We start from the raw sequence: 72089 nt of genomic DNA on the forward strand, positions 1-72089 counted from the left end.
TAGGCATATGGCGGGAAGGTGGGCGTAGCTCAGAACCGTTCTGATTGGTTGTAGGATTAATCCCGTTCGGTAGATCATTTAGGTTTTGTCTAAACGGGAATATAATTCATGTAAATATATACATGTATTTGTATTATTATTGTGCTGTATATAAATTTGTATTAATGATTATGTTTATTGCTCTGCCCATATACGGAATGGAATGGAAACTCTATTTACGTGCCCATATCCACAGAGGTTCAGGCACGCCCACCCAGGACTTAGCCTCTGTCTTCGCCAGTGATCAATTCCGGGGCGGGAGGGGCCCATATACGGGTATTACGCAAATACATTCTTATTCTTATAGTCTAACGTTGATGTATTTGAATCAAGTATAAGCTTTCATTCGTGAGATGTAGGTGGCCCTTAAAAGGGCCTTGTGAATTGTTGATTGCTTCCTGTAGGCCTGCCTACATTCTGCAATCCTCCTCGATTATCTTACTCAACCTTTTCTTTTGTGGGAGTAGGCTCATTTCCTTCAGTGACTTCTTTGGAGTTGGGATTTTCTTCTTTTCTTCTGTTTCTTTTGGAAGCTTTCGGCTTTGCTGCTGGCTTTTGTTTTTTTCCACCTTTTCCTTTGCCTTTTCCGCCTTTACTTTTTTTGGAGCTAGCTCCTCGCTTTCGTTTCTTTGAACGAGAATTAGACTTTTTGCTTTGAGACCTCTTTCGCTTACTGCCCCTAGAACGACCTCGGCTCCTGGATCCGCCTTTTATACCACCTCTGTTACTCCGCTTGGCTTCTATCGCATTCGGAGACCTAGTTCTTGATCGAGTTCGTGATTTGGACACAGATCGAGATGGGGATCGGGAAGAAACTGATCGTGATCGCGATGATTTCATTTTGATATTTTCAGTTTCCAATAGTTAAAAAGAATGACGTAATACAATGCGTCGGGTTTTTTTTTTAATTTATAGCAGTCGTGCGGACGTAAAAGAAGGTACCGATGTGTTTGTTTACATTAATTAACGTTTTGGCGTTTTAACGTCTATTCCAAATAGTTTTGTGTCAGTTGTCAGCGTGTTTCTTTAAAATATTAAAATGACAACATCTTCTAATATATTTTTAACTAGGGTTTTTTCGCACTCAGCAAAAGAAGTACTTACATTTTTAATGTAAGTTCTTGTATTATCTTTAGCCAGATAGATACTTATTACAGTTATTGGTTAAAAACCAATAGGGCCTACTGAAAATTAGACAGCATACACATTAAGGTACATATATGAGTTGTACTCAGCAACACTAACAATAAAATGATTTAAATCTTTAACTATTACAGTATTAGAAGAAAACGTATAAAATGAATATAAAGCTAAAGTTTTGTTTTTTTTTTTTTTTTAACGACACCACTGGATTTTAAACATTTGATAACTTTGATATATAGTCTTAGGAAACTTGCTACATTGTTCCATTAGTAGCAAGGCGTCTTTTATATCCACCATCCCACAGACAGGAAAGCACATACCACAGTGTCGTTCTCTTACTAGAGCTAGAAATAGCACAATGGGCCCATCAATGGGGATCGATCCTAGACCGAAAGCACACAAGACAAGCGATATACCACAGGGCTACATCCTGCCAGAATATGAAACAGTGATCATTATAAAAAAAAATGTAAATGTCATTTGATGAGGATTAATGCGATTAGGTCTACGAAAACATCAGTGACAGGATATCAGAAGTAATTTGACACTGGGGCGGCGTAGGGGTGGATACGTGAGAGGGTGTCCCCTTTTTGCATGGGCGTACGGACTCCCATTTTATAAGGGGGAGGGGTGGGGGCTGATATTTGGCCAAACTAAACAAAAATGCACGAATCTGGATAACGACATTTATTAGTTACAGTCTCTTGTTACCATAATATAACATCATGTACAAATATGAAATACAAGCTCAAATGCACTTTTAAAAAACTTGTGTGTGTTCGCTATCAACGGAGATCGTCAAAAGTATACCTCAATTCGTCGCCTGTGCCGCCATTGCTCGGCAAAGCACAAGCGACAGCCTGTTGTCAGTTTCATTTAACACGTGCGTTTGCGGATTTGAAATTGTAGGGGTCATCTCAAAAAAATGAAATGAGAAATCATGCGCTGTACGAAGAACGTTCGGTTGAGGATGGGTACTATTCTTTCGATAAAACCGGTTTGATCTTGACAACGTATTATCGACAGTCGTACCTTCCTATTTCAGAATTAATATTTTATAAAGTGTTAGTAGAACTTTCAAAGTTTAGTTTGTATAACAAATTGAGCATGTATATTTTAAAAATAAAATATACTAAAGCAGACATTGGACGTTTTCACTTCTTAATTTTACGAGTGTTATAATCAACAAATTCAAATAAATATTCTTTCGTACGGAAAGGGTAAATTAGTTGGGGTTTTTTTGTTTTTAACGACATCAATGTTGCAGCATATTGATTTATTAATCATCGGCTATTGGATGTCAAACATTTGGTAATTTGACAAAATCTTAGAGAGGAAACGGGTATATGTGAAGGGGGAGGGTATATTGGGGGGGGGGGGGGGGGGGGGTCGAAACACTTACCTGCTCAAGCTAAAAAAAATTGAAATATATTTTCTGGGGGAGCATGACACCATATAAACTTCGCTCAAACCCGCTCATTCCCAGTCTGGAGCTCGACGCAGTAAAACGTGTTTGTTTCGCTTGTGCACACTGCACGTGCTTTCGTGGCTCGACTTCGGGAACCTTCCCTTCGTTGTTTTTGTCAGTGAAGTGAAGTTTTCTACTGGGATGTATGCGGCCATTGGAACTGATTGAACGCTGGAACGCTTCTCGTGTCGACAGTCTGCACCACCAGGTTGGATTCTTTTTTAGCGAGATTCCTTGCCTCCACGTTATTTCTCCGTCTGACTATGTTGACTTGTTTTTTTCGTGACTCGTATGACGGCCATTCTGCAGAACGCCACGGTTGTTCGCGTTTAGTCTCTACATGTACGAGCCTGTCCTAGCAGCACTGGAAGATTGACCGCCTCTCTCTAAGAAGAAATAGGAAGCGGGGTCGGTCCCTGCTACTCTTTTCTAGACTTTACTTTGTTTTATTGTGATACCATCTCGTATCCTCCGGAGTCGGGCCCGTCCGCACCACTATATCAACCCATGACGACTGGACTATACCCTAGTCTGATTCTCTCTCTCTCGTTCAGACATAAACCCGAATGTTTTCAAATTATTTTTCAAATCACTGGCATGATTTTGCAAGTAAGGTTTTGATTGGTCGAATGAAAGGTCAACTGGACATGAGCTCCAATGGGCTACTGTTAGATCCACCGATCTTATCTAATTTCTTTTTGACCACCCGATCTAATCTAGCGACCAAATTTAATGAGTAGAATTTTCTTTATTAATTATATTAATTAGAGATGCACATCAAAATTTTAAAGGCCCACTATTTAATTTTTGGATGTAAATTTCAAAAGTGTCCGCTTAGTTTTTTTTATGTCCCGGGACAACCCCTGGCTATCCAGAGACAGGCCCCGGGACGGATATGCTCGAAACTCTAGTGGTATATGAGCATGTAAAAATTATTCGCACTCGCACTCAACCCCGCCAAAATCCCTGCACACGCCCCTTGGAAACCCGCTACATTTGGGTTTTTTTTAGCAAGAGATCGTTTTTCCCACAGACATACCACATACCAGTCATGGCGCACTGGCTGGAACGAACCCGCCGATGGGGATCGATCCTAGACCGACCGCGCAATTACCCCCCCCCCCCCCCCCCCCCCCCCCCCCGCCACCTTTTTAGGTCTAAGTAATGAATAGAAATAACATATAGTCTTGATAAATGATACGTAAATCGAATACACCAACCTCTTCCTCTCCTCCTAGAGCGTTACATAATTATTGACATCCCCTTACATGTAACGCGTATGCCAACCGATGGCCACTGTTAAACTTTCAAGGGAAATCCCCCACCGATCCCTGGAAAGATGTTATACCATACCTCTATGGATATAAATATGTTTTGGAGATATAAGACGACTCCTCAATCAAGACAGGTAAATTTGTTCAAAATCACGTGAGAAGCTCAGCGCCTGTGCAAATCACGTAAAGTCCCAGTTCTGCTGGCGTCCCGCTAAATTAAGAAAAACAATGCTGGCCATTGCGTTAGTAGTTGACCTAGATAATGTAGATAAGCGAGCATTGCCAAACTATAGTGATGTGGTGGACCTTATATGTACCAAACAGAACTGGATCATCCATTCTAAATGCTTAAATAATAAAAAATATTCCAGGGACTGCAGCTTTAATAGAATGATGGGACGGACTATAGTTAATGACGTCGGATATCGAAGGTAAGAATAAAAATTTCGCGAGGCTATGCCGAGTGGAATTTCTCATTGAGCCTGAACAGGATAAAGCACATATCCAATGTCATTAACTAGTTATTATCTTTATCCTTCAGACCATAAAAAGTAATTGGAAATGCTATTATTTCTGTTATTTCAGCCACATTGAACGATGACCTAGAGGTCAAATTAGCGACTTTGTAATGTAAGCTATGCGTGTGACTTTATCCGTCCTCGTATTCTGTCAATAGAAACGGTGGTCGCATGATAGATCGATTTTAGCGTCTTAAAGATGGTCTTTGTGTCTATTTAAGCTTACTCAAGGGCGACCTTGATATATTTCCGTTTCTGTAGTTAAGAACTGACTGAAATTATTTGTTTGGTTCATGTAAGAACCGAAGACACGATGTGCACTAGGGTCTCCACGAGTACTCGGGTTCGGGCCGAGTCTAGCAAAACTCGAGTCCGTTCACAGGACTCGAGTACCCCTACAAATGACATAATTATTCAGCAGGAATACAACTTACACAATAATAATATGATCATGTGCTAGTTTCTCTTCTTAATCTGGCCGTTCGTCCGTCAATATACTGAACGTATCAACCGGTTTCTACATAACGCTACTTTACTTTATTCCTTAGTTTTATTATCATCTAGTGTAGGTGTCGGGTACTCGGGTTCGGGTCGAGTTTAACCATCGAATACTCGAGTCCAATTTTTGAACACGTGAAGGCCCTAAATTAATATGCACACTATATGACTCCACGTGGCTTAATTGTTTTCGGCTCATCGAGATATGAACGCAAAAAAAAAAAAAGGTAACCACCTCTGGACCAAACAAATTGCTGTACAGTGTATAGAAGCAAACACAATTTAATAATTAGTACCTATTTAAATATACATGTATTTTAAAGATGATAGGCCCCCTAATAGGTTAAATATGTCTACCTAAAGGGCAGGATTTTGATCAATTCAATTCAATTCAGTTTATCCATAAGCACATGAACAGTATAAATGAGTTGTACCACGTATTGTGGTCTATTAATACATGAACAAGCTAAATAATAAGACAATCATAGAAATCTAAATCTGTTAAACATAGGATTAAAATGACATTGTATAAGTCCATGAGGAATATATACATATTAAAATTAATTTTACTCAATGATAAACAGTGAAGCAAATTATATATAGAAAATATAACAGTGGCGTAGGAAGGTGCCAAAAGGGGAGGGGGGGGGGGGGGGCACATTTTTATATCTACACACATTTACACTATTATAAAGCAAATATAAAGCAAAATATCTGAAAAGTGGTGGGGCACATGACCCCCTTGCCCCCCCCCCCCCCCCCCGCGCTTCCTACACCAGTGATATAATAAAAATTCAGTGCTCCCCAAACTGTTTCAGATCAGTATATATACCATGTTAATTAGCAGGTTTATTATGATGTTAAGTAGTTTATCCCGTTCATTAAACATTTCCGTGAAAAACTAACCAACTCTATAGGAGACAGGTCAGTTCAATTGAGTGCTCGCCCGATGTGTTTGCGTCGCAGGATCGAACCACCTCTGTGAATCCTGGTCAAAGGCCGTGGTATGTGCTTTCCTGTCTATGGAAAAGTTCATATAAAACATCCCTTGCTGTCTCAGGACAAATGTAGCGGGTTTCCTCTGATGACTACGAGTCAGAATTACCAAATGTTTGACATCCAATAGCCGGTGATTAATTAATCAGTGTGCTCTAGTGATGTCGTTAAACAAAACAGATTAAGTTTCTACATATTTCACCAGACGTAAACGTTTTATTTTTAAGATATTTAAGGACATGCATATATAAAGATGGTCTACGCATCTATGTTCATTAACGTAGTAAGAATACCAAAAATATATTTAGAATTAAAATAAATTTATATTTATGTACAGGGCTCATATATTATTGTTTGTTTCCGGAATAAACAGGACAAAATATTGGAATATTTATTGCGTGATATGTAGATCTGAGTTTAAAACGTTATAACTGGCTTAAATGTGCATGCGTAATGTGCTATTACGTGAAATATATTATTAACATACTATCGTATTCTCTGGAGTTTAATTTTTATGTTATTCGTGGATTTCTGGGATAGGTTGGTAATTATGAAACAATGTTAGTTTAAATTATTGCTACAAATTATATGAATATTAAGCATGCAGTTAGGCGTACATGGCTGTTCTAAAGTGCTTTATTTAACATTTTCTGAATCGGTACTGAATTTGTTGTAAAAACAAGACAACAAACCGGAGATCAAAAGATCCCAAAACTATTTTTAAATGATTTCTAAAAGTAATATCATCTTTATAAAATTTTAATTATTATAATAGTTTACAGTGAAACACACATGAATTTTTAAAAAAAAAATGACAGTAGCAGAACGTGTGCTTTCTTTTGCGTCCGCACTGCACTGGTATAAATATGACGTCAACAATCACGTCATCCTCCAAACATAAAAATGACCGGTTCAAGACACGCTAGATATCGTTCGAGATCTAGTAGTTTATCTCAGTCGCGGTCTAGGTCCAGAAATTATATATCGATGTCCCGATCTAGGAGTAGAAGCCAATCTAGCACCGAGTCGATGGAGGATACAGTTTCTTCTCGCAAAACTCGACGACATTCTTCGTCTGTGGAACAACCAACCGCCATGGTCCTGAAAGTAGTTGAAGCCATCACGCAGGACAGGGAAATGAAGGGATCATCTCTTCAGTCCATCCGCAAACAAATTGCAGCCAATTGTAAGGCTATGCCTGTCAATCTGCTGAATGGACAAATCAAGAAGGCGATTAACATGGGACTCAGCAGAGGATTTCTAGTTCGTCCAAAAGGCTCGAAGGCCAAGGGTACCGTTGGACGCTTCCGCCTTGGGAAGATCCCTGATCTGGTGGTATCTCGTCATCCTCGACATAGCAGGTCTCGCAGCCTTAGCGGAAGTCGACGTCGGAAGACAGGTGGTGACGATGATGGCAAGAGCAAGAGCAAGGGTGGATCCCATAAGAAACGTAAACGTAGTAAGAGCAGCAAAAAAGGAAAGTCGCGAACCAAGAGCCGAGGTAACAGCATGACCCGAACAGTCAAAAAGCAAAAAACGGAAGGAAAGAAATCTAAGTCGCGCAGACGAAAGAAAGGCAAAAAGGGGAAAGGCAAAAAGTAGGCCAGCCTACAACCACAATTACAAAGGCCCTTTTAAGGGCCACCAACCCTCCCGAATGAAAGTTTTGTTCATCCAATTTTATAGCAACACACAACAACAACAATAATAATAATAATAATAATAATAATAATAATAATAATAATAATAAGTTACAGTAACAATACCAAAACAGTACCTATGAAAAACAATTGTAAACTGATAGCGAGTTGGTTCTGTATTGTGATTGGTTAATTACATTCTTTTTACTAGGATCAAATAAAAATAAGACCAGGAAAGGTAATGACGTCATAAGTTGACAATTCAAGGGTCTACATTTAAATTGTATACAGTTAGTTCCGTATAAAATCGATTCGGTTTACAATGGATATAACCATATTGACTTTTTAAATTTGCGGGTGTTTGATGCCCTAATGCATTCGGTCAAAAATGACATTTGCGGGATAAAATCGATAATAACACCCGCAAATGTAAAATCTCCATATGGTTATCTCCTAAATAAAATAACTTGCTGTGGTACAAAAAATTATCATGAAAAATACAACCATTCTCGTTCTCACGCTCTCAGGATCCCCTCCCCGGTGAGGCTAAAACAGTTCTTTTACAATCCAGCATTAGGCTATTCATTTATTGGTGTACAGGGAAAATGTAGACAAAAACTTTCATAGGATCATATTTGACCCCCCCCCCCCCACACACACACACACACCCACACCCCACCCAGGTCCAGACCACGCTAGGCCCCTGACAAACGTCAGTGACCTGCAACAAATGTGGAAAAAAGTCCAAGAATGTTGCATCGTGTAGACAGAATCGTGAACAAATGGGTGCATGTTTTGGGACAAATCTATGATACTCAAATAACAAAAATCACTTGATAAACATAGTAATTAGGCGATAAACATAGTAATTAGGCCTATGTTTAAACTTTTGTTTTGTTTAACCACTAGAGCGCATTGATTTATTAATCATCGATTATTGGATGTCAAACATTTGGTAATTTTGACATATAGTCTTAGAGGAAACCTGCAATTTTTTTCCATTGGTAGCAAGAGATCTTTTATATGCACCATCCCCTCAGGCAGGATAGCACATGCCACTGTCTTTCATATACCAGTCGTGGTGCACTGTCTCGAACGAGAAATAGCTCAATGGGCCGACCGAAAGGGATCGATGCTAGACCTTATTATGTTACCAGATTGTGTAATTTTAATATATAGTGTAAAAAATAAAGCCAAATAACCATTTTCAAAGCCAGTTTATTTTGTAACGGGTTCTATTCTATGTTAGATATTTATGTTTGCTTGACCATTGTGAAAAGTCATTTCGTACGACATTGTATATATTCAGGACTAGTACGAAATCATTATACATTAACAAAAGTGCCAGTTTACCAATGTGTAATGGCTGAACAAACATCGTGGCATACTGTCGCAACTGCCTGTCTGACTAGCAGCAATTACACACCTTGAAATACACTACCTGTCAATGTTAATATAGATGTAAGTTCAGTGAAAGCCTTACTTCAACCAATAACAAGTCGCCTTGCAAATTAAATGGCCGACAATAGCATACAGATATAAGTTGCAAATACGATTAATGATTCACTGGAACATGTACCAGTTTTTTTTCAACTTAAATAATATAATAACTTTATATTGTAACTAGGGCAGGCAAATACATGTACTGTATATATGATCTTGTGACCGTTATAACAAGTTCAACTGTCAATTTTGGAGAAAAAATAATAGTGGTCTTTGTAATATTATGCCGTTTTAGCAGGTTCAACCATTCATTTTGGCATTTTAAAAAAGTGGCTGCTGGCCGCATAGGACAGGTGGCTATTATATACAGGTAAAAAACCCAGAAAATGCATTGGGCTGGATTTATTGTGGCCGTGTTAGATACAGGTGGCCGTTAGACCAGGCTTGAGTGTGCGTGTGTGTGTGTGTGTGTGTGTGTGTGTGTGTGCGCGCGCGTGCGTGTATGCGTGTGTGTGTTACATTTTACCAACAAATTATGGGGAATTTTGATATAAAACTCAATTTATCTCAAAATAATGTTTTAAAATGTATAAAGGTTTTCGTAAAACATTTAATGACATTTGTTTTGTTAATATTGGCTATCTATGCTTATTAAAGCATATATTGGGTAAAGTTTATGGTGAGAAAAGACATTTACAAATTAAATTGTAGTATCTAATTTATTTGTATTATAAACTGTAATGAAGTGTAAAAAAAAAAAAAAAAAAAAAAAAAAAAATTGCTATTTCATAATGAGTGTTTACGTCTGACAATACTAAAGAACTTAATAATCTCACATTACTTCAATTTATTAAGTATATCTGTAGTACTATTTGTTTACATGTATATTAAACCAATAATACATATATCTATCATTATACTTGTATGTATAAAATAATATAAGTCAATAGAACCTTAATTTATTTGTTTGTATTATTATTATTATTATTATTATTATTATTATTATTATTATTTGTTACTAAATCACTCTCCATCAAAATCCTGTACATATCCTGTATATATTTATTATTTTGTTGTACATTGTATTATGCTGATAAGTTGTAAAAACTCAAAGCAATAAAGAACTTGAACTTGAACATATAGGCTGTGTCATGTCCTTGTCTTATCATCATCCTCAGGATCGTCTTCATTGTTATCATCAATTTTTGTTTTTCCTGTAAAGTCATCATCATCGTTGTTCTAGGTTTTTATTTAGTAAACTAGTCTGTAAGTGGCAGTCTTCTCTGTGGCGGTGCAAGAAGGATGGATTGTCCATTAAAGTGTGTCGTGAGTGGCTGTCTTCCTACAGACGAAGCACTGGATAGAGATCCATGATTAAGGAACCGATTCACACCGCCCGCCTGTACCGCTGTGCACCCATGACCCAAAATGTCAATGTGCAATATTACAAAATCAGAAGGGCAAAATCCAACCAAAGTGCTTACCATTGAAAAATACAAATCGTCAAAAAAAATTGGGGAAGCATACCCCCGAACCCTTTAGAAACTTTGTTTTGCACTGTCGATCTCAGTCAGCCTAATCTCCCCCCCCCCCCCCCCCCCCCCCCCCAATTGTCGACATTCTTCCGCCGTGTCTGTCATTTATAAACGCCCTATACTAGGTTTGAAATGTTTTAAAATTGAACACTGAATTTCATGGGCTGTAACAAATTTTAAACAAAATTTCTTTGACTAGCATACGACTAAATATTATAACAATATATACATTAATTTTCAAGATTTAAGGTACGTAATTCTACCCTCCCTACCCTCGGGCAGAAACCCTGTTGTGAGTATGTATGGCAAGAAATGCGGTCCAACTGAAGAGAACTATAGGTTTCGTTACCTTCGTTCTGTCTGTCCGTCCGTCTGTCGGTCGGTCTCCCAAATAGAGTTTTCCGGTAGGATATCCACGAATACTCGAGTACTCGGGCACGGGTCGAGTCTAGCAAGATTCGAGTCCTGTGAACGAACTCGAGTACCCGTACAAGGTGGAATACAATGAGCCTCTACAATACAATAGATATTGTAGGACAATAAAGTCAGCAGTAGATAATCAATGATATAAGTTACACAATAATTATTTGATCATGCGCTAGTTCCTCTTTTTAGATAGATAACTAATTTAACGTGCTCATATACCACGAGGGTTTCGAACACGCCCATCCGGAGTTCGACCTCCGATAAGATCGGTGGCCTGAACCGGGATGGGGAGGGGGAGGGTGTAGAGTTGAAAATGGGCAGAATGTTGAAAATAGCAATTAGTAAAAAATAGTTAATAGAATTTTTTTTTAAATTAAATAAAAAGTTACAAGCCAAAAATAACAAGCATTGACTGAATATTTATATAATTTGGAGCATTTTAGAAGGACAGTCGAAAAATAAATAAGAGAAAGAAGAGCGGATCGGATTATTTAATAATATTAAAAATAGAAAGTAATTTCGACATCAAATTTTGAACGAAGGTCTAAATGTTTGAAGTCCGATCTGGGTCCTGGGTATTATTTTAATGTGCTCCTATGCATGTACCGCCAAGGTTTTGAACACGCCCATCCTGGGTTTACCCTCTGACTTCGCCAGTGACTAAGTCCGGGGCAGGACGGGGGAGGGTAAGCTTAAGGTGGGCGGAAATTGGAATACAAATTTAGAGGTTTAGTCAAGGACCTAAAGCCAGACTGGAGATCTGATAACATTCTACGCATGTCTGGAACAAAAAACTTAAGTCCAAAAATAAACTTTTGAGTGCTCGGCCAGAAATGTTTAAGGTGATTTGAGCAATTTAGACGGGCTGCCAAAATAAAATGTGTCGGACTATTTATGTAAAAAAAATAAACATAAAATTTTAAACTGCGGCCAGAAGATTTAAAGTCCGACTAAGCCCTTGCTTGGAGGCAAATGATTTGCAGAAGATTGGCGTCTACGGCGAGTGGGTCTGATCCGGGAAGCTGTAGTGTGGTAGATTGTCCGTCCACAAGCTAAGGTGCTTCACCACGTAGACGTAGTCGCTGCAAAAGATGAGCTTCATTATTCTGTAAACCGTCTGATTGTCTATGGACGATAGCAGAATGGCCTGTCTGAAGATTCTCCGGCAGCGCCACGTGATGGCAACTCCAGTCTTTCCAGTATCCGCCCTGGTGAGATGTATCCCAAAGTCGCCGTTTCCGAAGCTGTGTGGTATTGGTTTGAACGCCTCTCTGTGATACCCTGCAATGAGATTGCTGGTGCTCCAAGTGTCGCCTACGAGTAGCCTGAGGTACTGGGGTCTGATCTTGTTGACCTATGGACTCCACTTCGAACCAGTATCCTATGACAGCTTGTGCCGCTTGTCTTGTTGAGCACCCACAACAGCAGGACCGCCCTGATGGGCGGGGACCGATGAGTCCGCAACAGAGTCCGGACTGATAGCGTTGTACACGCTAATAGCGTGTTCAACCCGTTCCTTCCTCGTTGCCTTCCTTGGAGATGTAGTCCTAGGTGGGGGTGGCGCGGGTGTTGGATCTTCCACTGGCAGTTCAACTGTCCGTACGGGTTCTTTCCTCGTTTAACCACCAGTTTTGGTCTCCCTTCCCCCCTGTGCCGCCCCTGGCGGTGTTGGGTCGGGCTTCCTAGGGGCTGGCATCGCAGAAGGGACCGTCGTTGGTGGTTGAGCCGCCAACATTAATCCCCCCTGTGCCGCCTGGTTCGCGTCTCCTTCTCAGTCTCTTCTTGATTATCCTAGCTGGCGGGCGTGTGTCTCCATAAAACAAGAGTCACGGTCGCCTGCCTTCCGGTGCAGTTAACCCTGTATTTGGCAAAGCTGTTAATCAACGCCCCGAGTGGTGGGGAGATTAATCTCGAGCAGTGCGAAAACGGTCTGCATCGTAGCGAGGTTGGAGTCGAATGTCTCTTTTTAAACTGGCCGTCCGTCCGTCACAACACAATCTGATTCAAATTAGCTCTACTGGTCTTATAGTAATTAATATGGAGCTAATTTTAATCAGATTGGTCAAGGGGCGGCACAGTGTAAAGAATAGTGGTACGGCTCGAGGTTTCCAGACTCCTTTCAAATTCACCTGTGAAGGACATTTTCACAGATACAACAAATATAACACATGCAAAAATTAAAAAAAGAAAGAAGCAGTACGGCCATACCGTACTTCTTTAAAAAGTGGTACGGCTATGATCGAACCGACCGTACTGTCTGCGCCGCCCCGGTAGTCACAACACTTCAAATGCAATGACATGATTTGGCATCCATGTTCAGCACTGGAATTAATACGATGCATAATGCTATTTTACTTTATTCCTTAATCTTATCATAATCTAGTGTAAGTGTCGGGTACTCGGGTCCGGGTCGAGTTTGACCTTCGAGTACTCGAGTCCAATATGTTGGACTCGTGGATGTCCTATTTTTCGGATGGTTTTTCACAATGTCTTGAGCTGAAATTTTGTGTTTAGTTTTATCATGTTCTGTAACAGATCGAGTTTGATTTTCATGGCGATTTACCCATTTTTTGACAGAGATATGACCCTTTAACTTAGGAGATACGAAAATGTGTTAGGCCCGGTAGGGGACATGTATATAATGCTTGCAATCTAATTAAAATTAGCTCCACTATTACATGTGGATCTAACACCAGCCAGTTGGAGCTCATGTCCACCAATCAAAACATTACTTGCAGAATCCTGCCAGTGATTTAAAAATAATTTGAAAACATTCCGAATTATCCTGAGGGTATGTAATATGTTTCATGTGAATTACGAATGCCTTATTTAGACCAGTAGAACTAATTTTAATCGGATTGCTAACAACACTGCGTAGTCCCCAATGTCCAGGTAACATTTCGTCTGTAAATAATAATTTAAATATTGACCAATCACACTTCGCCTTTTATAACGTTATTTGGGAGCATACAAATTCTAAAAATATCGGGCGAGTCTATTTTAGTGGCCGCAGTACAGCGAACCATACCAATACGTACGGGGTGGGTTATCAGTCTTCAATTTTACATTAAAAATTATTTATTTATTTATAAAAAAAAACCCAAACTAAATCAGTCTTCAGTTTTACATTACAAATTATTTATTTTATAAAATAAAACATGTTTTAAGGCATTCGTAATTCACACGAAACATGTCGTATACCCTCAGGATAATTCGGAATGTTTTCAAATTATTTTTAAATCACTGGCATGATTCTGCAAGTAAGATTTTGATTGGTGGACATGAGCTACAACTGGCTGCTGTTAGATCCACATGTAATAGTGGAGCTAATTTTAATTAGATTGATAATGCTTGTTGACTTTGGTGTTATACTAAACTAAGCTCTCAAAATAAATAGGCCGGGCATACTAAGGAAGAACGACACACCTGCGATTGATGTTAAAACATTGGCTATTGGTCAAAATAATATATAACGACTTTAATTATTGGATACATTTCTTATATAAGCGGAAAAACGAACCAGTGCGTTCTGTTTCTTCCGTAACGTGTTGCAGAAGAAGTAAGTGTATATATGAATAATGTGTTTATACCACTGACAAGCCGTGGCACGGACAGTAAACACACTTCATTAGTTTAGTGTTATTTCACATGATATTCAGAATACAAATAGTTATTCTAAGTTTAGTTGTTTTTAAAAAGAAATCAACACAATTTTGGCGCCACGCATCGCAGAGCCATTTAAAGTTTACAGATGTTGCAGTGAATCCGAGTGATTGATTATAATCGAAAATTGATCGACGGGTCCAACAGATGTGGCGATGCGATGATAGATTATAAAATTCAGTAATCGATTTAACGGAAGGTGTTAACTGTCTGTAATGGTTCCTACTGTTTAAGTGATGTCAGAAAGTATAAACCATGTTGAGGACAGTCGGCGTTTGTTTTCAAACTTGCGCGTGCACTCTAGGTTAATCTTGATGAACTAATGTCACAATGACATGTGAACATACGGTCCGAATCCTATGGTTGACTTGATGTGCGCCTTGCACCAGGTGGTGGTCTGATGCGCGGTCTGTTTAGTCTGGGCTTGTGGAAATTATCAACAGTATTATTATAATATACTACTCAAAAGAATTTAAGGGTCAAAAATTTATAACCAAATAAGTTTCAGAGTGTATTAGATTGATGATGTAGACTACACCAAAAATTTAATTTATTGTTCCATATTTACAAAAACCCACAAATAAACGTCACTGTATACAAGAAAGTCACATGACATGCTGTCAAAGTTGAAGGTTGTCAAACACGGATTTTACACATTAGAACATTCGTTTAATAGTGTGTGAATCCACCCCTGGCGCGAATACACTCGACACATCGTTGCCTCATGCGTTGCCTCATGCTGTTGATCGGACGTCTGAAGAACTCTTGGGGAATGGCCTGTCACTCTGCCATAAGAAGTTTACCCAGATCATGAATGTTGGCCGGAGAGGCATGGTTATTCCGAACTCTCCTGCCTAATTCGTCCCAGGCGGTCTCTATTGGGGCCAAGTCAGGCGAATATGCTGGCCAATCCATCCTGGCGATAACTTGTTGTCTGAGAAAGTCCGTTACCACCCTGGCGCGGTGGGGTCTGGCATTGTCATCCTGCAGAACTGCCCTGCCGCCAATCTGCTGAAGGCCTGGGAGAACTAACGGCCGGATAATCTCATTCAGATAGCGGATTCCATTCAGATTGCCATCCACCACATAGAGGGGGGTCCTGTGGTGGATAGAGATGCCGCCCCACACCATGACGCTGCCACCACTGAACCGGTGACGTTGTCTAACGTTAACGTCAGCAAAGCGCTCCACAGGACGTCTGTAGACACGAACCCGACCGTCGTTGAACTGGAGACTAAACCTGGACTCATCAGTGAACATCACTCGACCCCACTGAACACGTTGCCACCGCAGATGAAGCGTGCACCAAAGACGACTGGCCGTTCTGTGACGTGGTAGGAGTGGTGGTCGAACAGCCTGGCGACGGCAAGCGTAGATTATTGGCTCTCAGACGATTGCGTATGGTTTGATCAGACACTCGAGTTCCAGTCGCAGTCCGCAGATTGTCACGTAATCGGCGTGCAGTGGTTGTGCGTTGACGTAGAGCCATATTGGTGATGTAGCGGTCCTCTCTATTTGTAGTGCTTCGGGGTCTTCCCGAACATGGACGATTTCGAACAGAATTCGTTGCTTGGTACCGTTGCCACAGTCGGCCAACGACACTCTGACTGACACCAAGTCTCGGAGCAACATTTCTTTGCGTATTGCCATCCTGAAGCCAAGCAATAGCCCTTCCTCGATCTTCAATAGTCAGTTGACGTCGTACCATTGTCGAATTTGGAGTGTGCACCGTACACGAACGCAAGCTCCAATTATACGGAAATTCAGCATTGGGAACATGGAATACACATGCAAAGCGTGCAAATGAAGCGCTTTGTGAAAAAGCAAGTTATGGGCACTTAGCAGACCTTTCGCTTTCGCCCTAATTTACGTGCAAATGTAAGCATGTTTTCGCCATTAGAACTAGTCGACAGTGTCAATGACAATGGATTTTAATTCATTTATGGGTTGCTTAGACCCACTTTCGTCAAAATGGAACAATACCATGCATGACATTATGGTCTAGCTAATATAATTGACATTCAGAAAATAATGTAGAAAATATCGTCTGACCCTTAAATTCTTTTGAGTAGTATACATAGGCAGTGTTCAATTTTAAGGATTTTGGTCGCTTGCCCGGAGAGCAAGTATGGGTTCACATTGAGGTTGAGGTTGCCCTGATTTCATCCATGTTTTGAAACTAGAGTTATATTTATATTCCAATAAAACAACCAACAGGTTTGGAATTAATATGTTGTCAATGTAATATGTACTGTCCGACAATAAAATACATTACTTTTTAATAATGTTTTTAAATGTTTGTAGTTATACACATGTACACATAGGGCCTTTAGAATTGCTTACGATTTTTGTGATTTTGCGACACATCAGCTATTTTCCAATCGAATGCACTGGAACGTTTACTATTCGGAATACTTAAGCCGATTACGATTTTCCCCGATGTCTCACAGAATCAGCCGAGGAGTTCTGAGTGGCAAACAAACCCACGTGATTTCGACTGATTGACTGACGCTTTAGTTCAGATAACGACAGTTTAAAAGCGATTGTGGGCAAGGAAACTGCACATTATTATGGGACACAACTTACCTTTTGGTGTAAAAAAAAGAAGAAAAAAAGTCAGTCGTCCGACGGGTAACTAGTATCATAGAATTAAGTTGCCAGACTGAATATTAGGTCGTCACAGATGACCAGACAACCGTAAAAATTGAGCACTGCATAGGGCACTAACCAAAGCTGTGAAGGCTAGTATCTTTCGCAAACTTTTATCAAACATCAGACCACCATTAGGATGGGGTTTTTTAATTTTTTTTTATCATAACCCACTTTTATCTATTCTGGTACTGTTAGTGTTACAACCACTATAAAGTAAAGTTTGTTTTATTTAATGACACCACTAGAGCACATTGATTTTTTATTTTATCATTGGCTATTGGACGTCAAACATAATTATGGTCATTCTGATACTATTTTTAGAGGAAACCTGTCGCCACATAGGCTACTCTTTTATGACAGGCAGCAAGGGATCTTTTATTTGCGCTTCCCACAGGCAGGATAGCACAAACCATGGCCTTTGTTAAACCAGTTATGGATCACTGGTCGGTGCAAGTGGTTTACACCTACCCATTGAGCCTTGCGGAGCACTCACTCAGGGTTTGGAGTCTGTATCTGGATTAAAAATCCCATGCCTCGACTGGGATCTGAACCCCCAAAAACTCCATGCCATTGAAAAAAAACCTGAATATAAAATGTGGAGAATTAAAAACAATTGCAGGGGTTGGTGTTACACGTTGTAAGTAATGTGCATTCATTAGAAGTCGTGTGTTCATTTGGCAAATTATCCTGTGAACACAACTTGTGAACTGGGGTAGGATTTTCTGAATCGGTCTTTTCAACTTGTGAAAAAAATGGTGGATCAAATAGAATAGTTGATATTCATTTGTATTTCACTGTAAGTTTTATCCAACAGTCCATGCTATGAAAATATTCTCCAGAGTTCCTTCCCTTGAAAAAAAGGTGCTACAAAATGATGTTATATGTTTGTAAACAGAACATCAAATGCAAATAATAAATAATGCTGTACATCCTGTTTCTATACCATTTCTTCCGTATCATATGCAGCAGAATTTTATGGAATTGATCCATAATTAAGCCAGCCTGCCTAAATATCGCTCCATCATTTATATTGCTCACAAGAACGCTCTCCACTTGGTGAAGTCTTATTCACGAATTTGAACTTGTGAATTCACGAGCACCAAATGAACGCAGCATAATATGTAGTACCACCTATAGTTTAAAAGTAAAATAGCTGTAGTAACCAGACATTGTTTTTTCACTGTTAACTAAGGTCTGTTTTTTCACTGTTAACTAAGGTCTGTGACTTCAAATGAAATAACTTGTGTTAACACTACACTCATTCTCCACTAAGTGTATAGCCACCCTGATTAGAGAATTGTGAAAATTAGTAGTTTTAGATCAAGGTTATTTGGAAGTGTTTTTCAATTATCCATCTTTTACAGTGCATGTATATGAAACTAAAATGGCTTAACTTTGTTGTGTGTGATTTATAAAAGATGACATGAGATTTTGTTTGTAACCGATCTATATGTTACAATGCCACAACAGAGACAAATTAATTTAATATATTAAAGGCAAAGCAGAGTGAGGTAAAACTGCAGTAAATGTATCTACTAAATGTACATTTTTAAAGTAATATTTAACTCTGGATTACATTCCACACACTCACTTTTTTCAACATTTGTGATTATTTTTCTGAGGTGCATTATTTTCACAATCTATTGATAAATTATAACCTTCAAAATATGTTTGTATTTCGTATTATTCTTGATAAAATCGTTGAAATTATAAATGAAATGTGAAGGTATATTTAACAAATTACAAAGTCAGTGTTGAATTTTTACAAAAGGGTTTGTTATAATGTATCTGTCAAGTAATTCGGGTATTAAATTTTTTATTTTATTTTTAAATTAACAAATAATGTTTAATAACAAAAAGAAACAAATTAACTTGAAACAGGTGTGTTACATATTGGTGAAAGTATTGTCTGTTAAAACTGTTCATAATCGTTGGGTTTTTTTTTCCGTTGGTGATATAAAAAAGAACAAATGGTACGTACGTATCTGTTACAGAACATACATATTGTATATATCACTGACACAGTAACAGGCAAACTTAAAGTAAACATTCCATAAAGTTCTGTGATATTCCTTTCTAACTAATGATACAAATAACTAGCAGTATTGTATCTGTCTGCTAATACTTCAAACCAAGTTTGTTGAGAACCAACTGTAGGTAGCTATTGCTCATGTTGAATCTCTTTGAGCGACCAACAGCTAGTGGTTCTTCAAATTCCGTGATCACATCTTGGAATGACCCACATTTTGTAAGATTACTCTGGCCACTTTTGATGTGTTCATCCTTTGTTTTCGTGATTTGTCATAAAAGAAACTAAAACCTTTTGATCACTGTGGTCCACCTCAAGCACCTGGCCAATATACCAGTGGGACTCTTGCATGGCTCCAACAAATTCCCCTATGGTTGGAATGAGGTATGTTGTGTAGATCTGTATGTGAAGCTTCAGCTACAGGTTCTTCTGTCACCTGCATCTCAGCGGCATCTCAAGTCTGTCTATACCGTGCTTCACCCAGCCATCGCAGAGAGCACTACCATCCAGGCAGCTATTACAGTAATTAGCAAGATGCCTCTCAAACATCAATCTGTCCTTAACCATATGTCTGACGCCATATAGCTGTAACTAAAATGTGTTGAGTGCGTCGTTAAATAAAACATTTCTTTCTCAAACATGAATCTCTCCTGCTACCCTGGTGTACACAGTATGGACCTTCATTGTGCCCGGAATGGGGGCGGGACGTAGTCCAGTGGTTAAGCGCTCGCTTGATGCTCGGTCGATTTGGGATTGATCCCCGTCGGTGGGCCCACTGGGCTATTTCTCGTACGTAGCTCGGTGGTAAAGCGCATGCTTGATGCTCGGTTGATTTGGGATTGATCCCCGTCGGTGGGCCCACTGGGCTATTTCTCAGACGTAGCTCGGTGGTAAAGCGCATGCTTGATGCTCGGTTGATTTGGGATTGATCCCCGTCGGCGGGCCCACTGGGCTATTTCTCAGACGTAGCTCGGTGGTAAAGCGCATGCTTGATGCTCGGTTGATTTGGGATTGATCCCCGTCGGCGGGCCCACTGGGCTATTTCTCAGACGTAGCTCGGTGGTAAAGCGCATGCTTGATGCTCGGTTGATTTGGGATTGATCCCCGTCGGCGGGCCCACTGGGCTATTTCTCAGACGTAGCTCGGTGGTAAAGCGCATGCTTGATGCTCGGTTGATTTGGGATTGATCCCCGTCGGTGGGCCCACTGGGCTATTTCTCAGACGTAGCTCGGTGGTAAAGCGCATGCTTGATGCTCGGTTGATTTGGGATTGATCCCCGTCGGTGGGCCCACTGGGCTATTTCTCGTACGTAGCTCGGTGGTAAAGCGCATGCTTGATGCTCGGTTGATTTGGGATTGATCCCCGTCGGTGGGCCCACTGGGCTATTTCTCAGACGTAGCTCAGTGGTAAAGCGCATGCTTGATGCTCGGTTGATTTGGGATTGATCCCCGTCGGTGGGCCCACTGGGCTATTTCTCGTACGTAGCTCGGTGGTAAAGCGCATGCTTGATGCTCGGTTGATTTGGGATTGATCCCCGTCGGTGGGCCCACTGGGCTATTTCTCAGACGTAGCTCGGTGGTAAAGCGCATGCTTGATGCTCGGTTGATTTGGGATTGATCCCCGTCGGTGGGCCCACTGGGCTATTTCTCAGACGTAGCTCGGTGGTAAAGCGCATGCTTGATGCTCGGTTGATTTGGGATTGATCCCCGTCGGTGGGCCCACTGGGCTATTTCTCAGACGTAGCTCGGTGGTAAAGCGCATGCTTGATGCTCGGTTGATTTGGGATTGATCCCCGTCGGTGGGCCCACTGGGCTATTTCTCGTACGTAGCTCGGTGGTAAAGCGCATGCTTGATGCTCGGTTGATTTGGGATTGATCCCCGTCGGTGGGCCCACTGGGCTATTTCTCAGACGTAGCTCGGTGGTAAAGCGCATGCTTGATGCTCGGTTGATTTGGGATTGATCCCCGTCGGTGGGCCCACTGGGCTATTTCTCAGACGTAGCTCGGTGGTAAAGCGCATGCTTGATGCTCGGTTGATTTGGGATTGATCCCCGTCGGTGGGCCCACTGGGCTATTTCTCAGACGTAGCTCGGTGGTAAAGCGCATGCTTGATGCTCGGTTGATTTGGGATTGATCCCCGTCGGTGGGCCCACTGGGCTATTTCTCAGACGTAGCTCGGTGGTAAAGCGCATGCTTGATGCTCGGTTGATTTGGGATTGATCCCCGTCGGTGGGCCCACTGGGCTATTTCTCAGACGTAGCTCGGTGGTAAAGCGCATGCTTGATGCTCGGTTGATTTGGGATTGATCCCCGTCGGTGGGCCCACTGGGCTATTTCTCGTACGTAGCTCGGTGGTAAAGCGCATGCTTGATGCTCGGTTGATTTGGGATTGATCCCCGTCGGTGGGCCCACTGGGCTATTTCTCGTACGTAGCTCGGTGGTAAAGCGTATGCTTGATGCTCGGTTGATTTGGGATTGATCCCCGTCGGTGGGCCCACTGGGCTATTTCTCAGACGTAGCTCGGTGGTAAAGCGCATGCTTGATGCTCGGTTGATTTGGGATTGATCCCCGTCGGTGGGCCCACTGGGCTATTTCTCAGACGTAGCTCGGTGGTAAAGCGCATGCTTGATGCTCGGTTGATTTGGGATTGATCCCCGTCGGCGGGCCCACTGGGCTATTTCTCGTACGTAGCTCGGTGGTAAAGCGCATGCTTGATGCTCGGTTGATTTGGGATTGATCCCCGTCGGCGGGCCCACTGGGCTATTTCTCAGACGTAGCTCGGTGGTTAAGCGCTCGCTTGATGCTCGGTTGATTTGGGATTGATCCCCGTCGGTGGGCCCACTGGGCTATTTCTCGTACATAGCTCGGTGGTAAAGCGCATGCTTGATGCTCGGTTGATTTGGGATTGATCCCCGTCGGTGGGCCCATTGGGCTATTTCTCGTTCCAGCCAGTGCACCACGACTAATATATCGAAGGCCGTGGTATGTACTACTCTGTCTGTGGGATGATGGATATAAAAGATCCCTTGCTGCTAATCGGAAAGAGTAGCCCATGAAGTGGTGACGGCGGGGTTTCCTCTCTCAATATCTGTGTGGTCCTTAACCATATGTTTGACGCCATATAACTAAATAAAATGTGTTGAGTGTGTCTTTAAATAAAACATTTCTTTTTATAACAGGGCCAGGTCGCCAAATGTGACCAAAGTCCTGTTTGAGAGACGTAAATATTAAAAATTAATAGTGTTTATTTGGGTGATGTTCTTTCTATAATATATGAGCCACTATTAATAATTGTATGACATATTTATTCCACATTAAAATCTTGCTCATGGTTCGCAAAACTGAACGTATTGGTTAATCATAATTTACCAACATTTGTTTATATTCTAAACATTGATGTAATTTGTTGTAGATCGAATGCATTTAGGTGTATTTTTTACAAAACAGACATTCTGATCCACTTCATAACCATTCGGAACATCTCGGCCGAATACGCGATCAAATCTGAACATTCCTGAATGCCATCTTAGTTTTTGTCATCTGCTTCATGGTGTTCAGATTTCTGTTTTTTCAAATCTCATTTTAGTTGGGCTTTTTAATTGGCCAGTTAATTTGGTGCCTATTGAATTGGCTAATTAAATTAATTGTTACCATTTTCTGAGTAAAATCACCTCTGTCAATCCTTTGCAGGGTGGAATTTTCTTAAAGACACAGCAAGAAGCAAAGGAAAAAAAATCAAGCATGCCAAGGAAGTTTACTTTGTTTTTTGGTTCTGTCTAGTGCAAATGAACTTTATATTAAACACTGAACACATGAACAACAATTATGTAGCCAGTTAGTTGTACATTATTGTTTTTGTATTATACGTGAGCTATCCCTGGGAGGCAAGTCACGCCATGCAATTTTGCATTGATGATGTAAACAAAAAATTATTAAGTTCAGACATTTTGTATTAAATTAATTGTAAAAAATAAGTAAATTATTTACTAAAATCACGTGTTTTCTTTAATTTTTCATTTCAGTATCATGTATGTTGGTATCTTTGCTATCTAGAAGTCGTTCTTCAAATCAATATTATTTTACTGAAAGCACATTTCCTATGCTTACATAAATATTTCGCTTAAAACATAGTTTGGGCCACTGAAAATTAAATTTTAGTGGCCCAGATATTTGTTTTTAGGCCACCATATTTTTTGGCGAGTTTCGAACCCTGCTATAATATGTCAGAATTACCAAATGTTTGACATCCAATAGCCGATGATTAATAAATCAGTGTGCTTTAGTGGTGTCATTAAGCAAAGCAAATGTTTTTGTACCCGGAATAGCCTTAGGTGTGGATTTGTGCTGTTATATTGCTACCGAGAGTAGAAATGTCACGTAATAGACTTCATTCTTGTGAGGAATAGCCTTAGGTGTGGATTTGTGCTGTTATATTGCTACCGAGAGTAGAAATGTCACGTAATAGACTTCATTCTTGTAAGGGGCGGGACGTAGTCCAGTGGTACAGTGTTCGCTCGATGCGCGGTCGGTGTAGGATTGATCCCCGTCAATGGGCCCATTGGGCTATTTTTCGCTCCAGCCAGTGCACCATGACTGGTATATCAAAGGCTGTGGTATGTACTACCCTGTCTGTGGGATGGTGCATATAAAAGATCCCTTGCTACTAATTGGAAAGAGTAGCCCATGAAGTGGCGACAGCAGGTTTCCTCTCTCATTATCTGTTTGGTCCTTAACCATATGTCTAACACCTTGTAACCATAAATAAAACGTCATTCATTCTAGTGAGCCAAGACATACAGATCATAAGCATCCTGAATGGTAGCCTTTCTTTGCTTGATGGCTTCAGCAGCCATGCGTGTTGTGGTGCCACCAATGCCGTCGCGGGGACCCTTTCCATGACCACTTTTGAAGTAGTTCCATTTTGCTTCTACGTTGAACAGATCACCATGGTGTGAAATGATGATGACCATGAAATGGTTTCTATTCTACGAGGATGGTCTGTCAGTCCAGTAATGTATCATGGTCATGCCTGGGGAATATTCCTTTACAACAGGGACAAGCTTTCTCAGGATATTGTGAAAACTGCTGTATAGAATTATGATTCACATCAGAGATGAAGGCAAGATTTCTGTGTTCTAACTATCCATTGTCACTTCTTTGGTATGCAACAACAGGGTGAATGGTAGCATTCCGGGCGAGACGTAGCTCAGTGGTAAAGCACTCGCTTGACGTGCTGTCTGTTTGGGATCAATCCCAGTCAGTGAGCCCATATTAGGCTATTTCTCGCTCCAGCCAGTGCACCATGACTGGTACATCAAAGGCCGTGGTATGTGCTATCCTGTCTATGGGATGGTGCATATAAAAGATCCCTTGCTGCTAATCGAAAAGAGTAGCCCATGAAGTAGCTACAGCGGGTTTCCTCTCAATATCTGTGTGGTCCTTAACCATATGTCCGACGTCATATAACCGTAAATAAAAATGTGTTGAGTGCATTGTTAAATAAAACTTTTCCTTCCTTCCTTGTAGCATTCCAGTAAGCTGATTGGATTTCGGCCATGGTATAGACACGTAACATTTTCTGCAAAAATCCATTTGAGCTATGACTTGCCCTGGAGGAAAATTCTCTTTTAGTTAATTTTGAAAGTCATTCCTTAACTGGATTTTCTTTCAATAATCTGTTCGAAGAAATTAATTGTGGTCAGGTGAAGCAAATTGTTTAATTTTTTACAAATTGTTTTGGATAATGGTCGTCCTGTTCCGAACGCTGAATATCCGGATTAACGAACACATTTATATATGTAGAGATTTCGTTTTGTATCTTGAGTGTCCGTAAGGTGGGGTTTCCAGACTGCTGGAGTCTGGAGTATCGAGGTCTTGCTGTATATATATCAAAGGCCATGGTATGTACTATCCTGTCTTTGGGATGGTGTATATAAAAGATCCCTTGCTTCTAATGAAAAAATGTAGTAGGTTTCCTCTCTAAGACTATATGTCAAAATAAACAAATGTTTGACATCCAATAGCCGATGGTAAATAAATCAATGTGATCCAGTGGTGTCATTGAACAAAACAAACTTAACTAACTTTCAGTTCATGTAATGTATGGCCTTGACCTGAGCGTGCAGTCTAGCCACATGTTCAAGAAACGAGGAATATTTGTGTATCATCATGGAAATGAAATCAGAGCTGCGTTTGGAAACCTTCAATATTCACATAGTTTTTTTTCACTTCAACTTGAACTCTGTGCCATTCTTTATACTCAACATCTGTTTCTGGAATCTGAGATAGCTTTAAAGGGACATTCCTGAGTTTGCTGCAGTTTTTAAGATGTTATCGACTAACAGATACTTTTTAACGATTGTAATTACATATCAAATATATTTTTCTGCACAAAATATTAGTGGCTGTATATTAAATGTGTTTCTGATCGTTTGTATTTGTACTAGGTTAAATTTCATTGATTTCCTAAAACCGCCATATAACCGTAAATAAAATGTGTTGAGTGCGTCGTTAAATAAAACATTTCTTTCTTTCTTACAAATATTGAGGTGACCAGAAACACATTGAATATACAGACACTGATATTCTCAACAAGAAAATATATTTAATATTTAAGTTTAATTGTAGAAATATTTTATTAGTCGGAAACATTTTACAATGCAGCAAACTCAGGAATGTCCCTTTAATAGTTAGAGCTGTAATGGTGACACACACTTATGAATGTGATGAAATCTGCACACCTAATGATGTGAAGGACTTCAATTTCATGGCCATACTTTGATGCTTTGTGCATAAACATGTATTTCTTGATAGGAGAGATGTAACATTTATGTTACAAGGTTGCAGCTTGCAAGATGCTGAAAAGAAGGGTTTTTTTTTATATTTGGATTTTCTGTTTTTGATCACCATCAACTTTTACACAATCCTTCTTTCCTGGTATACATCTACTGATGTCATGTTGATGATAAGACATCACTGTGCTCTTGACAATAGCTTTCAGATGATCTTCTTACCAGTTTGTCAGCCTTGGACTTTGAAGATTTCAGCTGACGTTTACTCACAACAGCTTGTCTGTTAGCACATTTGTATTTCTTTAATACTTTGCCCAGGGTTAATTAGCTCTGGGTGAACAGAAAATTTCTCCAAATCATGTTTTGTGTTTAAACTTCAGTAATTAAAAAAAAAAAAAGATGATGATTATTTTCCAATAAATTAACAGTTATTAGTATATTACATTAAATTTATTCACTAAATGAAAATAAAATTTGCCAGTTGTTTTTAAAATTTGCAATTGGCGAACTTGACATGCCAGAGCTTGCCGCCAATGATAGACGTAATAAAAATATTCTGTTTTTGTTCAGGATTTTTCTCTTTTGCTTCCTTGATCTCACTAAGAAAGGCAATTGCTTACTTCCCTGATAACATATTTTGGTAGAACTCTTGGACTAACGCCGCTCAGTTGAAGCTCCATGACTGTTTTAGATTGTGGTGTATGAAGCAACCTGATCCCTTGGTATAGCATGGACATTCAGTTTACTATGAAGACGCTGATATCACTTTCGCCAACATTTTGAAGAAGATAAATGTATTTTCACTTGCCTATTTAGAGTTTCTATTCAAATCGACACGGACCCTGTTCGGAAAATGGTTCATTGTTAGTCTTGTCTATTGTACTGACCCTCTATATGTATATTATATAAATTGATATTGTACTGACCCTGTACATGCATATTATATAAACTGATATTGTACTGACCCTCTACATGCATATTATATAAACTGATATTGTACTGACCCTCTACATGCATATTATATAAACTGATATTGTACTGACCCTCTACATGCATATTATATAAACTGATATTGTACTGACCCTCTACATGCATAAATTATTGTACTGACCCTCTAACTGATATAAACTGATATTGTACTGACCCTCTACATGCATATATTATATAAACTGATATTGTACTGACCCTCTATTATATAAATTGATATGTGCATATTATATAAACTGATATTGTACTTGCATATATTATATAAACTGATATTGTACTGACCCTCTACATGCATATATATATATATTGTACTGAACTGATATTGTACTGACCCTCTATATGTACTGACCCTCTACATATATAAACTGATATTGTACTGACCCTCTACATGCATATTATATAAACTGATATTGTACTGACCCTCTACATGCATATTATAAACTAATATTGTACTGACCCTCTACATGCATATATTATATAAACTGATATTGTACTGACCCTCTACATGCATATATTATATAAACTGATATTGTACTGACCCTCTACATGCATATTATATAAACTGATATTGTACTGACCATCTACATGTATATATATAAACTGACATTGTACTGACCCTCTACATGCATATTATATACCTATATTGTACTGACCCCATGCATATTATATCTATATGTATATTATATAAATGACATTGTACTGACCCTCTGATATTGTACTGACCCTCTACATGCATATTATAAACTGATATTGTACTGACCCTCTACATGCATATTATATAAACTGATATTGTACTGATATTGTGACCCTCTACATGCATATTATATAAACTGATATTGTACTGACCCTCTACATGCATATAAACTACTGACCCTCTATGCATATATTATATAAACTGATATTGTACTGACCCTCTACATGCATATTATATAAATTGATATTGTACTGACCCTCTGATATTGTACTGACCCTCTATATGTATATTATATAAATTGATATTGTACTGACCCTCTACATGCATATAAACTGATATTGTACTGACCCTCTACATGCATATTATATAAACTGATATTGTACTGACCCTCTACATGCATATTATATAAACTGATATTGTACTGACCCTCTACATGCATATATTATATAAACTGATATTGTACTGACCATCTACATGCATATAAACTGATATTGTACTGACCCTCTACATTATATAAACTGATATTGTACTGACCCTCTACATGCATATTATATAAACTGATATTGTACTGACCCTCTACATGCATATTATATAAACTGATATTGTACTGACCATCTACATGTATATTATATAAACTGACATTGTACTGACCCTCTACATGCATATTATATACACCTATATTGTACTGACCCTCTACATGCATATTATATAAACTGACATTGTACTGACCCTCTACATGAATATTATATAAATTGACATTGTACTGACCCTCTACATGCATATTATATAAACTGACATTGTACTGACCCTCTACATGCATATTATATAAACTGATATTGTACTGACCCTCTACATGCATATTATATAAACTGATATTGTACAGACCCTCTACATGCATATATTATATAAACTGATATTGTACTGACCCTCTACATGCATATAAACTGATATTGTACTGACCCTCTACATGCATATTATATAAACTGATATTGTACTGACCCTCTACATGCATATTATATAAACTGATATTGTACTGACACTACATGCATATATTATATAAACTGACATTGTACTGACCATCTACATGTATATTATATAAACTGACATTGTACTGACCCTCTACATGCATATAAACTGATATTGTACTGACCCTCTACATGCATATTATATAAACTGATATTGTACTGACCCTCTACATGCATATTATATAAACTGATATTGTACTGACCCTCTACATGCATATTATATAAACTGACATTGTACTGACCCTCTACATGCATATATTATATAAACTGATATTGTACTGACCCTCTACATGCATATTATATAAACTGATATTGTACTGACCCTCTACATGCATATAAACTGATATTGTACTGACCCTCTACATGCATATTATATAAACTGATATTGTACTGACCCTCTACATGCATATTATATAAACTGATACTGTACTGACCCTCTACATGCATATAAACTGATATTGTACTGACCCTCTATATGCATATTATATAAACTGATATTGTACTGACCCTCTACATGCATATTATATAAACTGATATTGTACTGACCCTCTATATGTATATTATATAAATTGATATTGTACTGACCCTCTACATGCATATTATATAAACTGATATTGTACTGACCATCTACATGCATATTATATAAACTGATATTGTACTGACCCTCTACATGCATATGACATGTTTGACATCCCATATCCGATGATTAATTATAATCAGTGTGCTCCAGTGGTGTCGTTAAACAAAACAAATGTTCTGTACAATTACTACATGCTGGCTAATTTTAAAGAAACAGGGCTATCATTTTCTAGTTGCCATCTGATGCTTGTAATGGCTAACAGAAAAATGTGATAGCAATATTAATACTTTCAAATCAAACCATCATAGTTCATTCTGTGACTTGATAGTTCAAGATGAAAGTTACACGCATATACAGGTTGCACTGCAGTGGTGAAGTTGAAGCATGTTTGGTCACTAAAGAGATACAACACTTCCGCAAATTGTTAACTTTCGCTAAACCATCAGTTCTTTTTCAAATTTAAATATATTTTTTTGTTGTTGTTGCAATGATTGATGCATATATACTCTTCAAAAGAAGAAACGCAAAAACACATTGTCGTAACATTTGGAGAATTGATTTAATTATTGAATGGTGAGTCCGATAATTACCAAATGTTACAGGATTGTTCACAATTCACTCTAGTCCATTGTGAGTAAGTGATAGGACACACCACCAAGGTTAAGGTCATCTGGAGTCAATACCGGGTGTGGCCTCCGCGTGTGTTTACAACTGCCTGGCACCGCCTGCCCATTGAAGCAACCAGAGTACGGATGACGTCCCGGGGGATGGTGGCCCACTCGGCCTGCAAGGCTGCTGCCAGCTCGGGCAGGGTCTGGGGCTGTGGTTGTCGCTGTCGGAGGCGTCGGTCCAACTCGTCCCATAGATGCTCAAAAGGGTTCAAATCCGGTGATGTCGATGGCCAAGGAAGGACATTAATGTTGTTGTTCTGTAGGAAAGCCGTTGTGAGACGTGCTGTGTGAGGCCTGGCGTTGTCATGTTGGAACACTGCGTTGGCGTTGGCCATAACTGGAACGATGTGTGGCCGGAGGATCTGGTCAATGTAGCCCTGTGCATTCAGGTTGCCCTGCACGTGGACCAGGTCAGTTCTGCCAGTGTGTGAGAGGGCTGCCCACACCATGACACTACCCCCGCCGAATCTGTCCACTTCCTGCACGCAGTTTGCCGCATAACGTTCACCACGACGCCTATACACGCGACATCTTCAATCATGACGTCGGAGCAGAAATCGGGACTCGTCACTGAACCACAGCTGTCTCCATCGCAGTTGAGGCCATTGTCGATGAATCTGGCACCACTGCAGTCGGAGTCGACGGTGTTGTGGTGTTAAGATGACACCTCGAACTGGACGTCTGGCACGAATTCCTACCTCACGTAGGCGGTTCCGTATGGTCTGGTCGGATATCCTGCGCAAACCTGGTATTGCTGCGGCTGTGGAGGTGGCAGTAGTCAATCGTTCCCGAAGGTGGCGTACCCGGATGTAGCGGACCTGCCCGGGGGTAGTGACCCGTGGTCGACCGGATCTAGGGAGGTCACGTGTTGATCCATGTTGCTGGTAACGGTCCCACAGTCTGGAGATGGTGCTTGGGGACACATGGAATGCCCTGGCAACGGCCGTTCTGGATTCGCCTGCGTCTAGTCGGCCGATGGTATTGTTTCTCTGCGGTTCACTGAGACGTGGCATGTCCTGGATTGTCAACTGTCGGCCAGATACAGAGGCCAGGCAAGCGAACACCCTGCACTTTTATACTGTCGGTGTTCATGTTGCACGTGCAGACAACGCACGTGCAGTGGTGACATGGTTTGCACGTGGCTGCGTTTTTGCGAATATTCACATTTTGGAACTTTATTGTACAGTAGCTGCGTTTTATCGAATGTAACCGTGGGAATGTGTTTGGGACATGCAATGACCTTATATTCACAAAGCATGAACCGGTAGGAAACATAAAATCGGAGTTATAACCCATTTGTACCCTTTTGTGTTTCTTTTTTTGAAGAGTATATATAAGGAATGTATGGGAAGGGAACAATAGCAAACTAGATAGGGCACCGCAAAATGTGGTGACCGCGGGTTTCCTCTAAAAAAAACCCAGTGTCAGAATGACCATATGTTTGACGTCCAATAGCCGATGATAACATAAAAAAATCAATGTGCTCTAGTGGCGTCGTTAAATAAAACAAACTTTACTCTTTTTTTAATTCTTTGAAAGACTTTGAATTTGAAAAAAAATATTTTTATGTCTTTGAAAGTCTTTGAATAGTAATAAGTCTTTAAATTCTCACCAATCATAGTCAAAGCAATGATGATATCTTTTACAGCTGCATGCATTTGATATTTTTGCAGTCACAAGGTTAAATGACAGATTAACTGTCGTGATGCATGTAAAAAAGTTCAATTTTTTGCTATGGACAGGAATGTAAACAAACTGATTTGGTATTTTTATTGCATTCTATTGTCTTTGACTTGTGTAAAAGTCTTTGAAAATCTTTAAAAATGGCAGGTAAAAATCTTTGAATTTGATTGGTCTTTAAGGCTATGTACCCTTCATGCTAACATTCGAACTCTGGGAGTGAGAATACAATCAATGTATACAATGTACAACTAATATTTTGTAGTTTTTGTTCTAACTACTTTTTTCTCTCTTTTTTTTTTCTTCATACTAGTACTTAACATTTGCCTTCACAATCTAAGATGGCCGACTTCAAGCTGAGCGAGGACATTAAGAGTAGTGATCCAGAGATGTACGACTTGATCCGTGAGGAGAAGCAGAGACAGAAGAGAGGTCTAGAGATGATCGCGTCGGAGAACTTCGCCAGCAAGTCGGTACTGCAGGCTCTCGGCTCGTGTCTCAGCAACAAGTATTCAGAGGGCCAACCCGGACAAAGGTGATAACACATATTTCTTTTCCACTTCACCTCACCTCAAACTAATAGCATTTGGACCCAACTTCTGACGTGCCATGGTACATGTACATGTATGTGAGTACAGCTCAGATCATGGGTACAGAAACTGTTACACCTAGGTCAGATATTAAACTTTGCACAAATCATGTGAAATGACACTAATTTACTGACTGATATCTAAACTATGTAGATTTATAACTTGCAGATCAAGAACATATGAATTTTGCTCTTGACGGAGCATTTCATAGCAAGACATGCATATCTTCTGCTCATAACATGGTGTCTTGTGATGCATAGTAACTGACAATAAATAAGGTCATTTCACAATTAAACCCAAAAACAAACATGAATAAGTGGAAGACTATGTGAAGACACCAAAAAACCCAAATTGTGTATAAACTTAAAGTTTAGAAGTGACACTGTAAAATAGACACCGTTATGAGCAGCAGATTAAAAAAAAAAAGTTTCCAGGTAAAGAAAACTAACACCATTGGACATGTACAACAATGAACACAATATGGTACATGGAAATAGATTTATTCATCTTTTATGATAACCCATAATCAATATCACACATTGAAGTAGAAAGACTATTTCAAATCACCTTCTGTGCATAACACAGACACTGATTATGCCAAAATACATCATAAAACACTGCAAATCATACAGATGTGACCCCATTTGACAGAATGACTTAATCATTCCTAGGATGTGTTAGCTTGTCTTGAGTAATAATAATAATAAAAAAATACAATGTACTAGTATATATATATGCTATAGACTTGTGACACAGAAAACCGGTAAAATATGTTTTTAAAAACTGAATCTTTGTAATATTTCGAGTTCACTTTTATAATGAATATAAAAGATTGGAAGTAGAAGCTCTGTAAATATACTCAGCAGGATAATATTGCCTCTCAATTAGTGTTAAGTTATAACATCTTACTTTAATGATTGGGAGAAGAAAAAAAAACAATAAACGAAATATGAGGAAAAAATAGTTGGCAATCACTGGAATAAAACTTGTAATTTGATCATTGGGATCCAATACTAAACAGAAATCATGTAGGCAATTTGTGTCTTTAAAAGAAATCCTTGAAACAGGCATAATGTCCAGGATCTTATTGGAGAAAAAAAAACGAGGTCCAATACATCAGACATGACATAGTGCTGCCCCATTTTCCTCAGGAAACGCAGCTCTGTTCCATCGTCATCAACACTTTCAACCTGCAAAATATGAAAATGTCACATTATATAACAAGCTTGTACAATGTACTGACAAAATGTAAACAGAAAAAACTCCACATTTGTTTCATGTTTGTGCTGTTGCTTCTGTTGTTTATCTTACAAGGTTTGTTGTCAACATCCAAATAAATTTTCATGAGGTTTAAATAACTAAGTAATTTAATCCAAAACTTAAATCTGTTTTGTACATTCCATAAAGGTTTTTTTGGCACAAATGGCAAAAGGGGGTGAGGGGGTTAGGATCGGTCAGGTAACCCAAGCCACACGAATCCAGGATAAAACCCCACTGGAAAAAAACCCACCCAGACATAACCCCACTGGAAAAAAAAACACTCGGACATAACCCCATCAATAAATGAGAAAAATGGACAAAACCCCACTGTGACCATTTTACACATAAAACTGAAAAATATGAAATAAAGTTGAAATTTCTGTTTTGGAAGAATAAAATTATAAATAAAATTCACAAAATAGATTATGATAAAGAATAAAGTTTACATTTGTATTTTGATCAGTCAAGTGTTGCACTGATTGCATTGATCTCCATGACAAAGGATTATCTGAACTTTGTGATCAAGAGATCAGGTTTTCTTCTAAGAGATCAAGGAAATCATGGATTTAGGGCTTCCCATTGTTGATTGGGTATGTCATAAATTCTACATCAGATGGACCCCTTATAAGGTTGAAGAATACTACGTCAGTATTCATTTCCTGAGAACTGTAAATACAACTATGGAAGTTATCAAGAACAACAAGGGTGGTCTCAAGCTAATTCACGAAGGCTACTTGTATACTAAGAGGTATGCCAGGAAGAATATTCGATGGGAGTGTTCCAGCAGAGCTGCATTTACTTGTAAAGGCGGTGTGACTTCAGACCTGGAGGTAATTATGTTATCATAACTAACTTGTATGTGTGTAGGTAGATAGATATTAATTTGACCACCTTTTCCCCAATACATGTTATATTTATGGTATGCACATGTATATGCTGTTTCTTTAAATTTAATATGCAACATTATTATTATTATTATTATTATTATTTTAGCATTGAAATGTATTCAAAATTAGTTACGGGCCGAGATTACCCAAGTCCAGGTAGATTTAAATTAAAGCCTGAATATTTGACTTTGTATCTTTCCAGATAAAGACCATTGTTAGTTTCACACAACATAGCCATGATCCACAGGATCAGTCTGTAGCTGGGGTTTATGGATGGAACATTCACTGTTGCTCCACTGTTGTTTACTCAGCTGTATGTGATTCGTGTCACCCTCGACTTTGAACAAGCTGTGATGAATGCAGTAATAACAACCTTTGGTCCACAAGTCAATGTTCATGGATGCTTCTACCATCTTACGCAGAGCACGTGGAGGAAAATACAGAGTCTCGGCCTATCGGGAAGAGAAGGATGTTAAGCTTTTCTGTGGTATGCTTGATGGACTGGCATTCCTACCAGTTAATGATGTACCAGAGGGGATGACCTATCTGCGTGACAACACCCCTGATGGGCTGGAACCCTTGCTCGTGTATTTTGACAGCACTTATGTGTCAGGATCTTATCGCCGTATTCAGCCTCCTCAACGATCAGATGGATCTGTACCTCCTCTTCGTATGCGCCGTATTCCCCCTGCGTACGCACCATCCATCTGGAATGTGCACACCATCACATTGAAAGGTGGATCCAGAACCAATAACATATGTGAGGGGTGGAACAATTCCTTTGCGAAACTAGTTGGACATGCCCACCCAACCATCTGGAGAGCCATAGACAGCATTCGGAAGGATCAAACCCAGGCTGCTACTGCACGACTTATGGATGAGCGTGGTGAACGACCTGCAAAACGGGTACGACACCACATAAAGAAGCTGCAGACGAAGCTCCATAACCTCTGCTGCACTGACAGACGGGATGACATCAAGTCCATTTCGGAAGTTCTGAAAGGCATCGGCCACTGTGTGAGGTGGAAGTAGGCTAGATTACACTTGTTTCAATAAAAAATAAATACTGTATATACGATTTTGTTATATATTGAGATATATGAGTGGGGTTATGTCCGAGTGGGTTTTTTTCCAGTGGGGTTTTATCCAGTGTTTTTTTTTCCGGGTGGGGTTTTGTCCGTTTACCAGCCACACATATTATTTAATTTGGTCTAATTGTATTTTACTTCCAGGTTCCTTGTAATAAAGTGTTAAAATGTAAAAAAACAAACACTTTAAATGGTTAACATAAAATGATGCCTAAAAGTTATGTTTATAGATCAAACAACTAAGTCAATATTTTTGGTAGCATTTTTTTGTTAAAGTTTGTGGTTGCTATGGTTATGAAAATGCCTACATAAATAGCCAATGAAAAGATGGATTTTGATTATTTAAAGTTTTTTCGGCCATAACAAAGACTAACTAAAATAATCCTCAAAAGACTGTTCAGACATCTGCTTAAAACTTTTCTGTTCAAAGATTTTGATTACCGAATAGAAGTACATCAAACACAAAATAAAAGAACTTTAACCCTTTTTTGTTTCACCATCAAAGACTACAAAGAACAAAGTGGCTAGTCTTGTTAACACATCTTTTAGAACAGGTGGCAATTAGGGGCAATAAAAATTCTAAAGGTAGACACAGGTGGGCCACACAGGTGAGAGGTGTTACTATACAATACATTCAACCTCACTTTGAATCTAGTATCAAAAGGATGTGGATTATCACATTGGTGATAATTAAAAGTTCAAAATATTTCAAAAGACAACATAAAAGGCTTTTTTCTAAGCTTTGTACTCTTGTACTTCAACAAATAAATGGAGTCTGTGTTATGAGCAGCATGCCATGAGTTAAAATTGAGTTAAAATTTACTTATTTATTACAAAAATTAGGCAGATATATTTCAAGCACTATTTCATTAATGTGGACCAACATAAAGCTGGTTTAATTAATTAGGCACATTGATTTGCAAACAATCACTTCAGCTCATAACAAAGGTTCCAAAAATAAAAATAAAATGGGTGTCTGTGTTATGAGCAGAATACCATGAGTTACAATTGGGTTAAAATTTGCTTATTTATTACAAATATTAGACAGATATATTTCAAGCCCTATTTCATTAATGTGGACCAACATAAAGCTGGTTTAATTAATTAGGCACATTGATTTGCAAACAATCACTTCAGCTCATAACAAAGACTCCAAAAATAAAAATAAAATGGGTGTCTGTGTTATGAGCAGAATACCATGAGTTACAATTGAGTTAAAATTTGCTTATTTATTACAAAAATTAGACCGATATATTTCAAGCACTATTTCATTAATGTGGACCAACATAAAGCTGGTTTAATTAATTAGGCACATTGGTTTGCAAACAATCACTTCAGCTCATAACAAAGACTCCAAAAATAAAAATAAAATGGGTGTCTGTGTTATGCACAGAATACTATGAGTTAAAATTGGGTTAAAATTAGCTTATTTATTACAAAAATTAGACAGATATATTTCAAGCACTATTTCAATAATGTGCACCAACATAAAGCTGGTTTAATTAATTAGGCACATTGATTTGCAAACAATCACTTCAGCTCATAACAAAGACTCCAAAAATTAAAATAAATTGGGTGTCTGTGTTATGAGCAGAATACCATGAGTTACAATTGGGTTAAAATTTGCTTATTTATTACAAAAATTAGACAGATATATTTCAAGCACTATTTCATTAATGTGCACCAACATAAAGCTGGTTTAATTAATTAGGCATGTTATATGCAAACTATCACTTCTGCTCATAACAAAGACGCGATTCTAATGGTGAGAGAATGACCATCAAAAATGCATTTATCATCATAAAATTTATCACAAAGTGTCTCAAGTAAAAAGAAGAAACATTAACAAAAGAAATACTAACCTTCCATTCGTGTGCACTGCTCGGTTATCAACCAAATTGAAGAAAAACGTCCCTGGATCAAATTGTCTTCCGCTCATAACATGTGTCAAAACCAACAGACACGAACGCAGATCAATATCTCTTTGTAAATCACAACATGCTTGGCACAAACCAATGACGCGTTGCTTTTAGTAAACAACTTGTGGAATGTATTAAGCAAATTTACAACATATCACAATTTTACCCAAAGTTGCAGCGTGTGTTCTTTCGCTCATAACGCACAGGACACCAATCACTTACGAGTTATATATATGACCATAAATTACGTAATTTTACAATCACAAATCTCAGTTTTTCCCCATGTACAGTACTAAAGTGTACATATTAAGCCATTTGTCTTTGTGACGAAAAAACACTTTGTTGCAGTAGATACATGCGTCGTCTAGCATTAATGTAAATAAGACACTAATGGTTATGAGCGGAATGTAGATTTATTGCCAGTAAAATCATGCAATTTACTTAAATATACATGGAAACAATTTAATGAGAAAATAACGAGTATTTATCTTATGTTAGGTGGTAGTTATGGTCTGTATATTGCTTTTGTACATGGGGCATTTGTTGATCAAAATTTGTAGTCGTCATGATGTAACAAAATGGCCATGGTTTTTACCCACTATTACTGTCGTTTTAGCTTTTTCCTGAACTTGGTGCAAACCAAACAGAGCAAACTTTGCTCCTACTAGGTTCTATAAAGTCTTTCCTGAACATAGTTGTAAAAGCAACTTTGAAATTTTGTTACATATCCTTTGAAAATAGATTTTTTGTTCAACATACACTCAGTGTACCCATGATCTGAGCCGTACTCATGTGCTATCCTGTCTATGGGATGATGCATATAAAAGATCCCTTGCTGCTAATTGAAAAGAGTAGCCCGTGAAGTGGCGACAGCGGGTTTCCTCCCTCAATATCTGTGTGGTCCTTAACCACATGTCTGACGCCATATAACCGTAAATAAAATGTGTTGAGTGCATCTTTAAATAAAACATTTCCTTCCTTCCAACTTCCAACACCATATAACTGTAATTAAAATGTGTTGAGTGTGTCCTTAAATAAAACATTCCTTTCTTTCTTTATATCAAACTTGTGACCGGAACAGGAAGCAGAAGACTCATTGGAAGATTTTAAGTCATCCCATGGGATGTTTGGACTAGTTTACTGCAGTAGAGGGGGGAAAATGCAATTAGTTTGAGGTCAGGTTATGTGTTCATGAAAAGAAATGCGCTCTAGGTCTAGGATTGATTCCCTTTTTTGACAGTCTTAGAAAGGTAACTCGCTAAATTTTTCCATTAGGTTTTACATGCACATTCAGAACAAACTTGTAGCACACGCCTGTTTAAATTTTTTAATTTTTTTAAAATCCATTAATAGCAAAGTATTGCACTATCTCAAAGACAAGATAGCACATACATCTCAAATCTGATGCCACAGACCATTAGTAGCGTTGGGCTGTATACCATTCAGTATTGGTATTATGTCAATACCAATTTACCGTACTGAGCAAATTTCAAAATACTGAAATTTCAGTATTGAGAAATATTTCCCACGATTTATCACAAATGCAAAATGGGTTAGGTATAAATCAGACTAGAACCTTTTGTATGGAATTTAATTTTATTTAGTTAAAATTGGTAGGTGAGCCTCAACTCATGTACGCATTTAAAGCTGAGTACACCGAAAATATCACTCGGTATTGGTATTGTGTTAATACCAAATACCATTCCCATACCGAGATAAATCACCTCAAAAATACCGATTTTGATATCTAACCTCAAATTTCAATACCGCCTAGCTCTAACCATTAGATTGATTACTTATGTTTTCGACAAGTAAAGCTCCTAAAAAACCGAAATGCGACATCTCCATTCATACAGTCAACCTGTTTTAGTTTGGTGTCAGTTTTCTTCTGGTAGCTTTTGTGCTAATCACCAACATGTAAGTGTAACGTTATGAGTAAACTCGAAATGGCTCAATTTAAAGGTCCTATTTAGGAAAATTGATATTTTTCATAGAATTTAGAGGGGTGGATCCCAGAAATATTTTGCTGTCGATAAAAAAATAAAAGAATTAAAAAGGCACTTAAAATACAGGCCAGGCCTGCGCAAATAAAAAATTTGCATAACCTATTTTGGTTTGCATAACCTGGGTTTTTTCTTTATAATTTAAAAAACAACAAAACCCACTTAATTTTGAGAAACGAGAGTGGCAATGGTAAGTAAAAAGTATATGTATACAAATGTTTAAGAGATTTAAAAATAATAATAATAATGATAATGATAATAATAATATAGTTAATGTCAGGCTTGACCTATTATATAAAACACATCATCATGTGTGCATAACTACGTGTGAATAAATAAGAATTCACTGCAAGGCAATCTCTTACCATTAATTTTATAATATTAGTCCTTTATGTACATATAATGTCATGACATTCAGTCCTGAGCGGGAGACTCTGTGTCATCTTCCTCGTCTGAGGAACAGTGGATATTGATACTGTCACTGTCATTATCATTGACACTGTTGTTGTCGTCACTATCACTATCTGATTCGGAATTACAGTTAATAATAGGGTCACTGTGACTCTGATTTACCCTGGTTGCATCTATTTCGCAAGATATTTATACAAACTTGACTGGTTACGTTACGCACTACGGAAAAGCACTGCTTCAGGAACAAGTCTAATGTTTGTACTCGCGATAAAAATATGTTGGTACTTTGCCGGGACTAATCATTCAGTAAATTTTACACCAACAGTAAATCAGTTATGCCAAATAAAATGTCATAACCGATGCCCGAACGAAACGGTCATTCGTGCAATTTGTGCAGGCCTGAAATAGTTTTAGGAGGGACAGGTTCCCTGGTCTGTCTGTGTCTGTCTGTCTGTCTCTGTCTCTCTCTCTCTCTCTCTCTCTCTCTGTCTCTGTCTCTGTCTCTGTCTCTCTCTGTCTGTCTGTGTCTGTGTCTGTCTCTCTCTGCCCAGCCCCACCAACCGCCCTTTAATTTACGTCTGTCCTAGAAATTGTGCATTTGGAGTTCTTTCGGGTATTATGGATGAAAGGAAGTCATTGATAAAATTTAACGACTTTGTCAAAAAAAAAAGGGCACAGAAAGCATTAGTACTTTACCCAGATTTGTGGGACGTTAATGTCGCACATTCGCTTCTTTTTCAGGTATTATGGAGGGAATGAAGTCATTGATAAAATTGAACGACTTTGCCAGAAGAGGGCACTGGAAGCATTTGGACTTGACCCACAGTTGTGGGGCGTCAATGTTCAGCCTCTCTCTGGTTCCCCGGCAAACTTTGCTGTTTACACTGGGGTTGTCGAACCGCATGGCAGGATTATGGGATTGTATTTACCTGACGGGGGCCATCTTAGTCACGGCTTCATGACTCAGCAGAAGAAAGTGTCGGCCACATCTGTTTTCTTCGAATCGTTTCCATACAAAATCGACCCAGACACAGGTCTCATAGACTATGACCAGCTTCACAAGAATGCTCTGCTGTTCCTTCCAAGGATGATTGTTGCAGGTCTGTTTGATTGTTAGTCACATTGGTAGTGTAGTCAAGGTCTCGAATATGGCAAATGCAGTGAAACCTCTTAAAACCGGACCCTCTGTAAAGCGGAATTCCCTCAAAACCAGACATTTTTCTTGGTCCCTTTTTAAATATCTCTGCAGAAGAGAACCTCCCTAAACCCGGATACCTCTTAAAACCGGACTTTTTACTTGGTCCCAAGGGTTTAGAGGAGTTTCACTGTAAGAGGACAAGGCCTTTTGGCATTCACTAATGAAGATTGTGGGGGTGAGGTGACGGGCTTTACGGCCAGAATACAGAGGGCAACAAGACAAACTTCAGTAAGTGTCTTAAAAGGACATTCCTGAGTTTGCTGCAATTTTTAAGATGTTATCGACTAACAGACTATTTAACAACTGTAATTACATATCAAGTATATTTTTCTGCATAAAATATTAGTGGCTGCATATTAAACGTGTTTCTGATCGTTCTAATATTTGTAGTAGGTTAAATATCATTTTATTTCCTAAACAATTGTTTTTTCATCCGTACCAAATTATTTGAAGACAAAATCCAGTTTGGGCTTCTTACAAATATTAAAACGACCAGAAACGCATTGAATATACAGACACCGATATTCTAAACAAGAAAATATATTTAATATGTAAGTTTAATGGTGGAAATATTTTATTAGTTGTAAACATCTTACAATGCAGCAAACTCAGGAATGTCCCTTTAATATAACCACAGCACCCATTCATAAAAGGGGAAATAAACTCAAATATGAGCCTTATGTGTTGGAAAGACGGAGGTGGATCGGGGGGAGGGGCCTAAATTTTGCGATAGTTATAATTTTATTCTATTAATTTTCATTTTTTATAATCCCCCCTCCACACCTTCCCCAAAGTTCCCTTGGCATTCCACCTCATGTCACTGGGGTTCCCCCCCCCCCCCCCCCCCCCCCCATAATGGATTTTCTGGATCCGCCACTGAAAGAAAGATGCATACCCGGACCAGCAAGATATACTGACACTTTAAGAAATGAAAAACGCATAATTTTAGAGTTAATAAAAAAACGTGATTATTCCTGCTAACTGGGGGCAGCCATTTTCTTCTTTTTTTCGTTGTGTCCAGTACTCTAGCTTGGAACGAAGTGACGTCATCTTATAACAACTCCTGTGTGCACAGTGTAAACAAATGCAGTAATTTGCGACAAAGGGCTTTGCTTTCATCAACCTGACTTGTAAAACAACATAAATGACTTGATAATATAATAAACTATTTAACTAAATATATTGACCATTGACCAGCTCCGTTTCGGGGAAATGAGTCTAAATCGGAATCACCTTCAAAACGAACAATTTTTTTGTTTGTTTTTTGTTGTTTGTATGTGTGGGGGGTTGTTTGGGGGGTCTTGGGTTGTGTTTTTTTTTATAGCTATAATGGCATTTCAATGTTGTTGGGAGTTGAAACCTGAAAATGTTTGGTCTGAACATTATTAAATGGTTCAATCATGTAAACAACGAATGTTTGTAATGCTGTTTTAGCCATACATTTAATTTTTGCTTCCATTTAAGCCATATAGCCATAGATTGTAATGCCATTTGAGCCAAAGCTGGGTTCTGTTTTGTCCAGTTTGGTTCTGTTTTCGTTTGGGGCTGTTTTGGCATGGTTCTGATTTCGCTATAATTTGTTTCTGGCATGTCGCCCTTGCGCAGTTCGGAACTTGGAAGTAATCTAATGACAATATGGTACATGTGTAGTTCATCATCATTATGAACCGTTTGTTTGAATGGTTTGGAATTCTGGCATGGCTGATGCCCACTCGCGGATTCAATGCAAAACAAGTAAAATAATGAAATAAATGAATAAAATTACAGTCGGTCAGAAAAACCCAAATTGCCCGTCAGACTGGAAGTTGATTTTTTTAACTCATCCGTCAGAATTTCTACTCGCATTTTGCGAGCTGGCAAGTACTTTCTGCACCCCTGTGGTGTGTCACATACTATTACTAGGTCACTGATCTACTTTTCACTGTCTACTGCACATAACAGTAAATCCTTGTCTGACCATATCTTGCATACAGAACCATCAAACCTGACATGTAGGAACAACTTGGGATTGCAGTGTGTCGCGTACTATTACTAGATCACTGTGATATAAACTGTTCATGCATCCCGTTGCAAAAATTTCACATAATTAGAATTGAATCATATACCCGTAACATATTCCATTAATATCTATGGTTTTCCATTGAACCTCTGACAGGTGTATCATAAACCTCACCGGTACTCTTGTTTACATACTTTATGCAATTTAATAAAAAAACTTGATTGATTGGTCTGTTTTTAAATTGGTGGTTCTGAGTAATGGTTTTTTTTTTCTTTCTGTTTTTTTTCTTTTTAAATACACCTTTTTACATGTATACATGTATCTGACAGTGTTTTTAAAAAAGAAAACTTTCAAGTTCAACTGAAGCCTTGTTTGGGTAAATTTTTCCAGTCCTTTCGTGAAACCGTAGCAAATTTAGTCTTATGGTGTCCTGTGTGTAATTATAATTTTTTCATTAACAGGTATTAGCTGTTACTCCCGACATCTGGACTACAAGAGGTTTCGTGAAATAGCTGATGATGTTGGAGCCTATCTGCTGGCAGACATGGCTCATGTCAGTGGTCTTGTGGCGGTTGGATGTGCACCAAACCCTTTTGAATACTGTGATATTGTTTCCACGACGACACACAAAACGCTCCGTGGACCCAGATCAGGCATAATTTTCTTCAGGAAAGGTATTTTTAAAAATGTTCTATTTTAAAAACAAGTTATAATCAGACAAAAAATATTTTGCTTAGTTGTAGCAAAAATTTAAGGAGATGATGTGCATGTATGGTTTTATTTCTAATAAATGCTATTTCAGTTTTATTAAAAAACCCAAAAAAAACATTTGTTTTAAAATATCTTGGCTATTATGAAAAAGTACAAATGTAGATTGAGTTAACTCCCTTGAAGTCGTGTATATTGTGATTGTTTTTTCTCTGTAGTGACCAGGGGTGGAGGGGAATAAAATTGTCAATCGGTCCAGTGTGATGTCATCACAACCAGGGGTGGGGTGGGGGGGGGGGGGGGTTGGAAGAAAGGAAGAAAAATAAAAATTATAAAATCATGTAAAATGTGATATTTGCCAAATAGTGCTTTAAAAAATCATAGTGGCCTTTGTGTATTTTTATCTTGAATCACAAACACAAAATCACAAACATCAAAATCTGAAAGAATTTTTTTTTTCCCATCACCTCAGAGGGGAAAAAAAATGTGTTTATATTTTACATAATGGAATAAATATTATAAAAAAAGGAATAAAAGTTATGAATTTTAACTCATATATGCGTAAAAAGTACGAGTATTCAGTACTGTGTCCTAAAAATTAATAAAAGATGACACTGTTAAAGCGTTTGACAGCTTGAGCCAGCACATGTTTGGACAAAATTATTAATAGCGTTGTTACTGATTGGGTGACATTTGACCTCTACTGGCTCTAGAGATGGCCGGTGTAGATATTCTGTTCTCACTCCCACTTGTAACAATAAAGGTGGAAACCTTTTTTCAGTTTTAAAGTCCTTTATAATTGTTTGATACACTACATTGAACAGTCAACAATAAATACATTTATAGATTATGTCAATTTATTTCATGCTATTTCAAGCAGTTTGTATTTCACAAAAGCCTCTTGTCTGTGTTGACAGGACAATGATTGTAACCCGTTGCAAACTCTGGGTTTTTTGTTTTAATTGGAGTGTACTACCTTGATAGCTTTCTCACCAAGAATGGTGCTATTGTTAACATCTGCTTACTCTCGTGACCAGCTCAGCGGCCTAGTGACAGTGGATTGATACTACTGTAGACCCTGTCCTACTTAGTGACCGGCGATATATACTTATGGCAGATTTTAAAATCAGATGTCTCAAACACCAGTCATATTGACCACTATCTATTTACTTATTTATTACTATTTTAAATCATGCACAAGATACTGATGTCTGGACAGGCAGGTCCAATTGACGGATAGGAATTTGTTCCAATAATACAAAAGGACAGGTGTTCCGGACAGACAAGAATGACAAAAGTGGGACCAGCAAACACATGTTTAAAAAAAATTAATTTCTGTCTCAGAGATCGAGAATTGGTCCCAGACTTGGGGGGGGGGGGCTGTGGCTGTTCCCCACTCCTGGCAGTGACATACTGAAAATAATCAAGAATGTCATCTATTTTTCAGAATAAAGTTTGAAATAAGTATTTTGTAAGACACTTTGCAGTGTAGCCAAAATAGAAAAAACACATTGGGGGAATACAAAGTATACAGTAAAAGAGATGACCATTTCTGTATGAGGAAATCCACTACATTTTCCCATTAGTTTTCAATGATCTTTTATATGCACCATCCTGCAGACAGGATAGCACCGCGACTGGTATATCAAAGGTCGTGGCATGTGCTATCTTGTCTGTGTGATGGTGCATATAAAAGATCACTTGCTACTAATGGAAAAATGTAGTGGGTTTCCACTCTAAGACAATATGTCACAGTTACCAAATGTTTAACATCCAATAGCCGAAGGTTAATAAATTAGTGGGCTTTATAGTGGTGTCCTTAAATAAAACACTTTTTTTATTGCAGGTGTGAGAAAAACTCTGAAGAATGGTGAAAAGGTGATGTATGACCTTGAAAAGAAGATCAACGATGCAGTGTTCCCTGGTCTTCAGGGTGGCCCCCATAACCACCAGATTGCCGGTTAGTCTGCACGTTCACAATACATGAAAAATCAAGACCCTCATAACCACCAGATTGCCGGTTAATTTGCACGTTTACAATATATACTCTTCAAAAAAAGAAACGCAAAAGGGTACAAATAGGTTATAACTCCGATTTTATGTTTCCTACCGGTTCATGCTTTGTGAATATAAGGTCATTGCATGTCCCAAACACATTCCCACGGTTACATTCGATAAAACGCAGCTACTGTACAATAAAGTTCCAAAATGTGAATATTCGCAAAAACGCAGCCACGTGCAAACCATGTCACCACTGCACGTGCGTTGTCTGCACATGCAACATGAACACCGACAGTATAAAAGTGCAGGGTGTTCGCTTGCCTGGCCTCTGTATCTGGCCGACAGTTGACAATCCAGGACATGCCACGTCTCAGTGAACCGTAGAGAAACAATGCCATCGGCCGACTAGACGCAGGCGAATCCAGAACGGCCGTTGCCAGGGCATTCCATGTGTCCCCAAGCACCATCTCCAGACTGTGGGACCGTTACCAGCAACATGGATCAACACGTGACCTCCCTAGATCCGGTCGACCACGAGTCACTACCCCCGGGCAGGACCGCTACATCCGGGTACGCCACCTTCGGGAACGATTGACTACTGCCACCTCCACAGCCGCAGCAATACCAGGTTTGCGCAGGATATCCGACCAGACCGTACGGAACCGCCTACGTGAGGTAGGAATTCGTGCCAGAGGTAGGAATTCGTGCCAGACGTCCAGTTCGAGGTGTCATCTTAACACCACAACACCGTCGACTCCGACTGCAGTGGTGCCAGATTCATCGACAATGGCCTCAACTGCGATGGAGACAGGTGTGGTTCAGTGACGAGTCCCGATTTCTGCTCCGACGTCATGATGGAAGATGTCGCGTGTATAGGCGTCGTGGTGAACGTTATACGGCAAACTGCGTGCAGGAAGTGGACAGATTCGGCGGGGGTAGTGTCATGGTGTGGGCAGCCATCTCACACACTGGCAGAACTGACCTGGTCCACGTGCAGGGCAACCTGAATGCACAGGGCTACATTGACCAGATCCTCCAGCCACACATCGTTCCAGTTATGGCCAACGCCAACGCAGTTTTCCAACATGACAATGCCAGGCCTCACACAGCACGTCTCACAACGGCTTTCCTACAGAACAACAACATTAATGTCCTTCCTTGGCCATCGATATCACCGGATTTGAACCCAATTGAGCATCTATGGGACGAGTTGGACCGACGCCTCCGACAGCGACAACCACAGCCCCAGACCCTGCCCGAGCTGGCAGCAGCCTTGCAGGCCGAGTGGGCCACCATCCCCCGGGACGTCATCCGTACTCTGGTTTCTTCAATGGGCAGGTGGTGCCAGGCAGTTGTCAACACGCGGAGGCCACACCCGGTATTGACTCCAGATGACCTTGACCTTGGTGATGTGTCCTATCACTTACTCACAATGGACTAGAGTGAATTGTGAACAATCCTGCAACATTTGGTAATTATCGGACTCACCATTCAATAATTAAATCAATTCTCCAAATGTTACGACAATGTGGTTTTGCGTTTCTTCTTTGGAAGAGTATATAAAAAATCAAGGCTCAAAATTCATTTATTGAAATCGAGAACAATTTCTGCTTTTTTCATTTTAAGCAAATACTAGAAATTGAAGTAGTTCTCGACCACATGCATTGATATAAAGTTTACTTTTATTTTTTGTAAAGATACACCAATCTTTTTCATGATATATATAGAGGATTCGTCACAAGTGTTTTTTTAATTTGGATAATATCAACCGAGTCTATGTTCATTGGTATGTGTCAAGGCTCTGCCAAGACAGATATTGGTAACTAGATGAGGTTGATATTTTTCATGTTAAAAACACACTAGTAGCAAATTCTATTTATCCTATAACATAGTTTCTAAAATAAGATTTTAATTTGATTTTTAGTAACACTCAGTATTAAAGTCGCCTCCATTGCTAATATGACATCATCACGATTAGCACAAATTAGTTTGATGTCACGCATTTTAATTAAATCTTATGAAAACGTTACTCTCAACTATACAGCTCTTGTTGGTTTGTAAACAAATGACCCATTCACAGCAACATTATTACCTAGAGACCCTGCAAATGTGTATATACTTTTAAATTCGCATACCATTATTAACCGGGTTAATACACTAAATTATCACTTAAGCTTTAAAAAATAAAAATAAAAATGTAACACTGAAAGGTGACTGTCACTGCATTCAAGAAATAATTTACACCATGTAGCTCATTGTTCATAATTTTAATGTTTTATTATAAAGTTAAGCTTTAAAGAAGAAAAATCATATTTGTTATTTCCAGCAGTTGTAGTACTTAGCACTATAGCTAGCTGAAACAAGTGACGGACCCTGCAATCAAGAAATAAATTTAAACTGTTTAGTTCATAGTACATTATTTTATTTATCCTATAACTTACCCATGATATCCATGTCATAAACCTTTGTGATAATTTTAGTCTATTAACCTGGTTAATAATGGTATGCAAATTTGCAAGGTCTCGTTTTCTTTTATTATGTAAAATATCAACCTCGTCTAGTTAATCGTTTTTTGTCTTGGCAGACCCTCGACAAATAACGAATAACATAGACTAGGTTTATATTTTCCGTATTAAAAAATACTTGTGACGATTCCTCTATTTATAAAGTTCAGCTTTAAAGAATAAAAATCATATTTGTAATTTCCAGCAGTTCCAGTAGCACTGAAACAAGTAACGGACCCCGTGTTCAAGAAATAAATTTAAACCATATACATGTAGCTCACAGTTCATAATTTTATTATATAGATAACAGATCAGTTTTAAAACAATAGAACTCGTACATGTATTTGTTATTCTCAGCAGTTGCAGTAGCACTGCAAGAGGTGTTAGAAGTTAAGCTTTAAAAAATTATAAAATTGATATTTGTTATTTCCAGTGCTTGCAGTATCACAGAAACAGGTGACGGACCCGGAGTTCAAGAAATAAATTTACACCATGCATATAGCTCATTGTTCATAATTTTGTCATAAAGTTGAGCTTTAAAAAATAAACATAATTTATTTCCAGCGGTTGCAGTAGCACTGAAACAGGTGATGGATCCTGCGTTCAAGACGTACCAGCAACAGGTGTTGTCCAACGCCAAGACGCTGTGTTCTGCGCTGCAGAGTAAGGGATACTATATTGTGTCAGGTGAGGTGCAGGCACTGCAAAACAACATTGTTGTGACTTTACCACATTTTTTGGGGGGTGGGGTGGCATAAAATAATTGTTAGAAATAGACTGGATTTGAACTGAAATGCTGAAAAATTACCTTTATCTAAGAGTTTTCAGCTTTTCGACATCTGTGCTACAACAGCTTGCTCTGAATGTGCACTGACCTGACGTGGCCTTTTTTTCATGTATATCTGTATAACATGACTATTTTACAGGTGTAAACGGAGGAAAACCTTTTTCAACAATAATACCACTTTTTGGATTTAGCACATTCGTTTATGAGCATGAATAATGTTGCCGAGTACTGTTTCAATCCTACTTTGTCTACTTTTTCCTTCTATTTTCCTACTAATTCTGCATTTCCATTCCTACTTTTGTCCTACTTTTTCCTTCTATTTTCCTACTTTTTCTGCATTTCCATTCCTACTTTTGTCCTCCGGGTGTGCTGGACAGCCTGTAAACTTTATAAATGTGTTGAATTGTACAGGTTACCAAGTCTGTAATTCATGGCATCCTGTACCTGGGTTATCAGGCACTGTAGTCTTTATTTCGATGCCTAAGAATATAAGATCACAATACAGTGAAATCCCTCAAAATGGGAATTCCCTGACCAGAGTCCCATTATTAAATGCAGTACAGAACATACCCTCTTTAAACTGGATACCCCTTAGTACTGGCCATTTTATTTGGACGTCCTGTCTATGTCCGGTTTATAGGGGTTTCACTGTTATAGTTTCTTTGGTCAGATTTGATTCATCTGTAATGTAATTGCAGTTGATAAAATTAGGAATGAAGGAAATGAAACAACGCACTCAACACATTTTATTTACCGGTACCTTTATATGGCGTCGAACATATGGTTAAGGACCACACAGATTTTGAGAGAGGAAACCCACTGTTGCCACTTCATGGGCTACTCATTTCAATTAACAGCAAGGGATCTTTTATATGCACCATCCCACAGACAGGATAACACATACCATGACCTTTGATATACCAGTCGTGAGGAACTAGCTGGAACGAGAAATAGCCCAATGGGCTTTACCACTGGGCTATGCCCCAAAAAGGAAAAAGGAAAGTGGGGTGGGGGGGGGGGGGGGGGGAGTGTAATAAATATTGTCGGCCAGGTAACAGTAAAGAATTAAAACTTAATGATGTATTTGTTTAATAATTAAATTAATGTCTTCTTTTTGAATATTTTTAGGTGGAACTGACAACCATCTCGTCTTGTTGGACCTGCGACCGAACAAGCTGGACGGTGCCCGAGCAGAAAAGGTTCTTGAGGAAATAGGAATTGCCGTCAACAAGAACACATGTCCCGGAGACAAGAGTGCACTCAAACCGAGTGGACTAAGAATAGGAACCCCGGCCCTGACATCGAGGAACATGAAGGAAGACGACTTGAAGAAAGTGGTCGACTTCATTGATATGGGTATGATAACAACACCTGGCCTGGTGTTTAGAACACTAGTCAAGACTAAAGACTGTAATAGTTTTTTTTTTTTAACGACACCAGTAGAGCACATTGATTAATTAAACATTGGCTATTGGATGTCAAAGATTTGGTAATTCTGACACGTAGTCATCGGAGGAAATCCAGAAGAAAAAAAATTCCAATGCAGCAAGGGATCTTTTATATGCATTTTCCCACAGACAGGAAAGCACATACCATGGCCTTTCACCAGTTGTGTACTGATTGGAACGAGAAAAAACTCAATCAATTGAAGGGATCCATCAATAAGTGTCAGAATTACCAAATGTTCAATATCCAATGATTAATCAATCAATGTGCTCTAGTGGTGTCGCTAAATAAAACAAACTTTAAGTCCAGTCCTGCAACACTGAAGCATTTGTCAGGCATGTTTAGTAATTGTACAGAACTTCATATGAGGGCACATTTTGTTTTCAAAAGTTATCAGTAGCAACACTTGCTTGAGGTCTAAACACATTCTGTGAAACCGATCCTACCTAGAAAAAGGAGCAGAGAACAATTTAATAATACAGTGAAACCTCTCAAAAACGGACCCTCTGTAAACTGGAATTCCATCAAAACTGGTCATTTTTCAGTCCTTTTTTAAAAATCAGTAAAAAAAATCCCAAACCATAACCTCTCTAAACCGGATACCTCTTAAAACTGGACATTTTATATAGTCCCAACAGTGTCCAGTTTAGAGGGGTTTTACTGCATAACATTTTATCTGGACCTATAGTTAAATAAAAAGCGTTCCTACCCTATATTACTTTTTGTCAGCACATTCCCAGAATCAGCTGGGGGTTTTTAAGCACAATCAATTTGAACTTTAAATTAGCACCTACTATTTAATGTTTTAGACCTGTATAGTGTGACCTCCCAATACACAACAAACTGTATGTTGTTTTTCTTTCTTTATTCTTTATTTGTTTGGCATAAAATAATTTCACAGAATATTAAAATTGATCTGAAATGCTGAATTTGGATGTTGTTGTTTTTGGTCTTGCCTACATGAAGTAAAAAGTTTGTTTTGTTTAACGACACCACTAGAGCTTATTGGTTTATCAATCATCGGCTATTGGATTTGGTCATTCTGACATATTATAGTCTTAAAGTGGAAACCTGCTACATTTTTCCATTAGTATCAAGGGATCTGTTATATACACCATCAGACAGAATACCAGTCGTGGTGCAGTAGCAAAGCAGTACTTAGCCCAGTGGTAAAGCACTAGCTTGAATCACAGCCTGTCTAGGATCGATCCCCGTCGGTGGGCCCATTGGGCTGTATCTCATCCCAGCCAGTGCACCATGACTGGTACATGTATATATAAAAGGCTGTGGTATGTGCTATCTTGTCTGAGAGATGGTTCATTTAAAAGATCCCTTGCTACTGATACAGAATTTAGCGGATTTCCTCTCTAAGGGGTGCTATCCATTAACTAAATTCTGTGCACGTTTTAATGTGCTTTTCCATATCTGCGTTTTCACAAGCTGATTATTATACAATATTTAACGTTATCAAAGTGTACTTCAAGCCAAAAGCAAATGTTTCACATTATGCCGTGACTGTGCAGAAAAATTAATAATTGATCGACTGTTTTTTCAGCGCGCGGAATCGGTTATATGGAAAAGGTACTATGTATCAATGAACTCGGTGGCGGAAATGCGTGCGTAATATCGTTATTGGAAAGTGGGTCTACGACCAGTGGCATAGCATGGGCGGGGCCACTGGGGCCGTTGCCCCGGGTGCCAAATTCTGGACTGTTGGAAGGGACTTGGTGAGGTCTAACAGTTAGGGGGCGCAATACTTGCCTTGCCTCGGGGGCGCTGGCAACCCACACCACGCCACTGCCTATGATTAAATGTCAGAATTACCAAATGTTTGACATCAATAGCCGATTATTAATAAGTCATTGTGCTAGTTAAACAAAACAAACTTTACTTCTACTTTGGTGCACTCTTAGGCAGCGACAATGTCGACTTTTGCATTAAAGTTTCTTGTTTAGATTAGTTTCTCACAAACTATATAAGTCATAGACATAGATCAATTAAACATGTTTATAGTTACACCTATGGATGTTCAGCACACAGTGCACCGAAATTTTTTACATGGTCGACAAGACATTTAATTCCACAGAATTATTATTTCAGCTTATTAATCTGTTATTTCAGGAATCAAGCTGACACAAGAAATACATTCATCTTGTGGTCCCATGCTTAAAGACTTTAAAGCCAAACTTGCTGAGGATCCGGATGTTGTGGCCAAAGTGAAAGCAGTTAAAACTCAGGTGGAGGAATTCGCTCTTCAGTTTCCACTGCCAGGCTTCGAAGAGTGGTAATCATGTCGTTAGCTTTATCAACATTATGGAACAATAATGAAGTGCTCAGGTTCATCATTGAGCACACTGGGGGAAGGAAACGATTATGGCAAATATGTTTTGGAGGAGGATACTTAATTTATGTATATCTAGCAGCAGTACTAATTATATAATATAATGGTCTCCTTTTGTCGCCATATAACCGTAAAACAAATGTGTTGAGTGCATCATTAAATAAAATATTTCCTTTCCTTTCCTTTTGTTCCATTCAGAATACAATCTTCAAAAGCAAGTTTCAGAAGATTGAACTAAATTTGTAGACAAAACTGTATATGTCTATGTATGTCTGTCTGTCTGTCTGTCTGTTTGTTTGTGTGTGTGCGCACGCAGCTTATATACAGCACTGGGTCTAGGAATATTTACTATATTGCACATGCTTCAATTGTTGTTTTCATTAAATAATTTGCAATGAAGAGTGTTTCAGATGGTACGAAAAGGATACCCTTATATGAAATGTTCCCAAAATTATTTTTTGTATTCCGTTTTAAGCTTCAGTCTATTAGGTGTTCTAACATAACATAATGTATGTTTTTGTGCTCATATCTTGATTTTGTCCAAATAACCTTTGGAATGTTCTGGACAGAAATGAGATTTTGTCTTTTTAATCTTACAATAACTAAGAACTTTGACCCATTCTCTGGGAAATGAGGTCTGAAAGCTGTCTGAGGGCATTTCCACTGTAGACCTGCTGACTTGAACCTGGCCACTTGAATACGAAGCAAGTTTAGAAAACATGTTACAAAAATTCAAAACTATTCATTTGAAATTCTGGGAATGCTGTGCGCTGACAAAATGATAAAACAAACTACTTGTGGCTGAAAGTCGGCAAATTATATTGATTTATCACCAGAATCACTTTTATTTCCGCAGTCAAACTGGTGTTGTTCACATGTGATGGTAAAACAGAAGCAATTTTTATATTATACCAACAAATTATTGTGAATTAGTGTAAATAATGATACAAGAATACCAATAAGATGTTCAAATTCCATTCGAAAATACACATTTACTGAATTTCACTGTGTAATGTCTGGTCGAGGCCTTTGGACGCTTGTTGAGACATTGACTAAAATTGAGGTCTTCCAGCGTAGGTTTGGTCGGTGCACCAGTCCACATTCCTCAAATTCCAATAGATTATTTTTAATTGAGTTTTCTTGCATTCAAGTGGCCAGATCCAAAGCAGGTATAGTGAAAATGAACGCAGGCTTTTGGTATGCTCAATATTGTGTTAAGACCTTCTCGTTTCCCAGGCGTGCCACTGTTTGGACCTCCATGTAAATATGGAGGACAATATAGGATGATTCGGAAGAGCCAAATTAATGAAGTATATTTATCCACTGGTCATGTGAGCCACATTTGAAATTAAATTTGTAATGATCATCTTTGTTAAATTCAGCGCATAGTATACACATTGTATTGCTTTATTGTTAATCATAAAGTATTTGTACAGAAATTGTATGCATTGCCTTATTGTTGATCATAAAGTATTTGTACAGAAATTGTATGCATTGCCTTATTGTTGATCATAAAGTATCTGTACAGAAATTGTATGCATTGCCTTATTGTTGATCATAAAGTATCTGTACAGAAATTGTATACATTGCCTTATTGTTGATCATGAAGTATACAAAACTGTATACATTGCCTTATTGTCGATCATAAAGTATACAGAAACTGTATACATTGCCTTATTGTTGATCATAAAGTATCTATACAGAAACTATACATTGCCTTATTGTCGATCATAAAGTATACAGAAACTATACATTGCCTTGTTGTTGATCATGAAGTATACAGAAACTGTATACATTGCCTTATTGTCGATCATAAAGTATACAGAAACTGTATACATTGCCTTATTGTCGATCATAAAGTATACAGAAACTGTATACATTGCCTTATTGTCGATCATAAAGTATCCAGAAACTGTATTCATTGCCTTATTGTTGATCATAAAGTATCTATACAGAAACTATACATTGCCTTATTGTCGATCATAAAGTATACAGAAACTGTATACATTGCCTTGTTGTTGATCATGAAGTATACAGAAACTGTATACATTGCCTTATTGTCGATCATAAAGTATCTATACAGAAATTATACATTGCCTTATTGTTGATCATAAAATGTTTATACAAAAACGTGTCGTTCATTTACTGAGTACTTTGTTTAGCACACAATAGCCAGTGGTGTGCGCTGGGTTTATAGGTTTATATGGGTGTGGGTAGTAGGGTATCTGAGAGCATTGGCATTTTCTGGGCCTCGACCGAATTTTGTTTAGGACCAATTCTTCTGATATATAGTATTCTTTGAATGGATGGGTGGATTGTTGTTTGAGGTGTGGTAAGTGTTTGTGGCTGTGAATCCATTATTTGGAGGGGTGGGACGTAGCCCAGTGGTAAAGCACTCGCTTGATGCTCGGTTGGTCTAGGATCGATCCCCATCAGTGGACCCATTGGGCTGTTTCTCATTCCAGCCAGTGCTCCACAACTGGTGTAACAAAGGCCATGGTATGTACTATCCTGTCTGTGGGATGGTGCATATAAAAGATCCCTTGCTGCTAACCGAAAAGAGTAGTCCATTAAGTGGCGACGGCAGGTTTCCTCTCAATATCTGTGTGATCCTTAACCCTGTTTCTGACACCATATAACTAAATAAAATGTGTTGAGTGCATTGTTAAATTATTTACTTCCTTCCATTATTTGGACAGAATGAGAGAAGGAAGTCTTATTTCCACATGAACTGCTCTTTTGATTTTGAAGTGTCTTAAACATTGATCCAAGCAGAGATGCCAACCATTATGAATTTGGCAAAATTATTACGAATTTAAAGCATAGATTATGCTATTACGATTGTCTTGTTCGAAATACCGATTTTTAGAAAATATAATTTCGCATATTTGGTGTCTGATCATATTTTGGAAGACACAAATGTTAACACCAGAGAAATGGAACTTTTTCCCTCTTCACCGTCAACAATCGTAGATTGGTTTCCTGCCTTGTTCTTTTAAGTTATGGATTCCGAATAGCGAGCATAGCAAGCGTGGCGATATAGAATAAACCAATCTAGCAATCGGTCTTCCGAACAACCCTGATGTTTGCCGATTGGGTACAGCCTTGAACTTTACCAAAATGTCGAAAAACGCACTTCTGAGCCATTACTGATAACTTCCTATTTTGGGGGGTGGGATTCCTATGACACTCCAACTAGGGTTGGCATCTCTGGGTCCAGGTTATCATGGATCATCTTCTGATATGGCACACCTATTACGGAGTTTAGTATGGAATTTAAAAAGTTTGTTTTGTTGAATGACACCAATATTAATTAATCATCGGCTATTGGATGTCAAACACTTGGTAATTCTGACACAGTCTTAGAGAGGAAATTCACTATATATTTCCATTAATAGCAAGGGGTCTTTTATATGCATCATCCCAAAGGCAGGATAGCACATACCACATCCTTAGACCAGTTATGGTGCACTGGTTGAAACAAGAAAAAACCCCAAATAGTTGAATGGATTCACTGAGGTGGTTTGATCCTGCGATGCAAGGGCTTCAGGTGAGTGCTAAATCCTGCCCCAGTATGGAAGAGGACCCTTGGCTTGCAAAGATGCCTGCATGTCCACTCCGAGGTTAACAGAACAACCACTTTACAAAAGTGCGTTACTTATATGGATGTACTTATTAACTAATAAAGAATATATTTTTAATGACACTGCTAGAGTACAATGATATATTAATCATCAGCTATTGGATGTTAAACATTTGGTAATTTTGACATTTTAGTCTGAGAGAGGAAACCTGCAAAAATATTTTGATTGGTAACAAAGGATATTTTATGCGCACAGACAGGATAGCACTGGCTAGAACGAGATAAAATGACCAAGTCACGAGACTGGATGTACAAGTTTAATCAGTTATGGGTTCGAATCCCCGACTTGAACGCACAAAAAAGTTCAAATTGCATTCTTCTGTGAATTCTTAAAAAATAATTTGTAGTTAGAACAATAGTGTGACGTCACACTAAGATTATAAAAGGTATTATTGATTTTTACTCGAAAACGAGACGTGGTAAAATGCGCGGTCGGTCTGGGATCAACCCACGTCGATGGCTATATTGGGTTTTTCTTGCTCTAGCAATGTACCACGACTGTTATATTAAAGGCCGTGGTATGTGTGCTATTCTGTTTGTCGGATGGTTCATATAAAAGATCCCATGCTACTAATGGAAAAATAAAGTGGGTGTCCTCTAAGACTATATATCGAATACTAAATGTTTGACATCCAATAGCCGATAATTTTGTTTATAAATCAACGTGCTCTAGTGGTCAACTCGAGCAATTTTGTTCAATATATTTTTCACCCCCATTAGTAGCAAGGGATCTGTTATATGCACATCCCAGTATCACGGCCTTTGATATACCAGTCAGTGTGCATTGGCTGGAACGAGAAATAGCCCAATGTGTCCACCGAAGGATCCGTAACCGACCGCGCATCAAACGAGCTCTCTACCATTCCATTCCAAAAAGGTTAACGTGCACATTCAGAGCAAGCTGTTGTAGCGCACGCCTGTCCTGGGCACAAGTACCGGCCTCGGTCATTTCCTCCGTCCAGGACAGGACAATGTTGGGGAGGTGAAGGAGGGACCGCCTGCACTGGTAGGTGCACGGGAGCACCAGCAGTCCAACCGCAGTTGGTAACAGGCGGGAGGCTCTTTGGCCTCGGATTACAGATATCTTCCCATTTGGTTGTCAAAAATCGGGAAATTTGTCCGCGCAAGTAGTCTGCTGTTTGACCGTGATTATTTCATGGCAGACAGCTATGAAGTGGCAACTATTTGACTGAAGTGACGGGAGAACATGTAGTTTGTAAACATGTGTAACTTGTTGACATTGAAGACTTGTTTGTGGTAATTCCGGCCCATGCAAAAGTAGTGTTTTTTGTGTAAAATGGGTGTGTTTGTTTAAACCAAGTTGCTGGGAGAAAGAGCTGGACAACGGGGGTTGTCCTTTTCAGGGTATGTGTCCCCCAGGCAGGCAAGGTACATACAAAAATCCACGGGCCTGCTGATATTAATAAAGGCTATATAGAAACATAGCAAAATTAATTGTGGTCTGTGGCCGCAGGCTCTTTACCACTGGTCCCGCCCCTTTTAAAAGATTGACGATTAAGATAATGCACTGGTACAATAAATTACTTTAAAATAAGTCTAAATGCGGCGCAACTCATTACAATACCAGTATAATAAGTATAGGTGGCAAGTACCCCACAGCGTGTGTTCGAAACAATGTTCTGGTGCAGGCCCTCCTAGCCCGGATTTTATCACTGGCGATGTCGGAGGTTAAGCCCTTGCAGGTGTGTTCGAAACCTTCGTGGTATATGAGCACGTAAAAACAGTTTCAAGTTAAGTCTGGTCAGGGAACTCGTTCTTAAACGTTTCGAGAACGAATGCGTAACAACCTGGCGGCAAATAAGGAGAATTTGATTTCGTAACTTGGGATTTTGTTTAGGCCTATTAGTTGACAAGATTAAAAAAACAAAAATAAAAACGATTTCAGTAACAAGTTCGAATTTGATATAGGTCTCGCTCTGTAATTGTATGCATAGGCCCTATGATGGTACACCAAAATACTTTAAAAAATCATGAAGTACGATTGTCATATCTAGGGATATACATGTAGGGTAGCATGATTTCCTCAGCAATCGTGGTTCTGAATTTTATTTGTTTAACAAAATACTTAACAGTTAAAAAATAGTTTCCATCCTGTTATTATTCCCAAGATCCTAATCATCATCATCATCATCATCATCAACAACAACAACATCATCAACATTGTTTTTGCATTTACCATAGTTTGACACCCAATAGCCGATGTATTTTTCGTGCTGGGGTATCGTTAAACATCCGGATTGGCGAAAGTCAGAGATTAAGCCCGTGACGGGCGCGAGTGAAACCTTCGTGGTATATATGTACGTGAAAAACTTTACCTGACCTGATCGTTAAACTTTCATTCATCATCATCAAACAAAAATAGTAACACCAGAGGGGGACCCCCCCCCCCCCCCCCCCCATTTTTCAAGTGCCCTCAAAATGTCCAAGTGCCCTTTTTGTTCGTATAAAAAAAAGTGTTGTGCACGTAGCACTTTTTAGCTGCGTGAAGTTAAGTTGTGCGAGTACGCGCAACCTTGCAGATGTGTATCTGTGTTACGGAGTCTCAATGGGGTTCACTACATTGTCCAACGCGAGTAATGAACGCCTTAAAGTTGCGTGATCAAAGTTGTATAATGATAGCCTAATAGTTTTTGCTTTGAAATTGTATAGATTTTCAAAATTACTAATGAACAATAGCAAGGGGTCCAACCTAAACCGTATGACACATGCTTGAACTTCGTATACCACTACCAAAATGGCGGATAAAGCTCGCTTCGCTATACGACGGTGAGTACATTTTGTCTTACAGCTACACGCTAAATGCCTTTCTGATTAAAATCATATTGCGATACGGCTCTAGAATGATTACTCTATCCATATGTTTACTTAATTCCCGATTTTATTCAACCACAAAAAAACCTATTGAAGAAGAACTCGTTTTGACGGCCAAAACAAACATGATCAAAGTTTTTTGTGTTATTTTAAGGAAACGAGTTATATTTATATACTTAAAAAGTGTCATGATAAAAGTTTGTATACCCTGGAAGCTAAATTAAGCAAATACATTTTGAAAAGTCATTTTATAATTATCCATCCAAGAATTTTCTTATAGTTTAGGCATATCTTCGTCTGCTCCCCCGGGTTTAGGACACCTAATCGTATGTTCCAAATTTTGTTTTTCAGAACAGTTTGTCAAGTCTGCGGCCAATTATACTCTGCAAGTTCTGCCCTCCACAAACATACGGTTATCCATCACGGCAGACCAGGCGGGCACCAGTGCTCTGACTGTGGACGCCGGGACGGTGTTTTCAGCTAGGAGTCATCTCCAAGGACACCGCGTTTCCAGAATCATTGGAATGAATTATTTAGTTTTTATATATTGTTTAATAAATCGACATTATAATGCATTGTAGTATTAGTTTGTTATTAGTCATCCACTGGACACCTAAAACAGCAATCCTAGTATATGGATACATGCCGTGTATCTCGAATAAGTCAAAGTGACCTTGAATGACCCTTGACCTACATCTGGGTGTTTTCAGATGTGGAAAAAAGGCCATTTTGAACACTGCTTCTGAAGAGTGACATTGTTTCTGTTATGTCATCAGTATACATGTCTGCATCAAGGGATGGTTCATCTAACACTTAAAATGTATGATTATCATCACTGTCATTTACACTCTGAGATGCGAATGACAATCTCTTCCTAAATCGCTTTTCTCCTTTCTTTTGTGGTGATCTCTGATGTGTAGTGTTGGAAATTCCTTGTTGGATGTTGGATTTACATCTATAGGTGTTGATATGGAAGATGCTTACTAAAATGGACTGATGAAACACATTTATTTGTGCAATTTGTAAAGTCTGAGGAACGACGTTTACACAGCCTTTTGCCAGAACTGAATCTCCTAGGTGTCAAGGCCAGAAACAACTTTCCTCTTTCGTAATTAGTAAAGGCCTAACTTACTGGCCTCTTTTTGTATCTCGCTATTACTGAAAAAACACGACTTAAGTTGAAATATATAATCACGATATTTTAGGGGTACAAATACAAATATAATTTTTTGAAGTAAACGAAATCTTGGCTTAAACCCGGGGCAGCAGACGAAGATGTGCCTAAACTATAAGAAATGTCTTGGATGAACAATTATAAAGTGACTTTCCAAAACGTATTTACTTAATTTAGCTCCCAGGGTATACAAACTTTCATCATGAAACTTTCACAGTATATAAATACAGGGACGTAGCGTGAGCTGGACCGGGGGTGGGGGGGGGGGGGGGGTTGTTTCCAATATGAACCAAGTGGACCTTTTCTATTTTGTTTTTGCACCACCAGAAACTCCATATGTTTTGATTGGTGGATATGAGCTCCAACTGGCTGGTGTTAGATCCACATGTAATAGTGGAGCTAATTTTAATTAGATTGGTTTTGACCGTCAAAACAACGATGTTTTTCTTCAATAGCTTTTTTTCGGTTGAACAAAATCGAGAATTACGTAAATAGATGGATAGAGTATTCATTCTAGAGCCATATCACAATATTATTTTAAACAGAAAGGCATCCAGCATGTAGCTGTAAGACAAAATGTACTCACCGTCGTGTAGCGAAGCGAGCTTTATCCACCACTTAGGTAGTGGTATACGAAGTTCAAGCATGTGCCATATCGTTTAGGTTGGACCCCTTGAATAGACTATCATTTTTATCATTCTGCCCTACCTAGACAGCTGTCTCTTGAATAGTGCCCTTTACAGCATTTTACAAATGCCCCTTATGGACCGGCATTTCGGGCAATATCATGTTTTATGGACCAAAGAAATTGATATTGACCTCGGCCAACGGCCGAGGTCAATATCAATTTCTTCGGTCCATAAAACATGATATTGCCCGAAATGTGGTTAATAATTGTTTTATTACATAATGTCATCCATAAGACTCGTACATTCCTGCTTTGTTTATCAGAATCGAAATCCTATGACGTTGTATGACACGCAAAGGAATGCGGAAATAAACAGTTGAAACATTACAAGATACTAAAAAACCCACAAAAAAACACAAAACAAAACAACAACAAAAAATCTAATTCGAGACATTATAACCAGCAAGAGTGCCAAAATCATATTAATGGCAAAATAAAACACAAAATGTGATAAATCTGAACATACATTTATACTGAACAGTTACCGATTACCTTCAAATGTATTTTTCATTTGTAAAATAAAATCCTGAGAGTGCCGATTCCAATTGCATTTTGATGTATCATGTACGTTTCTAAATCTGCGATATATTCAATACACAATTTGACGATTACTGACCTTGTTTTTGTCGTATTTGCAGAATTAAACTCGGTATGACTAAAGATGTTATATTTTTGTTGAAGGACAGCAAAGCGTTTTGGTCACAAGTTTGTGCTTGTTGACATTAGAATTAGCAGTTGATGTTGCATTACGTTACCTACTCATTTATTGGATAGAATTTTGTCTCATCTTTATTTTCATTGGTCAGGGCAATATCACTTTTGATGGACCGGTGAGACCGTCTCGGGGCAATATCGCTATTTACGGACGGTCATGTGACTTGTTTTTGACCAGTAAGAATACAGATATATTTTCATTATGTAATAAATTTATGTATAACTGCTCTACCTAGACAAAGCCGTCCCTAGAATAGTGTCCTTTAAAGTTATAATTTTCAAGTGCTCGTTTCAGTGTTTCTGCCAGACAGAATTTTTGGGTATGGTGCTATGTAATTGAATGTATGTTAACCACAGTCAACAGGTGGTATGGCGGCACTCCCCCAGAAAGAAAATGGGTTACGTTTAGGGTTAGGATTCAGAAATGCATACAGTAATGATAAGAGTAATTAATTTTGTCTGGCAGAAACCCTGTCTTTGTATCGTTTTAATGTATAACTGCCCTACCAAGACCGAGCCGTCCCTAGAATAGTGCCTTTTAAAGTTTTAATTTACAAAGTGCCGCTTTGTATCGTTGTTGTTTGGATTTTTTCGTGTGTGGTTGTTTTTGTTGTTGTTGTTGTTGTTTGGTTTTTTGTTTTTCTTTGAGTTTTTTGGGGTGTTTTTTTTGTAGGCTATAATTGCCCTATCTAGACAGATCCGTCCCTAGAATAGTGCCCTTTAAAAAAGCTATCAAAGTCAAATTACAATGAAATATATGATAATCATATTTATATTATATACGAAGCAAAGTTGATTCTATGGCTTTTTCCCGGGTCACCCCCCCCCCACACACACACACACACACACACACACACACACGCACACACCACTCCGTTCTCCCGCCCCTGGTCAACACTAAAATTCACGATTTAGTGATTGAGATCTAAGAGTAACGGGTTTGAACTCCACTTCTGGCCGCATGGAACAGACCTACATCAGAAGCTCTGGGGATCCAGGGAGAACCAGCACACAACTGCCCAGTTCATCACTCATATCGGAATATCTGTATGAGACAATTTTCACAAATTTGAACGAAGAAGAAGAAGAACTCTTCTAAATAATAATTTTTGGGTTATAAAACTCTAAAAGAAGAAGTGATCACTGTCTGAAAATAGATAATTTTGCTATCAAGATGCCAAGGGGAAAAAACAAAACATTCTTAGGTTATAATACTGTGCAAAATAATGTTTAAAACAGTTTTAAAATTATTGTTTAAAAGTGGCTAATTTTGCTATTCAAATGCCAAGAAAAGGTGATTAAAACCATCCAGTTTTTAAAATTCCCCCGGGGGAGCATGCCGGACCCCTCATCACATCTTGTGACATGCTTAACAACGATCCTGATCATTAGCCCACCCCACTTTTAAAACAAATGCTCCGACGGGCCTCAAAGCTCACATAATAACCTTTATTAATGCAGCTAGCGCTACAGAAAACCGCAGCTAGTCATTTAGTGTACATTTTCGTTCGTACACTGTGATATACATGTATACACAAACGCAACTTTTATTAAGAGGCCGTTTTAACGAGCAATATGCCACTTTTTTTTCTTGGTAGCCCAATCTGATTAAAATTAGCTCTACTGGTCTACCAGTAGATATAACAGCATTGCGTGGACTCCCATGTCCTGGTGGCATAATTTTCATCTATAAATAACAATTTAAATATCGACCAATTGCACTTCGCCTTTTATTGCGTTATTCGGGAGCATACAAATTCTAAAAATATCGGGCGAGACTATGCAATAGGCGAACTTGTTGGTCTATTTCAACATTAAAAAACAGGTGGAGAAATGCAGTAATAAACTCTGGATTGTATACTAGTATAACAGATTTTATGGCTATACTATCACGGGTTTGTTTGTGGTTTTTTCATCTTGAAACGAATTTTATATAAAATTTTATATTGCAATTAGTTTCCGACATACTTCGTAATTCACCCGAATCATTTCGTATACCCTCGGCATAATCCCGAATGTTTTCAAATTATTTTCAAATCACTGGCATGATTTTGCAAGTAATTAAGGTTTTGATTGGTCTAATGAAAGGTCAACTGGACATGAGCTCCAACGGGTTGCTGTTAGATCCACAGGTAATAGTAATTAACCAGTGGAGCTAATTTTAATTAGATTATTGGTAGCCTTACCCAGGGGCGGATTATGGGGGGTTCCCAGTTGCACGGACAGCCCCCCCCCCCCCCCCCCCGGCTAAAAAAAACCCACTCCACCACGTAGATCTAAATTGATGTCCACGTAAAATTTATAATTTCAAATTATAAACATTTACATATTGTTTCGGACCCTCCCCCTCCCTCCCTACCTAAAGCATAATCCGCTCCTGCTACCCCCTAAAAATATGTCCTGGATCCGCCCATGAACACAGAGTGGAATTGGTAGAAGTGTTTTTACTCAATTTATTGACTGGGTCCTCGTGTTCTTATCTGTTCGCGAACGCAGTTTCGAATACGCGCTTAGTGGCCGATATTTGTGCCATCCCCAAGTTCAGCTAGCAAACGTTTCGCTGACGTTCGCGAACTATTTGATTGGTTTCCAATGTGGCCATTTGGTTTACCCTGAAGCGCACAAACCAGTCTAGGGGACGTTTTTCTGCTCGGGCTAACTGAACGCAGCCAAGCTGGAATGGGCTATTAAAAACATTTTTGTTATAAATATAAAAAATTATAATAATAATAATAATTTATTAATTTTACTTTTTTTGAAAATATATGATGTAGGACATTACTCATATGTAATTTCTTTTGTCAGAAAAAAGGAAGCATCAAACGTTCTGAAAGCAAAAGTAGATTCTACAAGTTCAACGTTTTGTTTAACAAACGACTTGAAACGTGTCGAAAGGTAAAATTTCTTTATAAATCTTTAACCTTTTGCCCATTTTTAAGTGTGAAATTTGTTTTTAAAAATATATTCAAATTCTATATTGAGAAATGTGCTAAATTATTAGATTAAATTATTAGATTAGCTAAACTGTTTTGTGTCGAAGTTTGACATAACGCAATAAATAAATTGGGTTATTCTTATTGTTTTAATCATGCGTGTCATGCGTGTGCTGACTAGGGGTGACTATTGCGGTCATTTTTATTATTGCAACAGTATTACGATAGTTAAACTAATTATTGTGATAGTATTGCAATAGTGATAGTACTATTGCAGTGCCGCCAATAGTATTGTGAATTATTAAATCCTTGGATAACAGTAATATGAATAGGCCTACATAATGATTATCTATTGTCCGAACCAAATTGTTAACAACTACGAAAAATTACTCTCCTACCTTTAATTGCCGTTGGATTTCCTCCAATATTTGTCCAGACAAAAATCTTGAAAAACCCATTACAATGACACAGATTCCACATACCAGATGATAACTATTTACCTCGGTTTTCCAATATATAGATAAAGATAAAGATAAAAAGATAAAAACTTTATTGCATATAAACATTCCACATACGGAACTGGATGCAAAACATATGCATAAACAAGAAACAAACAAAATGACTAAATAAGAACTAATTATGGGCAATACATGTATAATCGTGAACAAATTTGCATACCGCACCAGCACAGGCTGGATTTTGGTTTTGCATAATATATATATACATTTTATATGTATGTATGTATGAATGTGTGTGTGTATGTATGTATGTATGTATGTATGTATGTATGTATCTAGCCAGTGTAGCGGGTTTCCGCTCTAAGACTATATGTCAAAATTATCAAATGTTTGACATCCAATAGCCAATGATTAATAAATCAATGGGTTCTAGTGGTGTCGATAAACAAAACAGAAAGTATGTGTGTATATATGTGTGCGTGTGCGTGCGTGCATACGTATACATGTAAGTATGTTTGTATGTATGTCTGTGTTTGTACTTAGTTATTTGTAATGTCACTAGGTAGTCAAATCATGCGTTGGTCATAGACCACAGTGTTCGAGATTAACGGTATCCCGATATCCCGGGGATACCAGACTTTAATTCTGGATACCAGACTTCAAGAACCCAGTATCCCACCGGGATACCATATAATACTAAATTCTCAGGTGGGATACCAGATTTTTAAATGTTAGTATCCAACTGGGATACTGCCCAAAATTTTTAATCTTGAACACTGGACCATATTTCCCTATGCATGCTATCGAAACTATTGATAGTTGAGCAAACAATTGTAATAGTTATCGATAGTTCAGTTAACTATTCAGGGACTGACTATCGCAATATATGGATAGTTCAATGTATTGTTACATCACTAGTGCTGACATTGTGCAAGTGATGTGGGGGCGTCTATAGTCCTTCCCACAGGTAACGCCTTTTTTCATAGTATGAAATTTTCTACAAGTTATTTATTTCTTAGCCGACTTCCCAGCTCACATATCACCAATAGTTGGGCAGGCATGTTACGAAATGTTTTTACACAAATAGAACTGTACCATCTCCAGATCCTCTACCTCAGTATAAGCACAGGGCTCACGTGACCGGGTGAAGTGAGCATAAAAACTGTGCTCTGACCAGCCTGACTTCGCCGTGTCAGTCACCGTAATTGCAATGTACACATACAGATGAATGGTCATCATTGGTGAAGAACTTGAGGAACACCGATTCATAGATAATAATTAAGTGTGAAGTGTCTAAGAGTTTGAAGAGAGACTGGCGCCACAGAATCATGCAACAGGCTCACAGATACCGGTAGACTGTCTAGCTCAGACAGCACCCGTGTCTGGCACTAATAGTTGGCCTAAACGTGCTACTGACTGTTGAAGCATATTGTCAGGCGAATGTACTGGAAATTGTACCAAGGTGAGGATCTAGACTATGACGAATTAATTTTTTAAGGAGTTTGGATCATGCTTCACATTGAAACAAAAAATTTGTTTGGAGCAGCAGACCACGACGTGAAAAAAAAATGCCAGGAGTAATTAACTAGTTTTACGTAGACTTTGTCATAATGAATAAATTCAACATACAAAACAGATGTTGAAATTATAAAATAATACAAGCAAACCTGTCCTGTTAATGTATATATATGCACTCATAATAAAAGGTGACCTGTCCTACACACCCAGCAGCCATCTAAACTGGAGCTCCAAGTCGCTAAAGTGCCCGTATTAAGCGACCACTGTAAATTCTATAAACTTTTTTTTAATGTTAAACAACAGTGACAAGGTGCAGCAGATAAGCAATTTTACCGGCCTCGGTGGCGTCGTGGCAGGCCATCGGTCTACAGGCTGGTAGGTACTGGGTTCGGATCCCAGTCGAGGCATGGGATTTTTCATCGAGATACCGACTCCAAACCCTGAGTGAGTGCTCCGCAAGGCTCAATGGGTAGGTGTAAACCACTTGCACCGACCAGTGATCCATAACTGGTTCAACAAAGGCCATGGTTTGTGCTATCCTGCCTGTGGGAAGCGCAAATAAAAGATCCCTTGCTGCCTGTCGTAAAAAGAGTAGCCTATGTGGCGACAGCGGGTTTCCTCTAAAAACAGTGTCAGAATGACCATATGTTTGACGTCCAATAGCCGATGATAAGATAAAAAATCAATGTGCTCTAGCGGCGTCGTTAAATAAAACAAACTTTATAAGCAATTTTCACCTTTACAGATACTAGTACCCATTCAGTCTGCCAACTCCACAGTATATCAATTAAGAAACTGTGACTGTGGAACACACTTAATTGCCTCTGGGTACTCCAGCTAAGCTTGACCCTGGTAGATTAATCTACCAGGACAAAACTCTGCATGGAGTAGTTATTAAATGAAATGAGAAGACAAACGTGTGAGAGAATGAATTCTAAATGGTTAAAATAGTTCCGTTCAATTACATTTCATTATTTCTAAAGAAGGCGGAATGTGGAAAGGTAATTAAAAAAAAAAAAAAAAAAATGTAGAGCCCATATCCATCAATTAGCAGTACAGACTAAATAAAAAAAAAAAAAATGAAATACAGATTGTAAAAGTTGCACCTGTATTAAGATAACTTCTTTTTGCGTGACCGGCCTTGGTGGCGTCGTGGCAGGCCATCGGTCTACAGGCTGGTAGGTACTGGGTTCGGATCCCAGTCGAGGCATGGGATTTTTAATCCAGATACCGACTCCAAACCCTGAGTGAGTGCTCAGCAAGGCTCAATGGGTAGGTGTAAACCACTTACACCGACCAGTGATCCATAACTGGTTCAACAAAGGCCATGGTTTGTGCTATCCTGCCTGTGGGAAGCGCAAATAAAAGATCCCTTGCTGCCAATCGGAAGAGTAGCCCATGTAGTGGCGACAGCGGGTTTCCTCTCTAAATCTGTGTGGTCCATAACCATATGTCTGACGCCATATAACCGTAAATAAAATGTGTTGAGTGCGTCGTTAAATAAAACACTTCTTTCTTTCTTTCTTTTTGCGTATTTTATCTTTTGGATTAGAAATTCAACCTCTCTAAGTTTGAGAGAGGCCTGAAGCAGTATAGTTTATTAATTATTATTAAACCATCTAAATTATATACTTTGTGTGTCTTTATTCATTTAAAATCCATACATGACTGTATATGTGTTTTTATTTAAATATTCTTACTTATGTTAAAAAAAAAAACCCCAAAACCCCCCCACTTTTTGTAGGAGGATTGGATGGATTATAGTGTGGTGGGCGACATTTTTTTAAATTGGGTTACCGTTATGCTCCCACAGAAAATATATATTAAAGAAATCACTTGAACCCCCAACACCCCTATCTTATGGTACGAGAGCTATAGTCCACCCCATCCTCCTACAAAAATGTTTTGTTTTGTAAATAATTTAATTTTTGACGTAAGAAGAAATGGGTGTTTGATTTAGCTCAGTCGGTTGAGTGCTCGCTTGAGGTTCTTGCATTGCAGGATTGAACCACCACAAATCTATTCAACTGGTTGGGTTTTTCTCGTTCCAACCAGTGCACCACAACCAGTCAAAGGCTGTGGAATTATATATATGCTTTTCTGTCTGTGGCAAAGTGCATATAAAAAATCCCTTAATTGCTGCATTAGGATAAAATGTAGCGGGTTTCCTCTGATGACTACGTGTCAGAATTGCCAAATGTTTGACATCCATTAGCCAATGATTAATAAATCAATTTGCTCAAGTGGTGTTGTTAAACAAAACAAAGTTTAAGAAGAAAAGTAAAAGTGTTTTGGAAAGAACAAAACCCCCAACTATTTGAGGGTTGAAAATTAACATGAAAATCATGGTCACCAGGAGGGCCAGTTGAAGAAAAATCTTACTGGCCCTTCTCAAATTCAACTAGCTCTCCAGTTATCACATTGAAATTTAACTGCACAGCCAAACTCAAAACAAGAATCTTCTTTGTGCTCACCGTATATAGTCTGTTTGCCTCAAAAGGAAACCAATGAATTGGCATATAACTATAATGAATAAAGTTAAAATTCATATAAAAACATGTTCTTAAGTTTTAAACCCATACCAACTCAAATAAATTTTTGGGAAAAAAAGAATGAAAAGAAATCCAGACTCCAGTATAAATAAAAATGTTTCTTTACATATTACCATTAAATTATACAGATTAAATCTCATTTTTAATACAAGGGTAAAGACAAAATGCTAAAACAGCATTGTCTCTGAAGTAAAAAATATGCAGTACAAAGAGAATAAAGGTAGAACTGTGCTTGCTGTAGTATATAAATTAGTCTGGGGTGGCAGCCATCTTTGTGGCAGTGTAAGAGGGATGAAATTAACTGAAGCGATGCAAGAGGGGGTAAAATATCCAGGAAAGGATTTCCTTAGGAGTGGCTGTCCTATAGACAAAGTACGCACACGTGTGTTTAATATGGATATTGTAAATGCTACAGTAGTAGGCTATTAATATAGAAAGAAAAATAAATATGTTAAAAAACAACAAAAAAGTAGACAATGTACTTAGTTATCATATTACAAAGCATAAAAAATATACATATTGTTTATTACAGTAATATTTGGACGGTTATATCTTCATGTAAGTCTCGGTGTCACTTTAGATCAAATCTGTTCTTATTTTGTGCAAATTGCTATAAACTTAAAACAATATCAACAACAACAATCAATTAACTGACCTTTGGAATAAGCCTTGTAGTACCGGGTAATGGAAAATTTCATGGTTATTTTTATATACATGCATGCGCTCACATTAGTGTGAGTTAACACTACAAGATAGATGTTGATGTTGTCCCAGAAGCTAATTAAACATGATTCCTTTTTACCGTAACAATGAATAACAATTGTCAAATAGTAGCTCTGTTAGATAATTATGGCATATCCAGTCTATTCCAATAAGCCAACGACTTCCAAATTTTAAAAATACATGCATTGTCTTCAATAAATTTTGAATTTTTAGAATGACCTGGCCCAAAGCCAAAGAAGCTGAGTCTGGCATTGGCAAAATATAGAGCATGTCTTCTGCTGCCAGATCTGTAGTTTGCGCCAACACAGACGCGTTATGTTTTGTCACATTCGATTAATTTTCAGTGTCTTTCTTTTACAATTGGTACCTTACTAGCCCAATCTAATTAAAATTAGCTCCACTATTACATGTGGATCTAACAGCAGCCCGTTGGAACTCGTGTCCAGTTGACCTTTCTTTCAACCAATCAAAACCTTACTTGCAAAATCATGCCAGTGATTTGAAAAGAATTTGAAAACATTTGGGATTATGCCGAGGGTATACGAAATGATTCGGGTGAATTACGATTCGGGTGTATGCCGGAAACTAATTGCAATATAAAATTTTATATAAAATTAGTTTCAAGATGGAAAAAAAAAAACCCGTGATGGTATAGCCATAAAATCTGTTTATACTAAGGTCGACGACAGTCACTTTTCGCACCCTTGTTTTGGGTTCGTACACAATAAATATAGCATATCTTACCGTAATTTCACTTGAAATCCATATTTCGTAAAATGTACAATTTTTAAATCACAAGATTTTCTTCAAACAAATTCAGATGCATTAGTAATCATCAAACAAAATATTTTCAATAGCAAGTTGCATTGGAATTTTTCCAGCATTCTTAAAACGGAAACGTCATGTACCCAGTGTATAGTTATTGTAAGGCGATTCAAAGTGATGTCATTTATGTAACATAGGCTTATGGGTCTAGTACTATAATTGTAGCTTTACATATGATAGTGTACATTGTACCTGATAAGAATTGACCTTGCTTTTTATAGTAATAATCTCTTGACACTATTTGATAAAGGTCTGTCTTACTTTTCAGTACTCTCTTACTGACACTTTTGTAATCAACCTGTTATGGCCGAGGGTGGTTCAACCAGCTCTATGGATGTGTCTAGTTCTGTGACAAATACAGGTACAGGTATGTTTACTGTTAGTTACGTTTGTGTTCATGTCAGTTTCCAGCTCTGACAGCTCAGACCAATACCTATATATATAGCACAGGTCCTCCCACCTATATCGGTGTGTGGGATCTAGCCTAGTGGTAAATTGCTTGCCTGATGCACGGTCAGTCTAGGATCGATCACCATCGGTGGGCCTATTGAGCTTTTTCTCGTTCTAGCCTGTGCACCATGACTGGTATATCAAAGGCCATGGTATGTGCTGTGTTGGTGCATATTAAACATTTCTTGCTACTAATATGCCAAAATTGCCAAATGTTTGACATCCAGTAGCTGAAGATTAATAAATCAATGTTCTCTAGTGGTGTCGTTAAACAAAACAGACTTTAACTTTCCACCTGTATCGAGAATTAGTTATGAGTGTTTTTTATACATAAAATATCAACCAAGTCTACATGTATGTTAATTGGTATATGTCAAGGCTCAAACATTATTTTGATGACATTATTTTTGTAGACTTAACATAGTTTAATATACAGTACTTTATCTGTACCCTTTTTCCAGTAATGCTCCCGTATTATATATATATTATATAATAACACTTAAATTCCCACACAATGAACTAATATAAGACCGTGTTCTTTTGTTTGGTGTGTGGCTGTGGATATATTTTTTTTCACAGGTGATATGGAAACATGTACCAATATATTATGTACAACAGGCTTTCTGCCAGAAAATAATTTGAGGGGATTTAATAAAACCAAACAGACCACAAGTGCCCCTACTAGGT

At 38.4% G+C, this 72089-nt stretch overlaps 4 protein-coding genes across 5 annotated transcripts in view; 3 read left to right on the forward strand and 1 right to left on the reverse strand.

Moving 5' to 3' along the window:
• Nucleotides 1-477: 477 nt before the first annotated feature.
• Nucleotides 478-879, reverse strand: LOC121379545 (serine/arginine-rich splicing factor 6-like). Its single transcript, XM_041508188.1, has one exon. It carries the CDS (start codon nt 877-879, stop codon nt 478-480), a length of 402 nt encoding a protein of 133 aa, XP_041364122.1.
• Nucleotides 880-6763: 5884 nt separating this feature from the next.
• LOC121379241 (sperm-specific protein PHI-2B/PHI-3-like) lies at nt 6764-8575 on the forward strand. Its single transcript, XM_041507760.1, has one exon. The coding sequence runs from the start codon at nt 6840-6842 to the stop codon at nt 7536-7538; it is 699 nt and encodes a 232-aa protein (XP_041363694.1). The 5' UTR covers nt 6764-6839; the 3' UTR covers nt 7539-8575.
• Nucleotides 8576-14411: 5836 nt separating this feature from the next.
• Nucleotides 14412-55022, forward strand: LOC121378394 (serine hydroxymethyltransferase, cytosolic-like). Its single transcript, XM_041506542.1, has 8 exons — nt 14412-14539; nt 32064-32285; nt 40650-41008; nt 43567-43779; nt 45660-45773; nt 48883-49005; nt 50234-50461; nt 52673-55022. The coding sequence occupies exons 2-8, from the start codon at nt 32092-32094 to the stop codon at nt 52837-52839; spliced, it is 1398 nt and encodes a 465-aa protein (XP_041362476.1). The 5' UTR covers nt 14412-14539; nt 32064-32091; the 3' UTR covers nt 52840-55022.
• Nucleotides 55023-64630: 9608 nt separating this feature from the next.
• Nucleotides 64631-72089, forward strand: part of LOC121379431 — a 22977-nt gene continuing 15518 nt past the window's right edge. The window contains exons 1-2 of one of the 2 annotated variants that reach the window (XM_041508064.1): nt 64631-64838; nt 71221-71319. In XM_041508064.1, the coding sequence (XP_041363998.1) occupies nt 71256-71319 (64 nt within the window). In that variant the 5' untranslated portion in view covers nt 64631-64838; nt 71221-71255. The remainder of the gene's footprint in view (nt 64839-71220; nt 71320-72089) is intronic. The other variant, XM_041508065.1, reaches the window with a different exon arrangement.

Source organism: Gigantopelta aegis, chromosome 8, assembly GCF_016097555.1.
Source record: "Gigantopelta aegis isolate Gae_Host chromosome 8, Gae_host_genome, whole genome shotgun sequence".
In the NCBI taxonomy this organism is placed as follows: domain Eukaryota; kingdom Metazoa; phylum Mollusca; class Gastropoda; order Neomphalida; family Peltospiridae; genus Gigantopelta; species Gigantopelta aegis.

Bases quoted from the DNA above. Each gene is read 5' to 3' on its own strand.
- LOC121378394 (XM_041506542.1), top strand. From the start codon at position 32,092: ATGGCCGACTTCAAGCTGAGCGAGGACATTAAGAGTAGTGATCCAGAG. The intron at 32,286-40,649 runs GTGATAACACAT...CTTCTTTTTCAG, and splicing joins GAGGGCCAACCCGGACAAAG to GTATTATGGAGGGAATGAAG. The intron at 45,774-48,882 runs GTTAGTCTGCAC...ATTTATTTCCAG, and splicing joins CCATAACCACCAGATTGCCG to CGGTTGCAGTAGCACTGAAA.
- LOC121379241 (XM_041507760.1), top strand. From the start codon at position 6,840: ATGACCGGTTCAAGACACGCTAGATATCGTTCGAGATCTAGTAGTTTA.
- LOC121379545 (XM_041508188.1), bottom strand. From the start codon at position 879: ATGAAATCATCGCGATCACGATCAGTTTCTTCCCGATCCCCATCTCGA.